The sequence below is a fragment of the Saimiri boliviensis genome, chromosome 4 (assembly GCF_048565385.1).
Source record: "Saimiri boliviensis isolate mSaiBol1 chromosome 4, mSaiBol1.pri, whole genome shotgun sequence".
Lineage (NCBI taxonomy): Eukaryota > Metazoa > Chordata > Mammalia > Primates > Cebidae > Saimiri > Saimiri boliviensis.
This window is the reverse complement of record NC_133452.1, coordinates 88973035-89044007: the sequence shown is the minus strand read 5'-3', so window position 1 is coordinate 89044007 and position 70973 is coordinate 88973035. Positions and strand designations below refer to the sequence as shown.

Sequence of the window (70973 nt, the reverse complement as noted above, 5' to 3'; positions counted from 1 at the left end):
ACCTCCGCCTCCTGGGTTCAGGCAATTCTCCTGCCTCAGCCTCCTGAGTAGCTTGGATTACAGGCATATACCACCATGCCCAGCTACTTTTTTGTATTTTTAGTAGAGACTAAAAATTTCACCATGTTGACCAGGATGGTCTCGATCTCTTGACCTTGTGATCCACCCGCCTCGGCCTCCCAAAGTGCTGGGATTACAGGTGTGAGCCACCGCGCCCGGCCTCTTACGTATTTTTTAAGGGTTTGTTTATGCAAATGCAAATAAACATTCATGTTTTCCCCTCTCGGAGGAAACCTTCTGATTTTGCATCCAGTCAAAATCCCAGCTTTGTCCCCAGGCTGTGATGCTGATGCCTTTGGCTGTCACGTCCCTCTCCTGGGCTGGGGTGATGCCACAGCCCTGCTTGCTGTGAGAGGAGGAAGTGTATTTGACAGCCCAGCATCGGCAAGCGCTCAGTACGTGCTCGTCGGTGTGGCTTTCTTTTCCAAAGAAATCAGCTGAACCCAATCTGTTTCCTATTCCCTTAAGTTCGGCCGAGCTAGCTTACTGGCAAGTGGATGTGGAGAGAAGAGCTCTTCAAGTGAAAGGGGTGGGTTGTGAGGCGGAGACTGTAAGAAGTGGGGTGAGGCCATTGCAAATGTGAGGCCAGTGGCACTCCTGAGGTCTGCGGGGTTCTGAGAATCTCCCTGCAAGGAATCCTGGTCCTGGGAACAAAAGTCATGCCCATGTTTCCCTGGCAGCTCAAACCCTGCAGCCTCAGAGGCCAGGTTTAAAGCCCTATCTAAGGTACACAGAATTATCTCCATTCCTCCCCGTGGGGGAGCCCAGGCCTCCTGGAGACCTGGCTCCCACTGCTTCGTTAATATTTACCGTAACTGGAAAACAGCGGGCACACACAGGCATGGGCTGACTTCCCACACAGAAATGAATACTCAGCAGATCAACCCTGTGGGTCCCCATGAGCCCCTTCCACAGCTGGGCAGGCACCAGTTGGCATCAAGTCTCTGCATACCCACTGGCAGCCCTGGCTCCTTCATGCACAGGGGGGACCAGTGAGAAAGGTGACTGACCAAGACCCCACCATCCACACATGTGACTGTTGAGCATTTGAAACATGGCTGGCACAAATCAAGACGTGCCCTGGTGTGGAATACATGCCACATTGTGAAGAGTTCACATGAAAAATATTGTGAATTATCTCAACAAGTTTTCATATATTGATTGCCTGTTGAAATGATAATATGTTGGATATAGTAGGTTAAGTTAATCTGTAAGTATTTGAAATAGACTATTAAAATTAAGTTCGCCTTTGGATTTTACTTTTCGATGAGGCTTCTAGAAAATTTTTAAATAGAACTGTGGCTCACGGTATAGTTCTATGAGACAGCACTGACCCATAGTGCTACAGAAAGTGTAGCCTGGAGGCTGCCCTTTCCCTTCTGGCGGACCCAGGATGTGCTCACTGCACCAGCGCCCACCCCCCAGGGCCTGTCCTGTTCTCTGAGAATGGGAGCCAGGTCTCCCTTCCCTCCTAATTTTCCCTGAGTGCCCATGCGTTTGGGAGCAGGGAGACATGGTGATGTGGGGAGCCAGCCAGCCAGCCATGCTGTCCAACACGGCAGCGACAGGGTAACCCAAGGAAGGCCAAGCCCCCAACCATGTGGCCACCATTACAAGCGCCCTCTGTACTGATTAATGATCATATTAGAAGTTTCTCATTTCCTTCAGGCAGCCTTTAGAGGAGGCATTGTTTCCTCGAGACTTCAGATTCAGGCACTCAACAAGGTATAGATTAGAACACACCTGGGTTGGAAATGGCTGGGAATACTCATGGATGTAAAATAAGTAAAAGTAGGAAAATGCATAGCACAATTCCATCTCCTTCCATCTTCTACTCACTCAGCCTTGTTCCATCATTTTTTATTGTTTTTGTAGAGATGGTGGTCTTGCTGTGTTGCCCAGACTGGTGTCTAACTCCTAGCCTCAAGTAGTCCTCCCGCTACGGCCTCCCAAAGTGCTAGGATTGCACCTGGCCGGAATTCCACCATTTTAGACACACAACCCACCTAGGTCTCTTCCTCCTAGAAGAGCTCTTCTTGCAATGGAAGGTCCCCCGAGTCCATTCTTTTCCAAGCTCAACATTCTCGTTCTTTGCCCATTTCTCACAAAGCCTCCTTTACAATTATTTAACTCCCTGTGTGCTCCTGGAACATCCTGGAACAGACTCCACTGTGTCTCCCACCTTACCCTCCCCTTGCCCAACCCAGTTCCCCCGCTGCTGAGCCCAGGGGACCAACCGCCTTCCTCATTCTGGATATAATATGTCTATTAACCCACCCTATACTTGTCTTGCTCTTCAGATCACTACACATCATTGCTGACACACAGGGAGCTAATAAGTCTCTAACTCTTTTGCACTAGTCACCTTTACCCTTTCTCACTTATGTAATTGGCATTTGGGACCTGGAAATGTCACCTGGTATCACTGTGTCCTGTATCCTGGTATCATGGCCACCTGTCACAGTTCTTCTGGGTCTTGATTCTCTCACTGATGGCTCAGTTTTCCTCCCAGGGGGATCAGCATCATATCTAGGCTCTCACTGGAATCATTAGCTAGGGGTGGGTCAAGTGCCCCTCCCCACCACTCTTGTAAAGTGCTCTGGTCAGGGTGCCAGTCCTACGCTCAATCCTCACTCCTCATCCCACTTGGCCTCTTGGCACCATTTGTCATATCTGGCTACCCCCTCTTATGTAAAGGATTTTTGTTCACTTGATTTTCAAGTCATCACACTCTCTGGTTTTCCTCCTTCCTCCCTGGACGCTCCTCCTTAGCCTCCCCTGCTGACTCTTTCCAGCTTCCCAACCCTTCACCGGGATGCCCCATGGCTTCACACTATCAGCAAAAATATAGAGGAAAAGACCCTCTCAGACATTCAAAAATGGCCACAAATTTGGAAATCTGGCAATATCTATAAATGTTAAACACGCATATATTCTTTGGCTCAACAATTTCACCTCTGAGTATTGATTCTATGGATATACATATAGATCACATGTCTCAACCACGTAGGAAGTGACATATAGACCTGTCGAGAACATCCTGTGTGTCAGCAATGGTGTTATTCACTGTGAAAATCTTGATAAGAGACAAAGACTGGAGACTTTTGGAGGCTGGTTGAATCCATGATGAGGCATCTACACCACGGTGCTCCACCAGCATGAAAAGAAGGAGGCAGCTTCACACGCACTGCTATGTAAAAATCTTCAAGACACATTGTTAGAGGAAAGGAAAGTCAGAGTTTTTAAACGGTGAGGAAAATATGCTACAGTTTGTCTTTTTAAAAGGATAGGAAGGTACGTAGGTGGATAGATTAGATGGATAGATAGATAGATAGATAGATGATAGATAGATGATTGATAAGAGAGAGAGATAATATTCATATAGAAGATGAACTGGTTGGCTAAGAGTGAAGGGTGAGAGGGAGACTTTTCATAGTATACCTTTTGTGCTTTTTGAATTTGATTCAATGGGCATTTCTTACTTATCGCTCAACACTTTTTTTTTTCCAATTGGCCTCACACAACTAGTTGTGAGGAGCCCATGCTGGCTCCTGGCAACCCCCTTCCTTTTCTATTGTCTTTTTTTTTTTTTTTTTCATTTGCTGATGTACCATAAAAAATATTACAAAGGATAAAATGAAGAGGCGCATAAGGCAAGGTATGGGGGAAGGGGCACAGAGCTCCCACGCCTTCCCTGGGCTCACCACGCTCCAGGAACCTCGTGTTCAGCTATCCTGCAGTTCTCCCAGTGCTGTCCTTTGGGGACTTTATGGAGGCTTCATTATGTAGGCATGACTGACAACGGAGAAATGTGACTGGGAAAAAGAGTACAGTCTCACACTAACGTACAGAGTGGGAAACCCAGCAAGGCCTGTCTGTTCAGATTCTTCTTGGCCTCTCGGCAGCATTCCTTCCTCCAGAATATGGGGCAGGACCCTCCCTGGAATAAGGATATTTTCACCCACAATCAGATTAGAGTCCTACCTTGGGCAGGTAAAAGGGGGACAGGAGAAGGTTAGGGAGCAAGATTCTATAAGCACCCCAACATTATGACAACCATGTATCAAAGGCTATGCCTATATCAAGATTGTATCAAGATCTATGGGAATTATGAGCCAGGAACTGTGGGAAAAAACCTACACACACACACACACTCTCTCTCTCTCATAATATCACAGGCCATCCCCTTGTTTTCAAACATGGATCCTCCACATCAAAAGTATATACAACAGAAAACATACTGCCACATCTGCTCAGTTCCCGGAATTAGCTTTAACTAAAAAAAACAAATATACTGACACATTGTGAGGATCCCATTCAGTCATTAGCCATCAGTCCACGCCATCATTATAAAGTATGAATATGACTCCCAGGGGAGGTCACTCAGGCTTATAAGCTTCCTTTCAGCCTTGTCAGGTACCAAAAGCAGGAGTGGTCTCAGCAAACATAGTTTTCACCTTTGGGGCATCTGCTACAATTGAGCTAAGCAATAATAGTGTCATTTGCTCTGAGCCTCTTTTAAGGTGTTAATGTAAGGTTGGACTTGCCTCCATTTATAACCCATTTACCCTCAGCTACCGTTTCTCCTTCTCTCCATTAATGCCCAAATTTTTCACCTTTGGAAGGGACATTAGAATCGCCACCGTGCTGGTCTGGTTTGCAGGCAGCAATACAAGTCTAGGAAATACCTCGTCCTCAGTTCGCTCCCATTCAGATAGGGTAAAGTCACATACGTGCAGAACTAGTGAGCTATTTTTACTGCCAGGCAATATAGCTGCACTCACCCTTAACCCTGCTTCTTCTACCTGGGGTAAAGGCACAACCATCCCCCATCGGGCCCTTAAGAATTCTGACCTAAGGTTTAAAAGTATAGTGACAGTTTCTTGGTTAGAAATCATCCCTGCTTCCAGCACTTGTAGTAGCAGCCCTAGTCCTAGAACCACTACATCAAGTAGGGGCAAAAAATTTTTTCTAGGTAATTTGGGGAAGAAAAAAATATAGATAGTCTTTATAGCAGTGTACTCCTCCCTTGGCAAGACTTGCATAGTCATACCGGCATCCTCCCTACCCAATCTTCCCCAGATCAACCAGAAAAACAGAGCAAAGCCCAGTGGGGATGCTCCTTCAGTCCCACTCATGTTGAGGTGAGCATGCACTTGTGAAGGCGTGTAAGCCAGTCCTGCGTGCTTTCATCTCAACTTTGTCTTAGAAAACCAATTTTTATTTTTATTTCATTTATTTATTTACTTTTGAGACAAAGTCTCACTCTGTCACCCAGGCTGGAGTGCAGTGGTGGGATCTCGGCTCAGTGCAGCCTCCGCCTCCTGGGTTCAAGCGATTCTCCTGCCTCCTGCTTTAGGGTGAGTAGCTGAAATTACAGGTGGGTGCCACTATGCCCAACTATTTTTTTTTTTTTTTTGTATTTTTAGTAGAGACAGGGTTTGGCCATGTTGGCCAGGCTGGTCTCAAACTCCTGACCTAAGTGATCCACCCGCATCAGCCTTCCAAAGTACTGGAATTGCAGGCACAAGCCACCACACCCAGCCAGGCAACTATGTTTTAATTGCCCGTTCCACTTCTCTATCAAAGTCTTACTCTGAAGAGCGTAGCTATCTGCTCATTGCTGGATATTATGGGCTGTACACTGTGTTCCTTGGTCTGAAAAAAGGATGGCTGGCCATCCAAATCCATACAATATTTTTTTTCTGGTTTTTTTAATGGCACTCTGAAAATTTTCATCTTCCACTGGGTAAGCAAAGCCCACTCCAGAGCCAATGTCTGCTTCTGTCAAGACCCACGTGTGTCAAGACCTCAGGGTACCACTCACCTGCCAGCCTTCTTTAGGGCCTCCCCACCAGAGAGACGGCCACGTAGCCGTTGGCAGTCTCTGGCTCTCTTGCTGACAAACACAACAGTCTTATTTGCATTTTGTGCCTGAGAGGTTGCAAGAGGAACATGTCTAGATTCAACTCTGCACCCCCATCTTTGCTCATTTCAGGCACCCAGGTGAACACCTCAGAAAATATATATATATAGTCTTTATACCAGTGTACTTCTCCCTTGGCAAGATATGCAAGGGAATAGAGATATCTGCTTGTGAATTCCAGTCACCTTCCGAACGTGGAAAGGGGCTTTCTTAGTGGGCATTGACGCGTTCTACTTTAAGCCACCCCTCAGATTTCCACAGGGCCATGCTTCATAAGAGCATTTCTTCAATAGGCCAGGTTTCTATTGCCCTTCTGCCTAATCCTCTGGCCAGGCCATTGGCTGGTGCCCATGGGTCAGTCAAACCCCAAACACAGGGGCTTCCAGCACCGTTCAATTTTTCCACCGCAGTTGGGAAAGCAGCGTATGGTTCAGCCTTCCTGACAGAAGGTTGTCCATTTACTTTGGAACCGCCATCCACAAACCAAGCAGTTGCTTGCTGGTCAGTTGAGAGTATTGTAGCATCCAGCAGCTCCTCACACAGATCCAGTCAGTTCTGGGGGTAACGAGGCTCCCTGCTCATATCTCCTCCTCACATCCCTCAAGTTCCATGATTCTGTATAAGCCACGTCCATTCTATTAGGAAACACTTCTGGGCACAGCTGTCCTCATCAGAGTGATTTTCTGACATCACCCAGGACAGCATGGGTATTTCAGGTGTCGAGATCATTTTATGACCTTCAGACATAGGGTACCAAGGATACAATGAACAGATGTGTAAGACAAGGTATGGAGGAAGGATGTGGAGCTTCCATGCCCTCCCTGGGTGCGCCGCCCTCCAGGAACAGCCATGTTTTCAGCTATCCGGAAGCTTCCCACTTCCTTTTCTAGTGCTCACTAACCATTCCTTCCATAATCTATAAGGATCCTTGCCCAGGACTCTTTTTAAAACTCAGAACCATGTTTTCCCTTCTCCAGGCCCCTGTACTCTTGGCTTTCTCAGGTGAGATTAAGTGGCCCCAGCAGTCTCGTTCACAAGCTTCCTTCGTGCCCGAAATGTTGTTTTATGGGGAGATGCCCTTTGAACAGCAGTGGTCAGGGAAGGGATCATCCTTTACAAACCCGTGGTCCTATCTCATATCTGTCCTTCCCTTCTCTGTTCAAGCCTTCACACAGCAATTTGGCAAAGCGCTCTCCTGCCATGTACTGATTCTGCAGCCACCTCCCCTCTTCTTTCATTGCTGGGACCCATGCTACCCTGTGTGGGATTGCACAGTGTCATGTACATTTTTGAGAGCTTCCCAGCCCTCTTGAGACATCTGTCCCTCCCAGAGATTCTTGCCATGGAACCCTGCCTATCCTTTTGCTGAAATATTGGCAGTCTGACTTTGATAGTCTGCTCCAGGCCCTCCGCAGCTCTCATCTGAATGGCTGCAGGAATCTCCTCGCTGGTCTCCCTGCTACCATCTGAGCCTCTCACAGCCTCTCCCACCCACCCAGTCTCTGCACCAGTACTGAGTAATCTTTCTAAAGTGCACAGCCAGCCCTGCCCCTGCGCTGCCAGAAGCCAGAATAAATTGGTTGGACAAGGTTGACAGCATGACTTTCAAAGCCCACCATTGGATGGTTTCTTCCCCCTTTCCACCTGCACCTCCTCTCTCTCTCTCTCTCTCTCTCTCTCTCTCTCTCTCTTATCTCTCTCTATATATCCCTTAACTAAATAACTAAATATCTCATTGTGCTCACTTCCCTGGACATACTATGTTATTTCACTTGTCTGTCTCTGCTTCTGCTCCTGCTGCCAATCTACCTAGGATGACGTTCCAACTGTTCTTGATACGGCTGCTATAGACCTCACTCAGGGGCCACCTTTTCCAGGAACCCTTCCCTGAGCCCCTAAGTTAGGCCAACTCTGCTTCTCTGGTTTCTCTTTGTATCCTGGGCCTATCCTAGCTCTTACCACACAAGGCAGGCACTGCTCATCCTACCTAACAGCCATTCTGCTCCACCCCTTCTTCTTAGCCACCAGAACCTCACCTTTTCAGGTGACAATGTATCCAGGCCCAGGGGATGAGTCAAACTTCATGTAAGACATCACCAGCATCCTGTTCCCATTAGCTAGTCTCTCCGTTTCCCAGCCTTCCTGAAGCATTTCCTCTCAGTTCTGCCCAATGACACATGAGAGGTCGTTTTCAGAGCAGGTTTCTGGGAAACACGTTTCTTCCCTGATTAAAAAAAAAAAAATAGAGCCCCTTTCTCTCTTCGGCCTTTTTCTTTTCTGCCTTGAAGATAATCATAGGAGTCACCATAGCAGCCAACCTATGACCAGGAGGCAACGAGTATGCAGACAAAAATGAACACATTGAGGATGGCAGAGCGGAAAGATAGCAAAAGCCTGAGTTTTGACAACATCATCGATGTCATCCTTTCACCAAAGCTAGAAACCCCTGCCTCTAGATTGCCGGCGACGTGAAATTGATCAATGTCTTCATTGCACACGCCACTGTTTGTTGGGTATTCTGTTGCTTGATACCAAATATATTCCCAACTGATGTGCCTGTCATAAAAATGATCTTGGTGTCTGCCTCCATGACCAGACTCCTTGAAGGCAGGAATGGTGTCTTATTCTTCTCAGTATTCCCAGAGCCTGACAAGACGACTCAATAAATGATGGTTCCCGGGAATTAAGCGGACAACTTTCCTTCCCCGATGATTACAAATAACAGAACAGGTTCACTTTACATTTTTTTCATTATTTATTTATTTAATATTTTTATTATTTATTTAAAATATTTTTATTATTTATTTATTTGGGGTCTCCCTGTGTTGCCCAGCCTGGACTTGAACTCCTGGGCTTAAGTGGTTCTCCCGCCTCTGCCTCCTGAGTAACTGGGACTACAGGTACACTCCATCAAGAAGCTGGTTGCTTTTAGCCCAGGTTTGCCCTGTCACTGCCGCTCTGCCGACCAGTCCCTCCTTCCTTCATTCACCTCCCCCACCCTCTGAGAGATTAAATGGTCCCCAGAACCAGTTGAGAACAAGGCGGAGGCTCTGCCCTGGCAAGTCCTCACAGGTGAGGTCCCCGCCCGCTGTGTTGCCTGAGGCCAAGTGGGCATTGAGAAAGTGCCATCCACATCCTCTTGCTGCCTCCACAGCTGGAGGACAGGTCCCGACCTGGCCTTGATATCTGGATCCAGATTTCTGCTGTTCCAGAGAACCTCACCTTCACTCTCTTTAGGAATAGCACTTCCTTGAAGCCAAAAAGTTGGCTTTCAGAACAGCCCCAAGGCCTAGGCAAGTACAGACACCTGATTAACAAAGAGGCCATCTGGGTCAGCCACTCCCACCCCACCTTTCCTACCTACTGCCCTTGCTGAGCTTGGCTTGGGAAAATGTTCAGTTCCAGAATGAACTACCACCCTGTGCCCTAGGTCTGCTCCTTAAATATAGATCTAAGTATTTAAGCTACAAAATACACTTTCAAAACCTAATCAATGTTCACCACTTCAAGACTAATAGCATTTCATATCGATTACTGGGGACTCCAAACATGTGTACTCAATACTGAATGCAGAACTCAGCTTCTCATAAAACTTCCCAGGAATTGTCACCCAAGGACAGCTCTCTACCTCACCCACATTGACATTTGGTAACTGGCCTCACCTAGGGACACACTCCATCACCCCTCAGTCCCCCTGTGAAGCCCGAAGACAGAGGCCCACCTCGTGGAGGGCTCCAGCCACGTACTCTCCAACATGCCCCCCCCATTTCTGCTCCCACCAGCCAAATCAAGCATGTCCCAAGAGCCATGACTGCTGTCCCCAAACCTGTTTACCAGCTGTGCTTGTTATTGTACATATGTAGTTTAACAAAATATGACACAAAACAATGAAATATGATGTGAAAAGAAAGTTTTCTTCTTAAAAATCCACGTTGAACACTTTGGAAGAGTTTGGTAACAGGAAACAGCTGAAAAAATTGCCATTGAGTGAGGCATAGAAGACAGTCTAATCAAGAATGGTGCTGGCAGGTGGGGTGAAGTGTCCATTCCGGAAGGAATCTGCCCTTGATTGGCTCTTAAGAGCCAGGAAGTTCTCACTCTACTTTAAATAAACCAAAACCAGAACCCAAAGATGCGAGTGTCATGAGTTGGTTTATGCCAAAAGACTATCCAGGCCACAGGAAGGCCTGTGCCCAGGGGAAGGCTTCATTCATACATCAAAATGCTGGCACATGCTAGCACATCCATAGATCTCCAATTAAAATGAAATCTTTACATTGTGTAGGTTTTCTTCTTTTATGATCCTTTGTCAAACCAACCCACTACAAGCCCTGTTGGTATTGGACAGGAGGGCCTCACTGCACCAACCATAAGTCCTGCAGCAAAGGCTTTATCACTGAGCCCCTGTTTCCTTGTGGATTTTCATCTGCCCCACCTCAGAGGACCAGGAAGACTACCGGGAGAGCGAAGCAGCCAGTAGAGTGCATATGGTCAGCAAGCATCAATTCTCCATTTTCATAAATGGTCTCACCATCCAGCCAATTAAGCAAGTCAGAAATCTCAGAATCATCCCCAGCAGCTCCCTCTCCTTCCCTTCCCAACTCTTATGTCACCTATCGCCAAAATTCTGCCAAGTCTCCTGATGAAAAATCCCTGATTGTCCTCGGAGCTCCAGCCTCACAGCAGCTGCTCTGGACCAAGTCATCACCCTCCCTTGCCTGAGGTCTCTACCTGACCCTGCTGCTTTCACTCTCACCCCCGCCCCAGAGTTCAGCCTCCTCCTGCAGCAAGAGAGATGTTTTAAAATGTGACTCTAATCATGTCACTCCTTTGCTTAAAACTCTTTAGCAACTTTCAAAACTCCTTTGAATGACTGAGAAAGCCCTACACACACACACACACACACACACAGAGCTGCACCCGCCACCTGTCAGCTCCTCAGAATGCACTCTGCTCCTTCGCGCCGCAGGACCTTTGTACACACTGTCCCTGCAGCTTAGCACAGTCCTCACCCCTTCCTGGCTGGTTAATGCCTACTCATCCCTCAGGCCTCTACTTAAATGCCATTTTCTCAGAAATGCTTTCCCTTTCACTTATATAAAATATATTTATTCAATACCTTCTAATGCTGGGCATTCTTCTAGGTTGTATCTTGGGAATACAACAGTGAAGAGATAGACAAAATCCCTGCCCTTGCCGGGTGCAGTGGCCAACGCCTCTTCGTGAACAGCGTGCTGACGCCAATGGCTCTGCACTTTGGGAGGCTGATGGGGGTGGATTGCTTGAGGCCAGGAGTTCAAGGCCAGCCTGGGCAACATAGCGAGACCCCCCCATCTCTACAAAAAAACACCAAAATATTAGCCAGGCACAGTGGTGTGTGCCTGTAGTCCCAGCCTTGGGAGGCTGAGACGGGAGGTTCCACTGAGCCCAGGAGGCTGCAGTGAGCTATGATCATACCACTGCACTCCAGCCTGGGAAACAGAGCAAGACACTGTCTCTTAAATAAATAAATAAATCTCTGCCCTCACAAAGATTATATTCTAGTGGGGAAGAAAGAGAACGAACAATTAAATAAATACTATTTTCAGATGGTGATAATAAAGGCATCTGATGACAATATGATTCATTTTATTATTAGAAGAAATAAATTATTTCAAAAATACGTCATATTTTAGTTGCTTAAGGAAATTAGGTTTGAATAACATATCAAAGGCATTTTATTTATACTAATGACTATTGAAATTTAGTTCTAAAATGTTGCTTCTGTTTGTACAATTTTTAAAATGTGGCTGTGGCATGGTTCTTGAATCAAAAAATTTACAAAAAGATACAATGGCACCACTCATGGATATACACACAGGAATACACATACTTCAAAAGTGACATCACAGAGTCTCATATATATACACAAAAACACACCAGACACAAAACATCTCACATACGCACACACTCATTTGGAAACACATAGAGATAAGAGACCAGGATGTTAGCACCACCCCTGACCACACCCCACAGCCCCTACATCCCCACCTATCAAGCTTGACCCTGCCTGCTGGAGGCACAATTGCTGAAAGCAACATGTCTCCCTCCTCTGAGGACATCTTCAGGCCCTACATTCTGCCCCTACTCCCAACAATTACCCAGCAACCTGATCCCTGGTAGAGCTTAAATTAAAACAAAGACAGATCAAGGTACATTAAAATTTTGTGGTCATTCTCTGCTCTGACCCCTACTCACCCGCAAGCCCCAAGCCCAATATTACATTCAATACCTGTCCCATCACCACCACAGACCAACCCCACACACCCCATGCTCACCCGGTGCACACACTCCCACTGGCCCTGTATAGCACATCACTACCTCTGCCCACAGACCCAAATCCCTCAGGTCTAAGACAGACGTACTCACTGGAAATTCAAAGGACATGTAACTCCCATCCCCACATCCCCACACTCACACCCACAAGTCACACACTCCTATGCAAGCCTGTCCCACAGTACGTGGCAGATGCAGATCAGCCACTAGACTTCTTGGAAGACGGGAACATCTGGGGTGTGAACCCCACACCCACACATACCCAGGGTCCATGCACTGCCCTCTCTCCTCACCATTACCTGAAAGGTGTGACTCACTGTACTTATACCCAGAGCCAGCTATGCAGGACAGAGTGGTACCTCTCCACCCCCGGTCCCCAGCCAGCCTCCAAGCCTCCTCATTACCCACTGCCACCTGACATCACCTGCCCACTGCCCGAAAGCATCCAAGAAAAGGTCAAAGTCTTCAGAACAATGTCCCTCCTGAGTGGGCGGGGGGTAAGTCACAGGACCTGAGGTGACATCAGACCGTAAGTACAACAGGAACCCAGTAAAGGCTGAGCACCTGGGCAGAGGGCACAGCTAACTGCCTGGGTCTGTGTAGGCCTGGCACCTCTGGGGCACAGCGGGCCATGGCAGCACTGGCCAGGGAATGGAGGACAGTGGGGCCACCACAGGAGTCTGCCCCATTGCCCCTGGATGCAGGGAAGGATCAGAGATGTCTCTCCACTCCTGCTCCAAGGCTTGGCTCCAGGGTGCCTCTGAGAGTGACAATGATGCCAAGGAACCAGCCAAAATAATCACATCGGAGAGACTCTGAGGGAAGACAAGGCCAGCACTCTATAGAAGGCCTCATGGTCTTCTCTCTGATCCCCTGATACCAAGAGTGAACCAGGCAGCCAGGAAGGTGCAAGGATAACAGAAACAGAATGTCCTGGGCCCCTCTGTGGGAGCAGAATAGCCCTGAGAATCCATGATTCTGCAACTTGGGACGGGGGACACAAGACAAAGAAGGGGAAGAGCAGCAGCCCTCCTCCAGCCCCCGCTCTTGCCCTGCTGCCTCCACCTGAGTCCACACCTGGAGAAGTGGCTGTTCACATGGACAAAGTGTGCCCAGATCTGAGGTTACAAACTCCCTGCCGCAGCTCACCCAGCCCTTGCACCAGCCCAGCCCCAGGATCCCTTCACGAAGGGAAGTTTCCCTTCCTAGCAGCTGCTGCAGGGCTGGGGAGACAAAGACCCAGTGTGCAGCAGGATGCCGGAGAACAGGACTACAAGGGGCTCAGAACTGCAGCAGGAGAAACTGAGGGTGGCCTGAGGAAGGACTGCCTGCATGACAAAAGACCATTCGATTCGATTAACAAATGCTAGCTGAGTGCCAGCTCTGGACCAGGCACTGTGTTTAGGTGCTGGGCCATAAGAGATGTAGAAAACGTGTTCCCTGTCCCAGAAGAGCTGAGACTATAATGTCATAATAAGGACAGCCAGCACCAGCACAGCGTTTATGAGTGCTGAGCTCTATCCTCTGCGCTTTACATGTCCTTTGATCCTTTCAACCAACCTTCAAAGCTAGATAACATTATCCCCATTTCAAAGATGGCAAAGACACAGGGGCATACGAGAGCTGAGTGACCTGCACAAGGCAGCACAGCCATGAGCCAGGTTTGGAATCTGGCACTGTGGCCCCAAGGCCCTCGCTCTGGCCATGTTGCTCTCCATCTCCCTTCTGTTGGGCAGTGGCAGGTCATCACGTGCCCATTCTCCGCATGGGGCGGGGGCCTCCTTACCTCTCCCACCCACCCACCCTCCGCTGAAATCATCTGTCATCACATGTAGGTCAAATTCGCCCATTCATGGAACACATGCTGAGCACCCACTACATGCCAGGTCCTGTGCTGATGCCCTTAAGGAGCTCTCTGCCTGGTGGGTGATGTCAACCAGATAAACACAGGGAGGCAGTTGTACAGGCAGCGTAGGCATGAGTCACTTCAGAACCCCAGATGAAGGAGCCACATGCACGGCATCAAAAACTAGGGTCGTTCATGAAAAGTAGAAACTTTTGTGCATCAAAAGTCTCTACCAACAGAGTAAAAAGGCAGTCCACGATGTGGGAGAAAATATTTGCAAATCATATATCTGATAAAGGAGTGATATCCAGAATATACAGGGAACTCCTAAAACACAACAACAGCAACAAACAATTCAATAATGGGCAAAAAGACGAGTAGGCGTTTCTCCCAAGATGATATACGAATGACCGATAAGTACATGAAAAGATGCTCAACAACACTAATTATTAGGTAAATGCTAATCAAAACCACAGTAAGATATCACTTCACACCCATTAGGATGGCTACTATTCAGAGAGCAGAGACTATGGAAATCGGAACACTGCACTGTTAGTGGGAATATAAAATGGTGCAGCCACTGTGGAAAATATGTATGGTGGTTCCTCAAAAAATTAAAAATAGAATTACCATAGGATCCAGAAATTCCACTTCCTGGTGTATACATAAACTCAAAAGAATGATGCCAAGGAACCAGCCAAAATAATCACATAATCACGTATCCCTCAAAGGGATACGTGTACACCTGTGTTCTTAGCAGCATTATTCACAGTAGCCAGAAGCTGGGAGCAGCCCACGGCTCCATCAGCAGATGAAAGGATAAGCAAGATTATTTCTCATTTAAAGTATTTAAAATGAAGAAATTCCTCGTTTTCTGGGGGGGGGGGAGACGGGATCTTGTTCTGTTGCCCAGGCTGGCGTGCCTTGGCACAATCATGGCCCACTATGGCCTCAACCTCCTGGACCCAAACCATCCTCCCACCCCAGCCTCCTGAACAGCTGAGACTACAGATTCACCACCACACTCAGCAAGTTTTCATTTTTCTTCCTGTCTTTCTTTCTTTCTTTCTTTTTCTTCTTCTTCTTCCTTTTTTTGGGGGTTTGTTTGTTTGTTTGTTTGTTTGTTTGTTTGGAGATAGGTAGTTCTCACTCTGTTGCCCAGATGAAAAATGAAGGAATTCTGACACAGGCTACAATATAAATGAACCTTGAGGACACCATGCTAAGTGAAATAAGCCAGTCACTTAAAGACAAATGCTGTATGATTCCACTTCTTTCAGATAATGGGATAGTCAGATTCATAGAAACTGAAGTAAAATGGTGGTTGGAAGAAGAACAGCAACAAGAACAAGAATCAGCAGCTGCTGCTGCTAGAGGCAAAGTGTGACTCCAAAGCCAGCCAGCCTCAGAGGAGAAAGTCTCCTTGGTGTAGACGCAGAGAGAGCAACACCGGGGAGAGCCACGCGTGTGAGGGCAGAGCTGGCCCCGGCCACCAAGCCTGGCCATGTTCTGGATGTGTCACTTCCTTGCTCCAGGGTTCAGTTTTCTCACCTATCTAGGGAGATCAATAAAACCTGCTCTACCAAACCCGTATGCAAAGCTTGGAAAACGATAAGCCGCAAGCATGCAATATTATGACACAGAAAATAACTGTTAAAAAGCCACGGTCAGGAATCGGGTGGAAGTCTTTATGTTTGAACACCTAAAATGAGACACGTTCAAGCTATCATGAAGAGGTCTGTGAATTAGGAGGAGGAAAGGAGCAGGCTTGAGGTAAAGTCTGCCCAGAAGGAGAAACAGCCCTTTCTGCAGTGTGCTTTCTTGCAAGGGTAATCTTGTCCATCTCTGTACCTCCTCCGGGCCAGAGGCCCTGCCCTGCCCCTAGGGAGCCCCTGGGCTGCACGGAGGCCAAAGAGGCCAGCAGACACAGAGCCCAAAGCAGTGGCAGATGAATCCAGCCTGGGTGACCTCAGAGCCCCTAGATTCTCACTGAGCGAAGAAGCGGAGAGTGACATGGGCTAGATGGGGTAAGCCTTGAAAGCTTTCTGGAGGAATGGCTGAGCCACTGTGGTGGGGAAACAGCAGGGACACAGCTCGTCACCACAGTGGCAAAAAGCATGGACTTTGATGCAACACGGACCAGGGGCGAGTCCGCTCTGCCTCTCGCTCTGTATGATCTTGAGCAGTAATGTGAGCTGAGCTTCCTTTCTACTCTAGTAAAATGGGGGTGTGTTATGCACCCGTCTCACGGGGCTCTTGTAAGGATTACAGGTGAATCTATATGCTATGCCCAGGACCCAACCAAGGGCGGCCTTTGTTATCGTTATTAGTGCCTATCACTAATGAGTATTTTCCAAGGCTGGGAGGTGGGACAGAGATGGAGAATGGAAGAAAGACTGTGATTGTGGTCGGGTTGAGTCAGAGTGATGCTGGGACACCTTCCAGGTCTAGTGGGACATGAATGTATATGGGGGAAGGAGATGGTAAGGGTCCCTGGGTCCTGCCGTAGCCAAGGCCTGACCTGAGGTCCAACACATACCCTCACCTCCCATTCATTTGGCTAAGAGAGTCCTCCACCTCCTACTGTGGGAATCCTAAGCCTGACATATGTTTTCCTCACCCAAATTTCTGTCCTGTCAGAGCTGGAGGGAAGCACCCTAGACAGACTTTACCCTCCCTTTGGGGTTTACAGGTTCCCTGCGCTATTAGCCATTGAAGACACAGATCCCTCCTCATGACCCAAGGCTAACCAGGAGAGCTCCAGAAGGTAGCCTTTATGAGGATGTGTTCAAAGGAAGACCCCAGCCTCCTCTTCAGGCAGGTCACCCCTCTTTCACCAACTCCCACCCATCTGCCCAACCATCTACACACACAATAACACCTGGATCTAATGGTGACCCAATAGCTAATCATTAACCCTGGGAGGAGGCACTGGCCCTTTAAGGCTGCCCTGGGAAGAGATGACAAAATCATACCACTGGACTTTGTGCCCTGAGGCTGTTAGGGAAAACAAGGCCTGGGAGCTGAGTGCGAGAGCCTCAGCTGGGAAGCCCAGACAGAGGGCAGCTTCTGACGGCCTTCCTCCCTCTATCTCCTCTCCGATAGCCTTGCCCTGCATGTGCATGACGGGAACTCCGCTGCGCATGCAGGTCTGCAGGAGTGGTATCCTCTCTGATAGGCATCCTCTCTCCCTGGATCGTTAGGCTTGGTTCATTTCCCACCTCCTTCCAACAAGGGTCTCTGTCTGGAACATCCTTTCAATGCCCATTGTGTGAAAAGGGGGTAAGAACCACCCCAGCTATGCCCAGCAGCCATCCCAGAGCCCAAGGTGCGACCCAGAGAAGGCACTGGATTCATAAAGGCAACTGGGTGGTGGCATCCACAGAGAGGGCACAGGGGTGGGAGTCAGGACCATTAGGTTCTGGACCCTGCTCCACCCTGGGTCATTGCAGGGCCTCTGGAGTGTCTCAGCCAATCTCTGATCCCAGCGTCTATACGCAGGCAACGGGCCCTCTCACTGCCAGCTTGTCCTACAGCTTTGCAGCTCTTGGCAGCAGTGATGGAACAGAGGTGCTAACGCACGAGATGGCCGCCGCTGTCCCTCCTCCTTGCAAACCAGGACCAAAAACGGGTCACAGCCACATCTTGGACTAATCAACATGAGCAAAGCTCTCTCTTAAACAGCTTACACCAAATGAGTGATTAAGAATCTTTGAAGGGCCTCAGGTGCCAACACCTCTGGGAAGCCTTCTCTGACAGTCTGAACCCTTGGCTCCAGGGCTGAGGAGCTGCTCTGATAAATATCTTGTCTCCCTGGTGGATTTGTGACCTCCTTGAGGCAAAGGAATTGTATCACCTTCAACACAGAGAGCCAGAGCAAGCGCGGTGCCAATGTTTTATGAATTGACATCAGTGGTGTTTAAAATACCAGCTCTGCAAACAGAAGGAAGCCCCAGGTCTGACTGATGACGTGCAGCTTTGGCCAAGGATGGACCCAATTTTTCACAGCTGGGTGACCTCAAGAAACAATCTGACCTCCCTGGCCCTCCTTGGGCCCAGATCCCACACGCTAGTCAGTTAGTGAGCATCGATTAGGAGTCTGATGTCTGCAGGGACCTGGAGAGGTTGTCAGAGGACTACATGGGACAATTAGAAGACATCACCTCTGTTTTTGGTTCCATATGAAAAACTCTGAGAACGACAGCAAGGAGAATCAGAACAGAATAGGCAGACCAAAGATAGGAATAAGATACAAGGAATAGGCTGGAAGTAACCCCAGGAGACCTCCTAGGGGAGGTGAGTTCTGAAATACAGACCCAGGACATTCGTCCTGCTCATTCATTCATTTGTTCATCCATCCATCCATCCATCCATCCACTGAAGCAGACATTATTAGAAGCCAGGTCCTGAGAATACAATGGTAAGTGAACACAACCCTTCCCTCAAGGTGCCGAGAGTCTCACTGCATAACCAGCATCTAAAGTCAGGTGATCACACAGTCTGCGACGTGACCTAATAGATATAGACCACATGCCAGAAACTAGAGGAGTGGGAAGCCTCTCAGGAGGGTTCATCTTGAAGGAACCCCCAACCAAAATCTACTCAGCTGATCTAAGATTCTACAGGAGCAGGAGATGCCGGTAATGAGAGAAGGGTCAGGAAGAACCTTGATAAAGCAACAGTTACCAGGCAGGTAAACAAGGTTAATGGAGACCTGTTGTTTTTCCAGGTTCTTGGTGACCTCACCTTTGACCAACAATTTACTGGCAATAGCTCAGGCTGCCAAGGGGGGAAGAGGGGAGGAAGAAGAGGGTAAACAGCAGGTGAGGCCAAAGGTGGCCCTAGAAGGCAAGGGACACATTCCAAAATGTCTCCCCAGCCTGAGGCCTGCAGCAGAGCCCAAAGTCCAATAGGGAACCCACGCCCGCATTCCAGTCATCAAAAACACCATAAATACCGGATTACCCACCAGAAAGGATGCTTCCCGCGGCCTAGAAGTGCCTCCCTTTTCCCCAGGCTGAGGCCCAGTCCCCCAGCTACCCAGGCGTCCCCTTGTCCAGGTGGCCTTCTAGATCGGTTGGAAGGAGCTGAGGATTTCCAGCTGGGCATGACCTCTTCCTCCTACCACCTCTTCCTCTTCTCCAGTATCATTAACAACCAACCTTTAGGGGAAACTCCCTGTCTTCACCTCATTCCCCTCAGCCCAGACTGGCCAGTGGGAGAACCCCAGAGCCATGCAGTGCTGCAAGCCTGCTGGGCACTAGAAGAAGCCGCCCTCAAATTTCTCAGCCGGCAGCCAGGTTCCTTGCTCACTCTGCCACTCACAGGCTGCATGACCTTGGGTGAGTCACCGAATCTCAGTGTCGTCACCTGAAAAATGGGGGTGCTGATGAGGAACACTTTCACAAGGCCTTTGAAAGGAGCAAAGGAGATAACGAACAAAGTAAAATTAGGCATTATTATTCTAAATACTGGATGTTACCAGAGATCACCCAAACTTCTAATTTTACCGATAAGGTCCAGAAAAGATATTTACAAATTAGAGAACTTGGGTCTTCTCTCCTCTGCCTTCTCCTCCTCCTGTGACTTATCTTCTTAAATCAGCCTGGCCTTCTAAACACAGGTTTCTAAGCTTTGTAGGGCACAGATCCCTTGGAGAATCTGATAAAAGATAAGGACTTTCTCTCCCCAAAGGACATTCGTTCACATACCCCCCAAGACTGTGCAGGTAATTTCAGGGGGGTTGTGTGTTCCAGGTTGGAGGTTGGGGCTCCGCTCTATGGCAGAGCAGAAAAAGAGAGGCTGTCAGTTCTCGGGTTGAGCCTCCCACAGCCACAGCCCCAGCCCCAGGGAAGCAGGGAATAACAAGGGGCCAAGCCTAAACTTCAGGGAGCAAACCTGACCCTGAGAGCCCCCCAAAGCCCAGTCCTCAAGGCCCTGGGAAGAAAGTCCCTTTGATCTCTCTCCAAACTCCTCACTACCCTCTCCCTTACGCCCACCCATCCTCTCTCAATCCACCTAAAACCCCAACCCACCCACAGCTCTTCTCTCGAAATAGTTAATTCTGTTCTGGTCTTTGAAAGTCAAACAGAATCTTAGAGACCATCTGTACAAACCTCTTTATCTTTACAGATGAGAACTGTAAACAAAAAAAGACATACTGACTTGCTTGAAGTCACCCAGATAATCAGGACAGGAGCCAGGCTACATTCACCGACTCAGTCCTACGGGTATGCGCTAAGGACCTACTGTGCATCCTGGACCCAGCTGGGAGGGGTGGGGCTGCCGAGAATTGATGAGCTGTAACCAGATTGGCCAAGCAAGTCTAAAATCCTTGGAATGAGAGTGCAAACAGGGTTGCCAAGCTCCCGATTGTGTAAGAGAGGTTGCAAAATCTCTGGAAGTTCAGCAAAGGCAAGGCTAGAGCATTCATTCATTCATTCATTCAGTTATTTATTCGCTTAACAAGTATTTATTGAGCCCCAAGCACTAGTCATGGGGCCAACAGTCTCGACAATCACCCAGGCAAGGTTCCTGCTCCCCTGAAATCCTACAGACAGGGAGAAAGTCATTCTGAAAACAAATACATAAATTTTAGCTAGAGATAAATACCATGAAGAAAATTTAAAAAGTGGAATGCAGCCGGGCGCAGTGGCTCGTGCCTGTAATCCCAACACTTTGGGAGGCCGAGGCAGGTGAATCACCTGAGGTCAGGAATTCGAGGCTAGCCTGGCCAACATGGGGAAACACCGTGTCTACTAAAAATACAAAAATTAGGAGGTGTGGTGGCACATGCCTGTAATCCCAGCTACTTGGGAGGCTGAGGCAGGAGAATTGCTTGAACCCAGGAGGCAGAGGTTGCAGTGAGCAGAGATCGTGCCATTGCACTCCAGCCTGGGCAACAAGAGTGAAACTCCATCTCAAAAAAAAAAAAAGAAAAGAAAAGAAAATATAATTAAAAAGTGGAATGCAAGTAACTGGGGGGTGCCATTTCTATTCCAGGGGAGGAGGGAAGAGATGCTCAAGGAAGGCCTCCTGGAGGAGGTGACATATGAACGGAGTCCTGAAAGGTGAGGTGGGGGCATCCATGCAAAGGTGAGGAGGCGGCATGTTTCTGAAGGAGAGGACAGCCAGTGCAAAGTCCCTAAGCGGACATGACACTGATATGTTCAAGGAAGAAGAGATCATTGTGTGCAGAGGGTGGGGGGTGTCTGCAAGGAGGCTAAAGAGATGTTTAGGAGGCAGGCAAGGCCTGGCCTTGTGGGCAGGTGATGAGGGTAGGCTTCATCTTGTGTGCAGGGAGGGTTTAAGCAGAGAGGTAGCATGATCCTTCGTGTGGCATCAAAGTGGGTCCTGGCTGCTGGGAGAAAAAAGAATTGGAGAAGCTGGAGGGGAATAACGAAGCCATGGAGCTGAGGCCAGACGGTAGAAAGAGAGGAACAAGGACAGAAACATTTTTGAAGCAGAACAGGCCCTGGGATTTCTGATGGCTTTAGGTAGAGGGAATAAAGCAAAGGGGTGATCGCACGATGAATGCCAGGCTTCGGGCTCGAGCAACTATGGGGGTGGCGGTACCATTCACAGGTATAGGAAAGTAACAGGCTTACGAGGAGAACCAAGTCTTGCAATTTGTGTATCCGGGAGAAAAGCTCAATGTCCTTTGCTCACAGAACCTGTTCTGTCTGAATGTACTATAAAGACAGTGTGTCCGTATGACAACAAAAGATATGGCCATTTAAAGAACTCAAAGGCGTCTGTGACAGAGGATGGGGAAGCCAGGCTCTGAAAATAGCCAACATGGCCAAAAGTGTATCAATCACAGTAAAATTTCAAAACTGCTTTCCTTCTGGGCTTTCCACACCGTGCGGCTGACAGCCAGGCCTCTCCCTCCAGCCAAAGGTGGGGCCATGTGGTCAGTGACCAGGGCTGGCCGGGGCACCTCATGCCCTGTGTTTGAGCTTCTTTCACTCTGTGCTCCCTCTCATCTGATTTTCATGTTGTGTGCACTGTGGTCACTGGATTTGGGCATGGCTCTTTTTGTAAGTCAAGAGATTTTGTTTTTTTTTTTTTTTTCTTTTAAAATCCTCTTCTTTGAGCATGAAGGAGTTTCTTTTTATTGAAAAAAAGTACCAGCTGGAATCATCTACGGAAGCACATTCCCGGTGCCACGTTCTGAGAAACCTGGGGCATTAGATCCTGCAGCAGCACTCCCACTGGGCGCCCCCAATCAGAGGACAGCACTGACCAACTGTCAATGCAACCCCCAGAGGAAGACACAGCAAATTCCTTCCTCTAGGGATTCTGGTTGAGAAAATCCAGCCTCTTCCTCCAACTCTGTATGCTGCCTGTTCCTACTAGACCCTAAACCCAAGGCTTCTGACCTTGATGAGCCCCAATCTCAGCCCTAGCCTCAGTCAGCCCTGTCTCTCTCCTGGGCCTTCCCTGACCTCTGCCACAACCTGCCTCTGTCTTTCTTCCATCCTTCTTTATCTCTGACTGGAGATGTCCTGAACTTTTTTCCTCCTGTGCTGGTCTAGCCCTAGGCCACCTCCTCCAGGAAGCCCCCAGTGGTCAAGCCTGATGCCATCATCAACCTGGCAGCACTTTCCAGTGCTCTGCCCTTCTATACACTGGTATGTGATGGTCCTGGACTGTGTGTATGTGTATGTGCGTGCATGTGTGTGTGTGTGTGTGTGTGTGCGTGTGTGTAACAGATTTGAAGGAGCATATGTTGCGTAAAGATTGAAAGATCTTAGGAGCCTCACAATGACCAGTAGCCACCTTTCCATTCACTTCCTCAGGAATCCTCTCGTTATGGGCCTGTTACCAGTGACTGTCCTGTCTTCCTTTTCTCCCTGACTTCTGTTTCAGGTCCCTTCCATCTAGCCAGCACATATTTACTTAGTACCTACTCTGTGCCAGACACGTGCTGAGGGCACCAGTGTGAACAAGACAGACAGTTCCCAGCTCTCATGGAACTGCTATGCTGAGTGAGGCATCAGCAGGGAGGTCGATGGTGAGTGGGGAGCAGGTACTCAGAGGGAGAGAGAGAGAAGACAGTCACCCGCAGTGATAGGCGCCATTTGCTCCACAAGTTGAGTAACTATCGTGCGTCAGGTGCTGTTCCGGGGACTTAAGGCACATCGATGAATAAAGCAAAGACACCCACTCTTGTGAAACTGAAATTCAAGGCAGGGGGAGACAGAAAATACACAACGCACAGCATAAATAAATGCATTTTACAATGTAAAAACATTAGAGAGTGGTAAGTATTTAGAAAAAAAGATAAGAGAGTATAGGGTAAGAGGGCTGGCGACTGTAAGAAGAATATTACCATTTTAAATAGGATGCTCAGGGCAGGCCTCATGGAGCAGGTGACGTTTGAGCGAAGGCTTGAAGAAGGCAAGTTAGTGAGTCCTGCAGATACCTGGAGAAAGAACATCCCGGGCAGAGGGGGAAAGCTGTGCGAAGGCCCTGGGGCAGGAGCACGCCCGATGTGTTTGAAGAACACACTTGCTATTCTTAGAAAAGGAATCATGCAGGATCTTGGAGGCCATTGTAAGGACTCTGGTCTCTAGTCGGAGGAAAACTAGGAGCCCTTGCAGGGATTTGAGCCAAAAAGTGACATGAGCTGACTCAGCCCTTGCTCATTAAATGCAGCGATTGATAGAAAGTGACTGAGGTGGGGAGGAGGCTGCTACTTTAGGTAATGAGGTCAGGGCAATCTTTCTGAGGAGGAGCATCTAAGCTGGGAGCTGAGAGGCAGAGAACGGCCCCACCCACTCTTCCTTCCCCTCTTCTTCCTCAAACTGTCAACCAGGGGAAAGCCCTCTGATGTCTACCACACCTCATACGTCTCCCTTCCCTCACCCTTTCATCCTCTCTCCCTTCCTCTCCCCCCATCTCCCTCCCCACTTCTTTAGTCTTTCACCGCACCCCTCAGAGATGAGGCCTCTGCCTTCCTGGCGTTCTTAGAAAACAGTTGTGAAAAGCAGAAGGAAACGCTGCAGCAGGCCCTTGGCAGGAAGGAGGGCGGCAGATTACAGTGTCTGGTCCCAGATGCTCACCCTGTAATCATCACTGTTTCAGGTGGCCGGGGACCCTGGGGCATGCCCCTACCAGACCAGGACTTTCTACCCTGAGCCAACCCTCCCCAGTCCCCCACCTCAAACATAGGGGAGAGAGAGGAGGCAGCTTCAAGGCTTTGCCCTCAGCCCAGCCTTCAAGGCCTGATGAGGGACCAGCTAGAGGGGACCCCTGAGCCTTCAAGCACAACCCCCACGGGGTACAGAGGATGGAACGAAGGCCCCAAGAGGAAACAATGCAACTCCAGGTCACAGAGTGAGGTTTGAACCCCAGACGCTGTCTGCACCCCAGACTGCCCCATCTCCTGGACTAGGCCGGGGGGTCAAGCGGCAGGTCAAAGATTTGGCTCCCTTGCCTCAAACAAAGAAGAGGGCGCTGTCTATGGTCAAACGCTGCATTACTAAGACAGGGCAGGGGTGCTTTGCTGCTAGAGGCTGGCATCCAAAGGGCCAGGGAAAATTCATTCCCAGTGGAGAGTGACCCTAACCCCATGTCTCCAAGAGAATGGAATGGCTTGGGACAGCCCCGCCCCGCTGAAGTCACAGCTCAACCAGCCAATGGAGCAAAAGCTCCAGGGCACAGGTAAGCCCACAGGCCATCTTGCCAGCCACACCCCAAGGGCCCAGCTCTAAGCCTGTGAATAGAATCCCTTCTGTCCTCTAGGAAGAGAGATTTCAGCGTCAGCCTCCTGGGTCACCTGTCTGTCCAGTCCAGAAATAGACCTGGCCCTCCTTGGCGGTCACGTGCCCTGTGTGGCTGTGGCCTCCAGTACCTGAGTCATCTGTGACTCATCGCCCTCTGCCCTTGGTCCCAAGAGGGCTGGGACAGGAGGACTCATAAGACCAGTCTGATGTCCCTGCTGCAGGCCTGTCTGTCCCTCCCTGTTCCACCCCACACCGAGACATAGGAAAATAGCCAGACGCCTTGCAGCGGACACCCATCTGAACACACATCTGCTCACAGGGAACCCAGATGCCTAACCCCACTCACCCCTGCACACACACACATACACGTGCGTGCACACGCACACACACACATACACATATGCACACACGCACACACACACACGCACACACACACGCGCGCACACGCACACACACATATGCACACACACACACACACTCCTTCACAGCACCTCCCTTCTCAAGTGTGCTGGGTGGCCCCATGTCCTCCCGAGTCTCTCCATGAGCCCAAAGCACAGCTCTGAGAATTAGGCTCTGCTGTTCACTCCCCAGGTGACCTCACACAAGGTCCCCCCGCTTCCCTGTATGGGCCTCAGTCTCCTCTAATCTGGGACTCACGAGTCTCCAAGATCCTTTCTAGACCTTAATCTAGAGCATTGGTAAGGTGATGACAGACTTCGGTCAATGAATGAAGAGAAGAGCGAGAAGCGTGACGGTGGGCACAGCGGAGGTGAAGGAGGACACCGGCCTGGGACCCTTCAGATCACACCACACCTCTGGCTACAGTCGAGCATGACAAAGAACGGTAATGCGCTGAAAGACTCCCTCAAACAGCCGACTCAGGCCTCCAGTGCCCCACCAAAGCCACCACCTCAGAGGAAGGACCAAGGGACTGAACTCCCACAGGGAGCTTCCTGAAGACACCGCTATGTCTCCCTCAGACTGGGGCTCCCTGAGGACGGGGCTGCGTCTCCCTCAGACTGGGGGTGTCTGAGGATGGGGCTGCGTCTCCCTCAGACTGGGGGTGTCTGAGGACGGGGCTGCGTCTCCCTCAGACTGGGGGTGTCTGAGGACGGGGCTGTTCTCTTCCTGACTCTCCCATGGGTCAAGAGCTTCCCGTTCCATTTTTTTTCCAAATCTTCCTCTCTTGACTGATCGTGCCTCGACTCCCAGTCCAGTTCTTCTCAGCCTGGTTTCCCCTCTGTGAATCGGACCTAGGCCACCAGCACTTACAGAGAGAGGGGCCCATGGACTGATGAAAACGTCGAAACAGCCGTCGCTGCCAGGTCTCTCCCATATTCCACCTGTTTTATTCTCAAATCCTCCCGGGTAACATGGCTCACACCTGGAATGGGCTCCTCAGAGGAAAGACAGGGCAATGCCCAGAAATCAGAGATACGGCAGGAGTCACAAAGCTGAGGGCCAGCAGCCACTCCAGCTCTGTTTGTCCTTGTTCACCCACCCGGACCTCAGAACACCTCCCCCGCCCCTAGGAAGGGGTGAAGGAGTATCCCTCCCAGGGCACAGGGCATTGGGAAAGCTAGGAGGGAGCCATGTGCCTCCACTTGGCCCGAGCTTCAGTTTCCCAATCCAGTATTGTTACTGTGAGGCAGAAGCAGGCCGGAGGCAGCCGGGCAGACCGGACGCCACCAGGCTGTGGAGCCCAGAATCTTCTGCTGTTGGAGTGGCCCAGGGAACCAGACTAGCTCCTGAGGGCTCTCAGCTGGGAGAGCCTGGGCTCTGGGTAGAGAGGGCCCCAAGAGGGCTGGGCCAGGAGGACTCATAGGACTAGTCTGATGTCCCTGCTGCAGGCCTGGTAGCAGGGCCCAGCAGAGGAGGCGAGGCAGGAAGACTACTCAGGAGAGCAAGGAAGAGCCCCAGAGAGGAGGCTGTAAGTGGCCCCGCCATCCCTGATGTGGAGAAATAGCGGAGACCACGTCCGGTTCCCACTGTCACCCTTCTGTCACAGCTTCCAACACTGATTTCCCTACTTTTTTGTTTTACCACAGCCCACCTGAAAAATACGTCCTACATGGTGACTCAGAACACATGTGCACACACACACTCCACACAAGCTTCAAGGAACAATGCTTACCCTTACCCCATGCAGGACTCTAAATACTTTCTACCCTATTCTCCTTGCTGTTTAAGAAACAGAATCATGCGGGTCGCGTGCCACTAAATCGACTGCATGACCCATATAGATCACAACATGCAGTCTGGAAACACTGCTCCAAGGTCAGCAAGCTAGATCTAGTACCATTATACAGGTAGGGACACTGAGGCCCAGAAAGAAAACAAGAGCTGCCCGAGGCCACAGGGCTGGTCAGTGAGGCCCAGCCAGAGCTCTGGGGTCTCGGCTCCCAGAGAATTATTTCCACTGGAAGTTTCCAGAGCTTCAGGGTTTCTTCGAGATAGAAGCCTGCAGAATGAGGGCTGGGGAAGAGAATTCCCACTGGCGGGTCATCAGGAATTGGGAGGTGGACGTTTGTCAAGTCTCTCCTAGAGCTTCTGCAGGTCGCAGCAGCGAAGGCCACACTGAGCCTGCGGAAAAGGTCAGTTTAGGGTCAGCGCCAGGTCTTCTTGAGCACAAGGAAAGGAGAAAGGGCAGTGGCCAGGCTACAGGGTCGCATGGACTCAATCCAAAGGAGGCTCCCAGGCTGATGGCAGGGACTCTGCCTGTACCCTCAGAGGCTCCTAATTTGTTTCAGATCTCTGCTGCAGGCAGAAAGTGAGGACAAATCCAGAACGAGGGCCCACACACGATGTCTAGACTGGGCACCTCAGCAGAAAGCAATGAGAAGACCAGGAGGAAGAAGGGGAGCAGCAAAGCACCTGAGAATACACAAGAGGGAGGTCCAGCCACTCCCTCCAGGCAGGGTTGCCAGACAAAGCACAGGATGCCCTGTTCAATTTGAACTTCACACAAACAATGAAAATTTAATGGGGCACCTTGTATTTTTACTGGTTGCATCTGACAACTTACTTCCAGGATCTTCCCTTCTCAGACCCAGAAATCCAGCTGACCAGGGAGGCCTGAGGCCCATGCCGGACTAGCAGACAGCAGGGCAAACTGAGGAAGAGCCTCATGTCCAGGTACCTGATATTGACCCAGGGTCGGGGTGAGACAGAGATGAGGGGCTCTAAGAACCTCCCCACCACCCGGTAGGCAGTCCTCAGACCACGGATACCTCTTTCCCTCCTTCCCACCTTCAGAGAGGGAGAGAGGATGGTCTGGACTGCGACAGGTAGCCTTTGGAGTGGACATGTGACGGTGGGTGGCCAGCACACCACTGGCATCTGGGGGCCGGGCTGGGAGACGGGTAGTTTCTCCGAAGTCATAGGGCATAGGGGAGGGTTTTACCAGCAGCAAGCTGGGCCCTTCCTCTCCCCCCATGTCTCTTCTGCCCTCTTTCCCTACCCCCTGCCTTTCCACCCACCACCAGCACCACCATTTGGGTTTTTTATGTGGCTGCCAGAGACTTAGGCATTGCCAAGGGGTGGCTGGGGTGACCACAGTCACAAGGAAGGAGGATGAGCCCCGCTGGCCTCAACAAGAAGGCATTCCCTGAGCACCCATAACCTTGGCCGGCAAAATGGCCCCTTCCCCAGTCCCCAGAATCGGGAGTAAGTACCAGGACTTGGGGAGCGGAGCACAGAGCAACACTGGGGATGCAGCCAGGAGCAGAGCCTGGGGCCACGTCGTGGGAGGGGACTAATTGTAGGGCTTAGGGCCCCTGTGCCCTGCCTGCATCTCATTAGGAGGAGGAAAGGAAAAGTTCTTTCCATTTTTCCTTGTGGTTTTTGCACTGGTCATTGCCACACCAAGAGAATGAACAATCCCCAAAAAAGCTGGGCATTTTGTTTTTTTATTTTTTTATTTTTTATTTTTTTATTTGTTTCTTTGAGACGGAGTCTCACTCTTTCACCAGGCTGCAGTGCAGTGGAGCAGTCTGGGCTCTCTGTAATCTCCACATCCCAGGTTCAAGTGATTCTCCTGCCTCAGCCTCCTGAGTAGCTGAGATATAGGTGCGCACCACCACAACCAGCTAATTTTTGTATTTTTAGTAGAGACAGGGTTTCACCAGCTTGGCCAAGATGATCTCAATCTCCAGACCTCGTGATCCACCCACCTCGGTCTCCCAAAGTGCTGGGATTACAGGCGTGAGTCTCCACGCACAGCCTAGGCTCCACATTTTAGATGGTTCATCTAAAGGGATCTGTAGATCCCTTTCTCCCCAAGGGAGAAGGCCCAAGGTCATACCCTCACTTTCAGGGAGTACATCGGCTAATCAAAGAGAATTTGCCCCTGCCCTTGGGGGGCCCTGACAAGGTGAAGTGACTAACGTTCATTTGTTCATTCATTCCACAAATCCCTTATTTATTGAGCTCATTACGAGGGGACTGGGGGAGGGTTTTACCAGCATCGAGCTGAGCTCTTCCCCTCACCCCGGGGTCTCTTCTGCCCTCCTTCCCTCTTAAGGGGCAATCACTGTATGTGCATTGTCTAATATAATTCACATCGACATCCGGGAGGTGGGTGTTGCCATGCCCATATCACAGAGCAAGGCAATGAGGCCCAGAGAGATCCAGCAACTTGCCCAAGGTCACAGAGCTAGAAAACTGTACTGATGTCAAAAGCAGAGCTCAGCTCTGTCCGACTTCAAATCCTCTGTTCCCACAGCCTTGAGCCAAATCTCAACAACAGCAGCTAACCTTTATTGGGCCCCTACTTCATGCCAGTCATATAACCATCCACATTTCCCCGAGCACCAGTGCTCTCAGCTCTAGTATGGGGACCCTACTGCCTACGTCTGGTGTGGGGAGGATGACATGATCATATGTACACAAAACACTGAAATAGATATCATGGTGTCTGTTTCACAGATGACAACTGCAAAGGTTACTGTACTAAACACAGCTGAGAAGCTGTTGGAGCTGGGGCTGTGTTTGGGGTTTGGGTTTTGGACCTCAGGGCTCAGAGTTGCAGCCGGGATTTGAACCCAGGCAGTCAGGCTTGGCCAGGCCAGAAGTGACCCAGTGTTATCAATTCTGGGCTGCCACATAGAGGGCTATTAATAGCCATGAGGTGTTTATTGCTAAATAGTCAGCAGCTCCCAGAGGGCAGCTCTGGGTCATGGGACTGCAGCCAGGTCAGCTCCCAACCCCCAGCCCCATGGGGGCTTGTCCCGAGATGCTGTCTCCCCCAGCTGGGCCCCAGCCTGCCCCTGGGAACCCTTACCCAACCAGGCGACTGCCTCGTGACTGGAAATGGTGACCCCTGTCACACTTGTGTGTTTGAGCCCGTGTGAATGTGCCCGTGCAGAAGAAGATCTATAGCAAGAGTCTCGGAAGGGAGCGAGGATGCCTTGGGAGGGCATCTGCTGGGGCCAGGCCCTCCCCACCACTCCCAGCCTCAGGGGCCCAGCAAGCCCTGCCATCCTCTCTTTCTCAAGCTGGCCAAGAGAGCAGCTGGGAGGGAACCCTGGGGAGTGAGTAGGGGAGACCTGGCGTTGGGGTGGAGATGCCTTTGGGAGTCAAAAGCAAGTAGATAAGCGAACGCCCTCCCTGAGTATTTCCCCAGAAGACATCCTCCTGTGGCCTCCCCAGGAGATGGCAGCTCCGAGATCTCAAAGTCCCAGGGAAGGTCTTCCCTGCCTGGGTCCCAGAGGCCCCTCCATTCCTATACAAACCATGTCACCTAAAGATGCTGGAACAGACAGGTTTTCACCTTGAGGAAGCTTCTGAAGACAGCCCTGGAGCATCCATCCACTGCAGCCTGGCCCAGGCAGCCCTGCCCAGCCTCAGCGTTTCTTGCCCAGAGCACAGCTGTGTGCATAAGCGTGGACATCTGGCCTCCTCCATCAGACTGGAGGTTCCCAGTGTGTTTGGGGAATAGAAGAGAAGATTGGCCATGCGTTCTGCTCCTGTTCATTTGTTCATTAATTCCACAAATACGCATGCAAGCCCACCTTGTGCCTGTCCCTGAGTTCAAAGCCACAGGGCATCATCACTACCAGGAGTGGCTCCCTCCACACACTGTTTTCCCTTTCTCTCACTGCCAGGCTCCAGGGCTGAACCTACTCCTGCATGCCTCACTCCTCAGCAGGAGAGTAAGGATGTATACTTGCAAAGACGGTTATAAAATCCAGCCAGACCATTGTAGATTTTTTTTTTAAGTGAGAAAAAAGCGCAGTGAACAACCACAATGTACTAAAGGAGTGCTCAGAGAGGATAAAGCTTTGGTATGGAGACTAGAATAACAACATGATGATAATGACCTTTTTTAAGGACACCCTATGTACCAGTCACTTAACGAGGTATTTTCACGTGTCAATGTCACTTCGTCCCCTCAAACTCCACCATGTAGGTATTTTAGAGATGAGAAAATTGAGGTACGGGGAAGTAATTTCTCCGGTGGCGGACACCCAGGATTCCAATCTAGATCTGTCAGAAGTCTTGATGGGACTTAGGCTGGCCCAGGTTAGGGTCTGCAAAGGGATCCAAGGAGAGGTACCTGTGGGTCAGACCTCACAGGGCACCCCCTACCTCTTCAGAGGCTTCTAGCCCCAGGACAGCTGGTGGAGCTACAGACAGGGAGCAGGGGAACAGTCTTCCCACAGGAAGTCTGAGGAGCTGATGAATGGGGTTCTCACGCCTCTCTGGTAGAGAAGACAGGAGAAGCCCAGGAAAGGGACATGTGCTGGCATCTGCTCCACTTGGAGCTGGATCCATAGACTGTCAGGGAATGTGTGGGGAAAAATCAAGGCCCAAGCTGGTGAGCCACGCATGCCTGAAGCCACGTGAGCACATGAATGCACATTCAGAGTGGACGGGAGGATGGGGTACCAACATCCGGTGACTCTGAACAGTGCAACAGACAAGCAGAGGCAAGGTGGTGCCCTCCCAAAACTAGTATCTAAAGAAATGTCTGAGGTCAGAGGCTCTGTCTCCTCCCTCAGATTGGATACTCTGTAAGGACCTGGAGCACCCTGAAGGCCAGAGCCATGTCAATCCTCCCTGAGACTGGGAGCGCCCTGGGAGCAGTACTTGCACTTCCCTCATGGAGAGACTAACTCCCCAAAGGCAAAGGCAGCCTTTGAAAATCCTTGTCAGATCCCAGCCGCCTCTTGTCCTGGGAGGCTCAGGCCCAGCCTTGCTCCATAGGCACCTGTGCCTGATGGGCCCTTTCCTCTGAATCACTGCTCCCTTGGTTCTACCTCTTCTCTTTCCATGTCATCGCTTCTGTCCCCTCCTCAGCAGGTGCTCAGTCAAGCCCTGTCTTTGCCTTGCATTTTCCTTTTCTAGGCAGATTATAAATATTTACTGATGCCTTCCCTGCCCTCCCCCAGTCCCATGTCCTAATGGACATGATCCTGCAGAGGTAGCTGAATTATCTCTCTCCCAGCAACTCTGAAGTCAACCTGGTGGGGCCTTCCAAAGGTCATCCCATCCATTCCCCAGTCTCCAGGCTGGCTCATGCTAAGGCCCCTCTGAGACCATCCTACATCAGGGCATAGTGCATATGGCTGGTATTCCACAAATGCTGGAGGATGGGAGGGAGAAGGGAAGAAGAGGATTCCATAGTCTTTTCCTCCAAATCCCTCATGCTGTGCTCTCTGGCAGTTCTTCTCATCCTCTATCCTCTATCCCCCATGCTGTAGGTGAGGCCCACTTTCTCTTGGTGACACTCCAGTGGAACCAAGTCACTCTCCTCACTCTAGAAATCAGGGCAATACTTTGTCCTGCCTGGGCCAGCCCTTACCCTGAGTCTTCCCACCAAACTTGCCACCATGGCAGATGCCTGGTCTCTGATTCCCTTCTAAACACATCCTTCTTTCCTCGAACATCCCTCCATCCATTAAGATCTTCATGAACACCAGTTACACCTTGTTGATGGGAAGGGACAAACGCCCTAATCCCAAGGAAATGACTGTTTTTTGGATGGCTCAGTTATTATTGGGGAGTAACAACCACCCCAAAACTTAGTAGCTTTAAACAACACAGTGCATACATTTGCTTATGACTCGCTAAGCAAGGATGACTTCTCTCCACTTCATGTGTTGTTGGCTAGAGTGGCTCACCTGGCACTAGGGAATCCAAAGTGACCAAATTCACACGTCTGGTGCCTCAGCTTCCAGTGGCTGGAACAGCTGGGAGTTGGCTGAGCCAATCTCTCTCGCTCTCTCTCTCTCTCTCTCTCTCTCTCTCTCTCCCCTTCTCTGTCTCTTTCTTCCTCTATCTCTCTGTCGCTCTTCCCCAACTCTCTGTTTCTCTCTCCAGTAGAGAGTAGCGTAGCTGGACAGTTATAGCCTTGCAGCTGCCTTACGAGAGGACAAAAATGGACACTACAATGCCTCGTAAGGCCTAGACCTGAAAGTCCCAGAATATCTCTTGTGTTGCTTTTTTTTTTTTTTTTTTGAGACTGAGTCTTGTTCTGTCGCCAGGCACCAAGCTGGAGTGCAGTGGTGCGATCTTGGCTCACTGCAACCCCCGCCTCCCAGGTTCAAGCAATTCTGCCTCAGCCTCCTGAGTAGCTGGGACTACAGGCGCACGCCACCATGCCCAGCTAATTTTTGTATTTTTTTTAGTAGAGACGGGGTTTCACCATGTTGGCCAGGATGGTCTCGATCTCTTGACCTCATGATCCGCCTGCCTCGGCCTCCCAAAGTGCTAGGATTACAGGTGTGAGCCACCGTGCCCAGCCTTGTGTTGCATTTTTCTTCAAAGCAAGTCATAAAGCTGGCCCAGATTCAAATAGACTCAATTTCTTGAGGGGTGCAGCATGTGGGCATAGGGACGGGAAGAATTGTTGACAGCCATATTTGCACACTGGCTACCACAGTGATCCTAACACATGAAACTGATCCAGAATCACCAAATTTTGTATGTATCCACCCATCAGCCTTGCAGGTGTTGTGGGAGGGAGGAGAGTGGGCCAGCAGCCTCTCTAAAGGCCTTTCAGCGCTGAGCAGGATGGGCAGCTCCTTGGAGAAGGGAGAGTCTCAGGCTAGGCAGAGAAGAAGGAGCACTGTGTAGCTCCAGAGAAAACAGTGGCTAGACCATGGGGTGTGAGTCTCACAGAGAGGAGATGATCTGGGAAGGCAGGGTAGGCCCTGGGACTTGCTTAGGTCTCGAGAGATCCTTGAGAAAGGCTCCAGTGGGGTATGGAGCAGGTCTTATACAATTGGGGGAGGTGGCATTTTCCTGTCCTCCTTCCTTTCTCCATGGTCTATTTCAAGGCTGTTTCTCTCATCTAAGGCCGTGTGTTGCAATCTCCTGCGTGCTTAGGTTTCCGATCTTCCAATGACGAGCCCCAGCCCCTAGAGACATCTCTTGCTTGCCTTGCCTTGCCTTACCACACTTGGGGAAGTCTGGATTTCAGCCCTGGGTTTGGCCACCGCTACATCCTCCCCCTGTCCCACTTTTCTTCTTGCCTGTTTGTATTCAGTCTAGACGATTCATTTTTATTTGTTGATGTCCTGCCCTAGCCTGGGGCAGCTGTGGGGTGGTGAAAAGAGCACTAGATTTGGAGTCAGGAAAGCTGGTTTAAATTCTGGCTTGGCCATTTACTGGCTGTGCGTAAATTCGGGCAAGTTATTTACCTTCTCTGGGCCTCCTGCTTCTCATCTGCCAAACAATCATAATGAGCCCCATCTCCAGGGTGGCTAAGAGGAGACAGTGATGAAGAGTCTTCTGCTCTAATCCCTACCAACTGACTTTGAGCTCACTTCTCCTAGACCATCCCTGCTCAAGTCCCCACCTGCCCTACTAACCCTCCACCAACCACTCCTGGCATCTCTGTAGAAATCCTGTACTCACCTCCTTAGCTTTGGGATGAAACTCTCAGATCCAGGGCTCAGTGTCAATAATGTCAGTCATTTAATAAATGTTTATTGAGCACGTACTATGTTCCAGGCACTGTTCCAGGAGCTTGAGATACAATGAAGGAAACAGACAAAAAATCTCTTCCCTCATGGGGCTTGCATTCTAGTTGAGGGAGACAGACAAAAGGGGAGTACATTTTAAAGCTACACTGTCAGAAATGATAGCCACTAGCCATGTGTAGATGAAGCACTCGAAACGTGGCTACAACCAATTGAGACACACAGTAAGTATCAGATAAAGATGTATTTTTTTCTTTACACCCGATCTCTGCCCTTGAACAGATGCAAAGACTTAGTACCAAAAGAATATACAATGTCTCATTAATAGACTGGGTACAGTGGCTCACACCTGTAATCCCAGCACTTTTGAGAGGCCGAGGCAGGTAGATCATCAGAGTTCAGGCATTCAAGAAAAGCCTGACCAATATGGTGAAACCCCAGTCTCTACTAAAAATACAAAAATTAGCCGGGCATGGTGGGGTGCATGCCTATAATCCCAGCTACTCAGGAGGCTGAAGCAGGAGAATCGCTTGAACCAGGGAGGCAGGGGTTGCAGGAAGCCGAGATCACGCCATTGCACTCCAGCCTGGGCAACAAAGCGAGACTTCATCTTGGAAAAAAAAAAAAGAAATGCACCTGCCTCCCAGGGTTGCTGTGCAGATTCAGTGTTAACCAATGTAGGGGATGGCACGTGGTCAGTGATTGCGAAAGGACCGCTTACTAGACCAAAAGCTGCCTGAAGCTGAGCCCTTGCACGTGCCCGCGCTGACAGTCACCAAAGCCACTTCCCTACCCTCAGCGCGATTCCCCCTGTAACACTACAGCAGCCTCTCTGCCTCCCATACTGCTGCCAGGCACCTGTGGACAAGTGTATCTGACTGGGCCACACATGTTTAAAGCCCCTCAGCTGCCGCTCATCCCTGAGCGGCCTTAGGCCCTTGGCATGGTGCTGTAGGCTCCCCTGGCGCTAACCCCTGCCCATGTCTCCAGCTTCCACCCCCCGACCCACTCCCTGCCTGAGTGCCACCTTCATGCCTTGCTCACACTATCCTTTCTGCCTAGGATGCCCTCAACCCTTTCACCTCCCTCCCCTTCTGTCCTCCCTACCTTCAAACCATCCTCTAGGCAGCCTAGAGATAATGTCATGAGAAGACACCACCCCCAACACAACTCCCACCCCCAAGCTGGATCAGATGCCCCCAGCACATTTTATTTCTTTTTCTGCTCACAGATTTATAGTTTTTTGTCTCCTCACTCACTCACCCTCACCAGATCCTTGAGGGGTGGAACTGCATCTTATTCATAGCAGCATAATGGCTGGCTCAATATTTATTCAAGCCATATTTATGGTTTACAAAAACAAATGAGAGGCTAGAGGAAGTAAATTTGGAAGCACTGCTCTTCAGTGCCAAAGACCTGGACAGGTGCCACCTTACCCAGGAGCAGGACATGAGCGAAGAGCTTATGCAGCAAGGTGGGGCAAGGAGTCCCATCAGTGGTGACCAGAATTATTGGTCTATCTTCCAGAGGATCAAGGAGCTCCAGGGTGTAACTATGTAAAATTAAGTTACACCCTGGGGTCACAGCCCTCCAGCAGCATCCCCTGCTCACTCCCAGCCAGTCGCAGCCAACAAGACCCCCACAGCAGTACAGAGCTCTCTCCTGTCTCCTGGGCAGCAAGCTTGGAGACATGGCCAGTTCCTTCCTCGGCCAAGGCACAGAGGCCTGGATCACCTAATTCCTGAAGGCAGCACTACCTATTGCAAGGGTCCTTGGTTCCTGTCTGATGAGCTGTTTCTCCCGCTCCACCCATTCCCAGAGTGTCCCACCTTCTCTATCAAGACAGGATGGATGGGTTCCCCCAGGACCAGCTCAGCCAAAATGGAAGGACTTCGTCCCCAGCACAAGGCCTACACATTAGACACAACTTTCCCAGACCCAAGAAAAATGCCATGTTCCCCAAAGGAAGAGGGAAACGGGTGGGAGGAAGTCTAGAGCAAGGATTCCATGGAGAAGGAGAAACCAAGAGGAGCTTTGAGATCAGAATTAAATTCTTTAATACAAAATGCTTTTTTTTTAAGATATATCTGTATTTCTTTGTCGTTGTTTAAAAATAAATATGTACTACGGAATATCTCGAAAAACTGCACTAGAGACAAAGACGTGATGTTAATATCTTTTCCCCACAATTATTACGGATAAACAGTAGCACCAATAAATAAATGATAACAAATATTAAAATTAAAAAAGGAGAGAGATTTAGTATGTAGAATTCTCTATTTTTTCTTGTTTTGTTTTTACATATAAAAAACAGAATAGCAATGTCTATTTTATCAGAATCACATATATACATAAACATATATATATATATACACACAAATACAAGTTGCCAAATATATATATAGTATGTAGATGTATATTGAAACCTTATTTCAAAGGAATGTGTGCTGGGGAGCCAGGGGAAAGGGGAGGGCAGAGCTGAGTGTTAGCAAAATTAAATATGTGTTCAAGATAAGCTAGTGACTGTCACCGATCAGGGAGAGAGAGACTGGAAACATGAATTTTATATACAAAAACCAGTACAAATAAGAGAGCGAGAGAGAGCAAAAGATACATCTCATAAATAGTTGAAATTAAATATTAACCAGGAATACTGAAAAAAACCCTACTCTTTAATTAAATTAACTGTTTTAATTTCTAATTAAAAAGGGATATTAAATAAGTACCGTATACAAAACACTTTTTTTCTCTGCCTCCACAATGGGCACGTGGATCCTGCCCTGCCTCTCTGTGCCTCGGGAAGGGAAGGACCAGGGGATGGAGGAGGGTCAACCACTCACACATACACAACCAGGCCTCCTGGGGGGACAGAACTAGTGGTTTCAATGGTGTGAGGACATCAGGTCCTTTTAGGCTGCACCCCAGGAAGGGGAGCAGGAAGAGGATGAGGGTGGGTCCCAGGAGGAGGAGCTGTCATGGGCTGCTGCTTCCAACACGTGTCTCTTCTCTCTTCGCTGGGACATCTGTCAGTGGCCTCCTGGGAGCAGGTGAGAGTAAGTGAACGCCGCCCAGGCTCCTGAATCTTCCAGGCAATGCCCCTGGGGGTGAGATTCGCATGCAGCATGTGGAGGGAATCCCCAAAGCACAGCAATGTCCTGAAGCTCCCCAAACTCCCAGTCAGAGCCAGTGTGCTCATCCCTGTACCTGTCATCTGCCTTTCTGTCCGTCTGACCCAGGGCAGAGGCTCAGCACCAGGGCTGGGTTTGTCGGTGTTCCTGAACGTGGGTCATATGTGCCCCCATGCCCTGGCCTTGCACATTCCTGGGCAAGGGAGAGGACCCTGGCCCGGCCAAGTGGGACAAAGAAAAAGATCATGCCGGAGTCTCTCGTCTCATCCTCTTCCCTGTCAGGATCTGAGTGGGAACGTTCCCCTCCCAACTCAAGTCCACAGCAGTCAAATACATCCAGTGAAGACACCAATAACATTAGCACTGTTAATTTAAAAAAAGAATATATATATTTTATATATATAAAATATAGATATTTATTTTTATATATATATAATATATATATGTATATATGTGTGTGTATATATATATATATATATATATACATATATATATATATATATATATATATATATATATATAAACGTATGTATGTGGGTGGGTGTGTCTACAGGAATCCCAGAAATAAAACTCTCTAATCTTCCGGGCTCGGTGATTTAGCAGCAAGAAAAATAAAATGGCGAATCCAATTCCAAGAGGGACCGTGCTTGGTCACCCGCCCGGGAATGCTTCTGCCGGAGTCTCGCCCTCCGGACCCAAAGTGCTCTGCGCAGTCTCCTCTTCCTTCATTTCAGGTTTCTGGATTAAGGACTGTTCTGTCGATGGTGATGGTGTGGTGGTGGCGGCAGCGTGCTTTCTGTATCCATCATTCTGTGTCAGTCTTTCCTGGTGAGAGATCTGGTTCCCGAAACCCTGAGGGAGGCTCCTTCCTCCTGCCCGGCTCACCGCCTCGGCTTGTCACATCTGAGGGGAATGGAAAACGAAGGCTGGAGTTAGGGCCAAGTGAGGGGGCCTGGCGACGAGGCAGGTGACCTCCCCATTCCTGGGGGCCCCTGGGTCGCTGCAGCTTCCGGCAACCTTAAGAGCCCAGAGGATGGGAAGGTATGGTCCTGGGACAAAAAGCCCCAGTGTGAAAGCAGCCCCAGCCCCGCCCTCAGGGAGCCCCCAGTCTGAGCAGCAGCTCATTCAGGGGCTCCCAGTCTGCCCTCTGGAGCTCGCAATTGACTGAGACAACACAAGGACATGGGAACACTTTACAGAGCAACAAATGACGGATACCGAAGAACAGTCCCCACTTGACATTTTAAGAGCCAAGGGGTGACCAGAGCTAGATGAAGTTAATCAGAAGAGGCTCCCTGCTGAGGAGGGTTTTTCAGTTTGGTCTCTGGGGGCTGGTATGGGGAAGAGAGTGGGCAGAGCATCAGGGATATCGCCTGAGGCAGACAGGCTTGGCTGGGTGGCCAGCGACAGCAAAGGCCTGCCCTGGGGATGGGAGGCTCCCGAAGGGGTAGCGTAGAGCAGGAGGCCCCAGGAAGGTGAAGGAACATCTCCATTCCCCGTGTCCCCTCCCAGCGTGACTGCAGGCCTCATCTCTATTGAGCTGGCTAGAGGCTGCAGTCCCAGGTGCCCAGCTCTTCCCTTGCCAACATGCTGCTTCACTTAGGATGGGGAGAGACAGTTCTGCGGCTTCGCGACTCCTGCTGAAGCAAAGGGGGCCTCCCAGAACTTTCTCAGCCTGCTCCTGCCCCTGGGCTGACCGTGAGGAGGAGGCAGAGCAGGCCCTACCCTTCTGGGAGCCCAGAAATGGGAGTCCTAAGCCTCCAATTTTGGAAACTGATATTCACAGATCCAGCCAGCCTGGGGGTTGCGTAAAGAATTAGGAGGTTAGGGTAACTTCAGTTAGCTCCAGGTCACTTCACACACACACCCATCTGCAGGATCATCACCAAAAAAAGTCCTAAAATGTCAAGTCCCTAATCTTCCCCAAGGACCCCTGGGGAACTGAGAGCCCTTCATCTAGACCTGAAGTTAGGCAGAGCCCCCACCCCCAGCACTAATATACACCTCTCGGTTTTACATAGGGCTAAGACAGACAGAATCCCGTACCAACTACCCAGGCCTGGTTCCCAGCATCCCTGAGCACCCGCAAGCCTCAAGAACACTGGTGGGGAAGGGGAGACTTCCCTAACACAGCCTCGGGGTGTGCTGAGGGTGCCTCGGCCCTGTCTGGGGAACCCTCATAAAAGTCCTGCCTCCCTAAGTGAAGTTTACCCTCACTCTCCAGGGCCTCCCTCACTGACACAGGCAAACTGGTATAAAGAACACAGGCTAAGGCATAAAAAGACTGCCAGCCACGGTCCCGGCCCTGCGCTCCTGGCCTCGCCTCCCTGAACTGAGGCATGCATTTATTCATTGGATACTTCCCTGGTCCTCAGCAGGGACAAGGGACAGAGGTATAGATGCCTGGGGCTCACAAAGGTAACTAAACCAGGCCCAGGCTTATGGATTTTACAGTCTAATGTCAGGAGAATGGGCACAGAACCCTCCCTCCACGCATCCTAGGGGCACTTGAAAAGGTGTGGGCTGCTTGGGGTTGTCACCATGACTGGTGGAGGATTAAAGTTATCAAATGCTACAGCTCCTTCAGTGTGTAGGCAAAACTGCCCCGTCCTAAACCAACAGCCAGAGCCCTTGCCCTCAGACAGCCCTAGTCTGAGGGTGGAGACATAGGCCTGGCCTCAGGGAGCCCCAGGCTGAGGGGGGAGACATAGCCCTGGCCTCAGGGAGCCCCAGTCTGAGGAGGGAGACATGGCCCTATCCTCAGGGAGCCCCAGTCTGAGGGGGGAGACATGGTCCTATCCTCAGGGAGCCCCAGTCTGAGGGGGGAGACATAGCCCTGGCCTCAGGGAGCCCCAGTCTGAGGAGGGAGACATGGCCCTATCCTCAGGGAGCCCCAGTCTGAGGGGGGAGACATGGCCCTATCCTCAGGGAACCCCAGTCCGAGGGGTTAGACATGGCCCTATCCTCAGGGAACCTCAGTCTGAGGGGGGAGACATGGCCCTATCCTGAGGGAACCTCAGTCTGAGGGGGGAGACCTATGCTCAGGGAGCCCCAGTCTGAGGGGGGGAGACATGGCCCTATGGTCAGGGAGCCCCGGTCTGAGGGGGGAGACATGGCCCTATGCTCGGGGAGTCCCAGTCTGAGGGGGGAGACATGGCCCAATCCTCAGGGAACCCCAGTCTGCAGGGAGAGACCTATCCCTGTCCTCAGGGAGCCCCAGTCCAAAGGGGGAGACACAACCCTTTCCTCAGGGAGGCCCAGTCTGAAGTGGGAGACTCGGTCCCTTCCCCCATCAAGAAACACTGAGTGAGTGAGAAGCTCAGCCATGCAGACTTCAAAGGGCCGCGGCCAGGCCCTGGAGAGAGCCGTGAGAGCAGACCAGGCCCCGTGAGCACGGTGACAGCATCTGTGCTTTGTTGACATTGTCCACACCTGGAATCGGCTTTCAGCTTCTCAGCATTAGTACCAGAGTAGTAATAACATCAGGACCAACAGCCACTATGAGCAGAAGGACCACAGGACACAACACACAGCTTGCGTCCACACCACCACACTAAGCCACACCAGCCTACCACTCAGGCAACCAGGCCTCAGAACAGGCCCCGCCAGGCCGGATCAGCGCCTGCAGCCCACCTCGGGGCCTTAAAAGCAGAGAAGGCAGCAGTCATCAGGCAGGCAGCTAGAAACTGAGCAAGCAGCTGGCCCCTCTCAGGCGCTCTCTCGCTCGCTCGCTCGCTCTCTTTCTCTCTCTCTCTCTCTCTCTCTCTCTCTCTCCCCATCTCTGTGTGATGCCCCTCTCTGACTTGCTCGCCCTCTGGGAACCAACCTGCAAGTACGTTCGTTTAACTCAAGCTGCCTCGCCTTGCAACGCGAGTCTGTGTTTTTGCAGGAACATTTACACGTCTGTGGATCTTGTACAAACAAATGCTTTCTCCGCTCTGAGCAAGGCCCACAGGGACTGCAAAAAGGCAAAAGGAAAGACATCTAAGCTAGAGCATCAGCAGAGAGAGAGAAAAAAAATCACCATGCAACACCCCCTAACAGGTCCACAGCTGCACCCCCACCCGGCTGGTCAGCCCCCACGCCCTTCCACGCCCTGGAAGGATCTGAGCACTACAGCAGAAGACAGAGAGAGCAGCAGAAAGAGGCAGCACTGGCTAGGACACCTGCCACAGGAAGAGGCGGGCACAGGCGGGCAGAGAGTGCAGGGAGAGACTGCCATGAGGGGCAATGCTGTGTCCCTGGGCGACAAGAGTGAGTCTCAGGCCACAGGGACCCAACCGCTGCCACCCCCATCCGAGCACGCCTTGACTCTTCACCGGCTGGGGATGGCAATCAAGGGCCACTGAGATGGCAGGGGCCACCTTCTCCCTGTGCCCCGGCTCATGCCCAGGCCCCTCCACTGAGGTGGGCTAATGTAGGGTGTGATGGGAGGCTAAGCCCACAGGCAGTGTCCACAGGCCAGGCCGCTGGTGGCCAGAGGGCCAGGGCAGGGCCCACCATAGCCTCCAACCCAGAGGAAGAGATCGCCCTACAGGGAGCCCTCTGCAGGTGCCATGGGTTGGACTGGAATAGGGGGCTCCCCTCCAGAGGCCCCAACTTCATGAGGAGCCAGGGCACTTCCACTAGAGGAAGAGAGGCCGCCACATGGTGTGTGATCCCACCCAAGCTCCTCCTTCAGCCGAGGAGTCATCCGACAAGCCACCTCGGGTCACTCACGGCCCTTCTTGGGCCACGTCTGCCCTCCCCACCACCCTCAGCTTCCAGACGAGTGCAGAAGCCTAGAGCAATGGAAACCAGTTGGGTGAGCAGGCACCCGTGCCAACATGGGCCCGCCACCAGTGCCCAGTGGGTGAGAGAAAATGGGTGCCCAGCCAAGCCAGAGTCCCCGCCCTCAATCCTCCAGACCTGCTCGCCCCCCCTATTCACCCAACCCTGGACCAGCAACGCCACCACCAAATCTACCCGTTGGTGCCAATTAGTGGAGTGAGAGTGAGAACGAGACAAGGGCCAGGGGGATGAGCATCAGGGAGGGACCAGGGGAGGGAGGCAGGGTTACAGGGTACAGCAGGCGGGAGCGGGACCGGGGGCCAGGGAGGCTCCAGGGAATGAGACAGCAGCGGGCACCAACGTACACGCTCCAGGACTTATACCGGGGTTTCTTGCGCTTGCGTTTTTGCCCCTTTCCCTTTCCTGGAACTGATTTTCTGGAAAATAAAAAAACAGAGACAGAGAGAGAGCAGGGGCGGTGGGGGTGGGGGGGTGGGTAGAGTAAAAGAAGCAGTGAGGAGGGCAGGGATGGGGGAAGGACCAAAGCAAAGCTACCCAGGGAGGCTTCCTGGAGGAAGTGTCAGGAGGCAGGTGGTCTCTGGGAAGGCGTGTACGGCACACACACGTGTGTCTGGGCAGCCAGCACTGGATGGCTCTTTCTTCTCACACTGGCCACCCTGCGGTGGCAAACACAGCCCGTGACAAGGTTAAGGGTGGAAAACTGAGACTGGGTAGAGGGCACAGGACGCAAGGGTCTCCATGCTCACAGAGGCTCCTGGTCCCCAGCAGGGGGCAAAGCCCGAGGGAAGGCTCTTTGCCCAGCAACCCTGTCCAAGTCTGACCCTGAAGGTCAGAGGGGGATGAAAGGTAGGCCAGGCTTCGGGGAGAAGGTCAGAGAGCTGCCTGGATGGGGAGCAGGCCTGGGAGGGCGGGCTGAGCATCGGGCACCTTCTGCCTTCATTTCTGAGTGCCACAGAACCTCTGGGAATCCTGGCGTGGGGGAAGCGGCTACCTTGGGAGCTGGCACAGAACCAAGAGCAACACGGAAAGGCAACAGCCTGCTCAGCACGACCTGAACTGGGAGGCACGGCAGGGGCCGGGTGTGCGGGAGCCCCGGGCAGGCAGCGGGGTGGGGTGGGAGTTAGGGAGGGCTGGGGAGGAGGGGCCTGGGCGGTACTTGGCAGGGAGTTCTCTCCCCAGCCTGTCAAAGCCTGCGACACCATCTCACCAGACACTCTTCCGAGCCCAGGCGAGCCCCCTACTCTCCCCGTGGCAAAGCAGTCATTTGGGGAAACGGGAAGCGGGCAGGCTGTAGCCTGTGCCCCTCAAGAGAACCAGCGCCCTCCATGCCTGCCAGGCCCGAGAGAACACACCTCAGAATGTCTGTCACGGGGAAGAAAGGAGGGGGAGAAGGGACCAGAGAGGGTGAGTCTGTCCCCCTTAGAATAAAGCACCAAGGGTAGAAGGAGGGTTTCTGCATCCTCTCACTCCGGAAGCTGCGGTCGGAGGGAAGAGCCAAGGGGGTGAGGCCGAGGGGACTCCAATGTCCCCACAGCACTGGGGGCAGACAGGATGGTGTGGGGAAGGGGCAGGGCCCGGGTGCTCTCTCTCAGTCTCTCTTTCCCTGCAAGCTCAAGCCGATGCCAGCCGCCCACCCTGTCTTGAAGGCTTACTGCCACCAGGCCTTGTCCCCCCACCATCCTACCCGACCCTCAACACTGAGCACTCACAAGCCTCTGAAAATGACCAACATTCAACTTTTTCTCCCTGGCCAAGAGGGATGTGTGCCTGCCGCCTGCTGCCGACAGGAGGGCCTGCGCTGAGAAACACCCTCCAGCCAGCCGCACATCCACCTGCACCATCACAGCAGCCACCAAAAAGAGGCTGTTTCCTCTGCCACCTACGCCCTCTCCCCACTGTGGGTGCCCCAGAGCAAGCCAGGAAGTCAGTGTCCATATTGCCCCCTGACACACCGAAACAGCAAGTCCTGCCCAGGAATGATCCGGAGACCCGGAAGGCATGGTCCCTTCCAAAGGAAGTGTCAGGCTCCTGGCCGGGATTTCTCACTAACCCTATAGCCATCACCCTGGAGCTGGAACCATCCCGTTGTTGCTGCCACCACAAGTCCCCCACAAGACCAACTCCCTGACCCAGGGAGGCCACGAGAACCCCCAACAGAGGTAGCCAAGAGCCCCAGATCAAGACAACCGGCCACGGAGAGGGAGAAGTGCTAAAGTCAGGGCCACTTACTTTTCTTGTCTTGCTCTATCTTTCTTTGGTCTGAAATGGGTAGGGAGAGAAAAAAGAACAAAACAGAGAAGGGTTAAGACGGTGATGACAATGATAGGGAATACAATATAAGACCAATAATAACCACAGTAAAAACAGCATTTATGATGGAGCCACACTGTTTTAATCTCCTCGTATATAACTTATTTAATCCTTACAACAAGGCTCTAAGATATACTACTATTGTGCCCATTTTACAGACGTAGAAACTGAGGCACACTGAAGTAAAATGCCCAAGGTCACGCAGCTGGAAGCTGGACGTGGGCTAACAAGTACAACATGCTTAATCCTGGCACAGACCATGCGCCCTGCGGCCACTTGCTGATAGTGAATCCGTAACTACATCCTCACCTGCATTCACATTTGTTGTGCTGTAGGAAGCTCATCTCTCCTATGTGCTGGCCTTGGTGAGGTTTGATCCGCATAATCTGGGGGAGGAAAGAAGCAGATCACAGAGGTTAGTGACCCAGCCAGCCAAACCCAGATGGGACAACCCTGGGGCTCCTGTCATTCAGCACCCAGGGGTTCTGCAGAGCATGGATGGGTGGTGGAGGCAGGGAGGACCAAGAGCTCTAGCAGGAAAGAGGCTCAGGCCCACCCCAACTCCCCCAACCCTGTTGGCCTCAAGGAGCCCTCATTCCACTTGAGGCCAAGACATGGCTGCAAGGGTTGGCCAGGCTGGGAATTCAAATCCTAGATTCTTACCACTCCCCATGCCCTCCCCTTCTTTCATCCTCCATAGGCCTCACCCTGACTCCCAGTAGATACCCGAAAGCAACCCCCTCCCTGTGGCTCACAGCTCCCTCCCACCCTATCTGGGCTGAGATGTGCCCCATCACCAGGTAACACCAAAAGACTTTTTAAACTCTCCATGGACCAGGTTCATCCAGCTTCCCAAACAGAGACCCCAAGAAGGGAAGTTCCTTTGGACTCTCTTCAAGAGAAGAAGAGAGGGACCCCCTGGCATAGGCACCCATCTGCCCCCTCCTGAGCCCAGGGGGCAACCATCAGTGAGGAGGAGATGGTTGGGGCTTGCTGGGATCCTGAGCGAGCATCTTCTCCACAGAAGGCAAGACAAGACCCCAGCACACCTCCCCTGTGCAACTCAGAGGCAGGAGCTGGTCAAGGCAAGCCTAGCCAGGAAAGGCCCTGGGACCACCTGTTCCCAAAGTGTTACACCCCTCCCCATGCTCCCCTGCCCCCGCTTCCCAAAGATGCCCACCTGCATGGTGATGTTGAACTCCTCAGTGGGTACACACTCCAGGCCCTCGTCATTGCAACAGCCCCCGCATCGCATCAGGGGCACACAGGATGGCTTGAAGATGTACTCGATCTCATCAGGGTACTCCTGGAAGATGTCCACCAGGGTCTCGATTGGATGGCAGTAGCTGCGTTGGTAGACATCCATGAACTTCACCACTGCATGAGAGGCGGTGATGCATGAGCCCAGTGGGTGACACAAAAGATGGCTAGCCCCTCTCTCCACCCAGCTCTGCAAAGCCACTCTTTGGAGCTTCTGTATCAGGCAAGTCCTTCCAAAAATCTAACTTATGTCCCTCCTACTATGTTTAAAGCACTTCCCTCAGCTTCCCACCATCAACACTGATGAAGGCCTGTTTTTATTCCAGAGATCACACAATGTACTCAAGTTCCAAGGGACATGGCCTGCCACATCTGATCCCGCCACCTCACTGTGACAGCTGAACTGAATCCTGGGTCAACCTCGATGACAAAAGACAGTTTGACTGTAGGTACACCCCATGGGGATGCTCTAAGCTTCCCCTAAAAGGAGAAAGAGCCAGCTTTGCCATGTTAGTCTCATTTCCTACAACCTCCCCACAACCACCACCGTGACATCAACTGCACCAGCAACTATTTATTGAGCACTTACTACATGCTGGGTACTGTGTACAGTAGTCCACAGCTATCATCTCACACAAGTGTCTCCACATGGTACCATTAGACACTACTGAGATTCCATTTTACAGATGGGGAACAGGAGGCCCAGAGAGGCTAAGTAACTTGTCCCAAGCCCACACAGCAAGTAAGTAAAACAGTGAGAATTAGCTGACATCAAAGTGTCCCCAAGCCTGTATCAGGCAAAAAACAGAGGAGGCACCTTTCCCCCGCCAGTCCCATTCCCCAGACCTGAGCTGAGAAGGTGGTGGCCATCAGCACAGGGGCTGGGCCCGCCTGGAACCGGCAGGTGGCAGTGGGCGGGCACGCTGTGAGAGCCCTGCCAGACACTGATAACCCCGCCCAAGAGGGCAAACTGCTTGCATCATGGAAAAAAAACAGTGCTGCCACTGTAGCCACGAAACATTTCTAGAAGTTGATCTGGAGGGAGACCAGGGTAAGACAGTTTCCCAGGCTGGTGGCGGAGCCTGGGGTGCATTGGAGCGTGAAGGGGTAATTCTGGGCCACAGGGGTGGAGCCCTTGAGAATAAATATATGCAGGACTCCGGCATGACTATTCCAAATTGTGGCCCAGCCTGCCACTCCCATCACCTCCCCCTCTGCCCTGGCAACACGACCACACAGCAATCCTGTCCCTGAAATGGGTTCCCTTCACAGAGGGAAGAAATAACACCTGGCCAGTGAGGAGGCCCAGGCTCTGGCCATGAGTCGGTGCGACCTTGGGCCAGTCCCTCCCGTCTCTGGGCCTCCAACTCTGCTCAACTGTAGAAGTGGGTTGGGCTGATCTCTGAAGACACTGAAACAGGCTGAAAAGGTGGAGTTTTGTCTTCCATTTCCGGCCCCGGGAACAAGTGCTCTTTTTTCAGCCTGGGTAATTCGAAGTTTAGAACTTCACCAAAGCATCTTAAGTGTATGCCCAGTGGACTGCCACCCCGGCTCCCAAGCCCCACCCCAGAGACCACATCGGGCCTCCCCCTCACTCCTCCCTCCAAGGTCTGCTTTCCAGAAGAATAAAGGACAATGAGGCGGGGTATGTACACAACAGGTTGGTTGGGAGGAAGGTGGGGAGAAGGCCACAGGTGTGAAAAGAAAAAGAACAGCGGAGAAGCAAGCCCGTCCACTGCCTCCTGTGAGGTCTCTGCTTTTATCCGGACCGCCGACAGCCACAGAATCCTCTACCCACCAAGGGTTACGACAAAGCATCATCAAAAAGAGTAAACGAGACCCAAAGTCTCAAAAAGTCATTTTTTAAAGCCCAATCAACAGGGAAGCAGATGACCAATCAAGAAGTTTGGAACTGCCCCCTTCATCACGGCTGGGACAGAGGAGGGCGAGGCTTGCGGCCCAGGAGGGGACAGCAGAAAGGTCTGGGCTGGGCAAGGGGTTGCTAGATGAGGGTAAAAAAGACCTGGGGTAGGGATTCCCCGGAAAAGCTTCTCCTTGGAATCTCCAAGCCCCATGGGAGGTGGAAGGGAGCAACCCCACCCGCACCCTTCATCAGGCAGCCACTCCTCCAAGGTGGGCTGGCCTCCGCTGCCCCGGAGAGCACATACAGGCACGCCAACACCAGGCTCTCGTGGTTTTCCTGATGTATCGCAGACAACCTTTTCTCCAGCAAACAAAGACCATTTGTCTTGCCTCTCCCAGACCAGAGACCACTGGGAAGCTGAAAGGAGTGAGTGGCGCACTAGAGGCAGAGGGCCGGTCAACGGCTGAGTAGCCAGGTCCTAGGCCAAGGAAAGGGCTCCTGGGGTGGGGAAGGAGGAGGCGGACCAGGCTGGGCACCACCACTGCTGGCCACTACCCAGCTATGCTGGATTTAGGTCAGGGAAACTTGCCTAAAGGAAGACCCCAGGGCCTTTCCTCCCCGGAGGTGGAAAGCACAGGCCGCAGTGAGTGGTGGGGAGAGCCAGGGTGTCCCCAGAGAAATGGGAGGATCCAAACCACAGCGGAACAAAAGGCAGGCGGACTTGGGGTTGGGCAGGGGGGCGGGGCGCCTGGGAGCTACAGCCAGCCCTCTGCTGGCCTGGGAGGGAAGTTCACAGCACCCGAACCTAGTCAAGTGGGGCTTTCTCCACCCGCAAAGGAATGCAAACCAGGGAAAGGAGGGGAGATCCCATTAAGCTGAGCCCTCTGCACCTCCAGCTCACACAGGAGGGGTCACAGTGCCGGTGAGTGGGACATGCCTATATAGGAAATGACGCTGAATGTCCACTCTCCCCCAGGAGCTAGGGAAGACAGGGACACTTTTCCCAGCATCTAGGATCCCTGAACACTGTCTTCTTGCTCTGTGCTCCTGGCTCCTTCTCTGAATAAAACTGTACTGGAAAGAGCAGAAGAAAAAGGCAACAAGTCCTGTTTCTAGCAGAGACCTGAACAGCGGAGGGGGCCTCACAAAACAGGGTGAACCTCATGGGACCCAGCTTTTTCTTTCTTGATCCTCATATTCCTGTGCCTCTTCCCTCTCCTCCCCACAGAAAAGGAATTAGGCCATCCACCCATCCCCTGAGAGGACCGGGAACCTCCATCCAAGAGCCAGGGGGACTCACCTTCGTGGTGATTCTGCCCTCCTCCTTCTGCCATGGGTGCAGCCTGGGACCACTGAGGACAGAAAGAGAGCAAGGCGTGGGCAGGGGCAGAGGCCGGGGCCGGGGTGCACAGGCCCAGCCACCCAGCCCCTCCTCCCTCCCCACTGCCCTCCCACCCACAGCTTCTGGCTTCTCCAAGTCTTCTGAGTCGAAGAGGACACAACCGGGGGTCCCCCGGGGCACAAAACATGCCCACCACTCCTAGACCGCTCCGATTATGAACCTGAGGAAGTTAAAGACTAACCAGATGTTGGGGGCTGGGGAGCTGGAAATGCAGGAGGCAAATCCCAGAATGCTTCGCTGTCCAGGTCCCCGTACCCTCCCCACACTTCCCTCTCCTTGCTCTCACGGTCCCCCTGATTCCCTGGTCCAAAGCCATGATAAGTATTAAGGTCAAACAGGAGGACAAATTTGGACTGGGGCAGGAAGGAAGGACTGGGGGCGAGAAAAACAACATGGTGACCTTCTCCTGCTGACATGACAAATACCAGGGTGAGCTGGTGTTGGAGAGGGAGGGGGGTGCTGAGGACCGAAGGGCACCAACCACCCTCCCCCATCCAAGCTCTTCTAGTCCTGAGGAATAATCTGGCATGGCCACAGGTTACTTCGAGGGGAAAAACCCAGGAGGAGACCCTAGGTGAGGAGAACTCCATATTCCTCCCTGCACAAATCTCTCCAGAGCCTCAATAGATTTCCAAAGCCTCACCTGTCTCCCACTCCCACCTGTTTGCTGGTTTCTTCTCCCTCCCAGGGTGAAGAGGTCCCAAGCCCCTCTCACCTGGGCACCTTCTTCAAAATGCCACCAGGGAAGGCTTTTATGCCTTGGCACTGCCCAGCCCCTAGGGGGCCCCCTGCACCACCTTAGGCCCGAGGCTTCCCCTAACCCTCCCCACCCCCACATCATTCCTCCCCTCCCCAGAAGCTGTGAAGGTCAACACACCCAGACATGCGGACCTGGCAGCACCCAAAAGGAAAGCCTTCTGCCAGTCCTTCCTGAGGGTCTCTGGCTCTCACCAACTCCCCTCCCACCCAGCACTCATAACCAGAGGGGCACTACCCTATGAAACACCAAACCCTGCTGGCGGGAGTTCCACTGTCCCCCACAAACCCCAAATGCACCACACTCAGGTCCCCCAGCCCTGCTCCCAGAGAAAGCCAAGGTCACACAGGAAGGGGTCCTTACAGGAAGCCCCTCTCAAGAGAAAACAACAGCTCCCAGGCTTCCAGCTGAACACCTCCCACTCAGGCTCTCTCAGGGACCCCTGGATTCTGCACCTCAGCCCCTCACCCATTCCCATGACACCCCCTGGCTTCCCCCTGACAATATTCTCCCTGGACCCTTCACTCCTCCTGGGCCCCAATGAGGAAAGGGGAGAGAAATTTCATACTCTTTCTAAGGCCAGGGGGCACAGGAGGGGCGGTTCTAGGCAGGCAGGGGCCAGGTGTCCTTCTCTGGGGGCCTCTGAAGGTCACACTGTGGCCAGGCAGCCACTCCTCCCCCTCCTCCCTACTTGGAGGCCTGTAGCCAAGGCCTTTGTGCCAGGGTCTGAGGAACTTGTGGTGTTAGCAGCGACCCCTGTCCATGGCTTTCCTCTCTCGTCCTCTCCAAGGGGATTCTGGCTGAGGGAAGGTGTCAGGGATAAGCGGAAAGGGACCCCTTCGGTGGCTTTCAGGAGCAAGTTGGGTGGGCAAGTTTAGAGTTCCAAAAAACCACCTGCTCCAACGCTGCCTTTCACCAAGACAAAGTGTGTGCAAGGCTGGCAGGAGCTCCTTTCCAGGGTTCAGGAAGGACTATTCCCATGCTGCTCGTGGCACAGCAAATTTCAAGCCATTTCTCCAAAAGGGTAAAGTGGAGCAATGACTCTCTTTAAACCCTCCCTTCACCCACCCCCACGAGAGCTAAAGCACAGCTCACTCGGGACTGTTGGGGAGGGAAGGGAAGCACACTGTCACCGAGTCGGGACTTTCGGTGGAGTGTGACAAAGCGCCCGGTGGGCTCCCGCGCCACGACTTCTGACAGTGATCATCCTTTCCCTGGACTCTGGGGCCATAAAGGGGTTAGATGGATCTTCTCCTCAGAAAGGAATGAAAATAAAAGGGGTGACAGGGGCTTCTCCCCATGCTAGAGAGGAAATGGGGAAAGAGAAGGGGCGTCAGGAAATTCCTCCTAGCACTGGGCAGGGGTAGGATCCGGAAAGGGGTAGGGATGGTTCTCCGGATCCCCGGGCTGGGGCTACCTCGAGAGGTCACCTTTCCACGGAGAGCTGGCGGGGGGAGGGGTGCCGCTCGCCACTCCGGTCTCCCCATTCGGGCAGCCGAGGCTCGGGAAACACGCGGCCGGCCAGGCCCGGGCTGATGTAATCGGCTCCGCGCCGCGCGCGCCCGGCCGGGCGGGGGAGGGCGGGCACCGAGCGGGACGCGAGCGGGGACGGGCGGGGTTGGCGCGGCGCAGGTGGCCCAGTAGAGGGGGGGGTCCCCGCAGCAATCCGCCCCAAAACTTTTCCCAAACTCGCGGCAAGGGCCAAAGAGACCGAGTGGCAGTGACAGCAAGCCCCCTCTCCCTCCTGCGCCCTGCCCCCTCCACGCTCTCTGCCCTCCCGCGGTCCAAGGTCCGAGCACCCCCCTGCCGGCTGGTCTCTGGCTCCCGCCACGGCTGCCCGGACTTCCAGATCGGCGGGGACCAGCGGCCGGGAGCAAACTTCAGCCGGCAGCAGCAACGCAAGCCCAGCCCCCTCGGCCTCCTCCTCCGGCTCCCGCCCTCGGCTGGTCGGCCCAGATCGTACGTGCGGTGACTCCGGTGGGTGGGCAGGGCCCGCGTGGGCGGTGAGCCTCTCTCCGGGTGCCCTCCCACCTAGCGCGCGCCCCCTCCCCCTGCACCTACGACGACAGAGGGGGACGCCGCGCGCCTGGTGCCCATGGACCCGCGTGGGGCACGGGGCCCCCACGCGCGCGCTCGCACGCACGTCCCCAGCCGGGAGAGGCGCTCGCAGCGGCCCGCGGCGCCAGGCGGGCACGGCCGCTTACCTTGGCATGGTGGAGGTAGAGCAGCAAGGCAAGGCTCCAATGCACCCAAGAGAGCAGAAAGTTCATGGTTTCGGAGGCCCGACCGGGGCCGGCGCGGCTCGCGCTCCCTCTCCGGCTAGGGCTGTGGGGCGGCCCGCTCTCCTCGGCGCCTCGGTGAGCTTCTCTTCCTCCCCGGGCCGAGGCCCGGGCCAGGGCCTGGGGCGCGCGCGCGGCTGGAGCACTGTCTGCGCACACCGCCGCCTCACCCGTCCATGAGCCCGGCTTCTGAGCACCGAGTCGCCACCGCGGCCCCCTCTCCTCTTCCTTCTCTTCTTCCTCCTCCCCCTCCTCCGGCTGCGGCTCCTCCCGGCTGGAGCTAGCACTTCTCGCTGCTCCGCTCGGGTCGGCTTCCCCGGCGCGGACCACGGCTCCTCCGGAGCGAGAACAGCCCAGAAGTTGGACGAAAAGTTTCAGTGCGACGCCGCGAGCCCCGAGCCCCTCCACCCCGCCTCCGGGCGCGGGCTCCGGCCCCTGCCCGCGGCTCGCCGCAGCGTCCACTGTCTGCCGCCGGCCCGGGAGGAGGTGGGCGCTGGGGCTGGGGGCGGTGTCTGTCTGTCCGTCAGCCCGACTGGTCCGCTGCGGGATCCCAAAGGGGGAGGGCTCACGCCGCGCTCCGGCGGTCACCCCCAAAAGCAGGTCACTCACTTTGCCCCTGTCCCTCTCGCTGCTCGCACGCCCGCGCGCTCTCTCTGACCCTGTCTCTCTCTTCCTCGACTTCTCTCTGGAGCTCTTGCTACCTCTTTTCCTCTCTCTGCTGGTTTCCAAAATCCACAGTGATTTGGGGGAGTAGAGCAATCTCCCCACGCCGTCGGCTGGATTCAAGTGGGGAATGGCAAGCAAAAATAAATTAAAACGGGAAACAATACAGTTTTTAAAAAATGTTTAAGAAAAAAGAAGGGGGATAAACCCCGGATCAACGAATATCAAATTCCAGCACGGAGCGCCCTGGCCGGCGATCCGCTGACCGGTCCACCTAGCCGCTGCGCTCCCTACAGAGCGCCGGTGCCAACCCCCCGCGCCACGACCTCCGAGCTACCCGGCTGCCCCAAGCCTCCGCGATCCTCCGCTAACAACCGACTTTTAACCTTAAAAATAGCTCCGCCCCGCCGGGACCCGCCCCAGGGGGCGGGGACAGGCGAGCCTCTCCCCCTCCACGCGCGGCTCAGACCCGGGCGCTGCGGACGCCCAGCGAAGCCTGGCCCCTAGCCCGCTGCAATGAAGGGAAAGCTCGACCCCCACCAAGGTTCACAGCCTGAAAATTACCCATCCGCCCCCGGAAACTCTGTCCAGAGACACGCGCCCGCGGGGCATTGGCGAGGAGGGAGCAGGAAAGTGAGGTTACGTGCGGACAGGGCCCGAGTTTGCTAGGAATTATTGGAGGGGGCAGGGGAAGGCGGAGAGCCGGACAGGGACGGCTGGGGAGAGGGAAACACAGATCCGTTGGAATCCTGGAGTGACCCCTGGCCGCCTACCCGCTCCAACGCCCTCAACCCCTACACGCACACACTCACTCACCCACATTGACACACACGTCCTCACTCTCGAAGACGCTGCTCACGGCATTCACCCAGCTTCCCTGTGGTGGCCGAGCGCCCCCTAGTGACTAACGTCTGCACACCCCAGCTCTGGCTAAAGAGGGAATGGGCTTTGGAAAGGGGGTGGGGGGAGTTTCCTCCTGAACCCCCCCCCACTTCTGACCTCTCAAACAGCTGCATGTTTGGGACTGGACTTGCTTCATGTACAGAGAGCCCAGGGCTGGGACAGGGGGCACAGTGTGTCTATCTGGACAATGTGCCATCGGGAGCCCTCATCTGGCCTGCAGACATCAAAGTGAGCAGCAGCCAACAGGCTGAAGTGACTGGGGTCCTTTGGGAAGTGTCCAGGGATGCCTCCCTGGGGAGAAGAATTTGGCACCAAGTTTGTGGAACTGAGAGCGGGAAGCTGTGTGGTTCCAGGGTTAGTCAGTGACCGGGAGGGAAGAGGACCTGTTGGAGCCCACGTATGCACTGTGGAGTCTGGCAAAACCCAAAGGGGGAGGCAGCTGGGCAGACAGAGGCCCTTGTTCCTGCTGCCCCCCCCAACCCCAGATGTTGCCAGGGAACTGAGGCCAGGGGGCTGGTGGGGGCGGATGGAGGCCAGCGCCTGCGTGATGATTCAAACCTACCCGCCAGCACTAAGGAACGTCTGCAGGCCAGCTGCCCAGAGCTCCCACCAGGCCAGGGGCCAAGGCTTCTATCAGCCCAAGCTCAGACTCATAGCTCATCTTCTGAACAGAAATGGGGGTTTCTTCTCAGCCCCCCATTCCCTCCGGATCCCTTGGTTACTTCTCCAGGCTCATAGCTTCTCTCCTCTCCTTCCCCCACTCCTCTCCCTTACCTCCAAGCCCCCTTTTTCTCTAGCTCTCCCCATCTTCCCTAAGTGCTCCCCAAGGCCCCCATCCCATTCTCGCATATAGGGACCAGCTTGGAAAAATTCCTGGCTGGGTTCTGACCCAGCTATTTCCAGGCTGCCCCAGGAAACAAAGTTAGGGCTCTAGTGCCTGTGGAAAGAGTGGGACCAGTCACTCTCAATATCCACCCAGATCTGGCCAGGGTCTGCCCTGTGGCTGGATAGCCTCCGTGGAGGCATGGGCTGAGAATGAGAAGGCAGCAATTTCCCTCAGTTTGACCAAAAACACTGTAAGGAGCTTATGCAGCCAGCCCTGTCCTCAACATATGGTGCTATGGTTTGGTGGAGGTGCTAGGTTACCTCCCCAGTACCCCCAATTCCACCCATGTGATGTCCTAAGGCCTCTATGGGGAGAGGAGCTGGCTCCCACCCACATCTCTCCCTTCCCATCCTTTATGCACTAGTCCTGTCTCTACCACTTGGCAGGCTCCCCAACAGCAGAGACAAGGTCTTTTTACAGTTAGTAAATGTTTATTTCCTGGCTCAGGGCCCCCTCGCAGGCAGGCCTCCTCACCTGGGATCCATACTCTAGGCTGGGATATGGAAGGGAAGACACTAACTTTCCTCCTGGTGTGCCTCTAGCACCCCAAGAGCACAAGCTGTAGGCACCTTGGCAGGGACCCCTCCCTCATCCCAACCTTGGGGCAGGATGGAGGCTCTGAGCCCTAAGGGCTCATTCTGGCCCTCTCCCTTGCATCCCTTCTCAACTCGACCTTCTTCAGCCCCCAGATAGGCAATGGCTCTGAAAGAGCAGGTCTTAGTGAAAAACAAAACAAATCTCAACTTCAGTCAGGAGGAGGCTGGCGGAGTTCCAAGGAGGGATGCCATCACCTGTGACTCCATGGCCCCAGGTGCCCCATCCCCGCAAGCCTGCTGTCCTCCATGGTGGTACCAGCAAGGTGTGTTGCAACACCTGTTTGTGTTTCCCTCTGTGGGCTTTGCCCAGGGATCCAGCAGGGTGAGGGCACAGAATTCCTTTTATACAAGGCTGGGATTGCAACCTGGCCTAGGGGTGTTTGAGCTACCTTCATTAATGTGAGAAAGCATGGCCCGCCTGCTCATTCATTTTGGAGATACAACCTGATTGTGACCTGGAGGGGTTAACTCTGAATCCCATGCCCCAGTGTGTTGTCACCGGCATTCACAACAATGTACTCTTACGGACTCAGCCAATGCCCACATTGTCACCAAATTAAAAGCTCAAGTCACCTAGTCACCTCAGTCTTCAAAAAAGGGGAAAAGGCATGAAACAACAATCACAAGACCACATGTATCTCTGTGACACCCTCCCTTCCACGGGCTTAGCCCCTTGAACAAACTTGCTTCCACTTATCCTTACCTCCCCACCAGGCTGCTGCAGGGCAGGGCATGTCAGAGCAAACTGTCTCCCCGAAGAATCCTCCAAAGGCCCAAAGAGGGCACAAAGGGGCCCAGGGTCACCAAGCAACTTGGGAGAAGGGGCAGTGAAGCAGACAGCGGCCCATACAGAGGTCATGCAGGCTCCCAGTTGAGGGGCCACTTGGAGGGCCTCACCTTGAGAGCGCAGTGGCCACAGCCTGTGGCTCTGAAGGCAGTTCAGAAGGAGCCAAGGAAGAAGGGGAAGGTGTTCCAGGCGGGGGAAAGGGGTGTGAAAGGCAGCCAGGAGCCAGCGGTGACCTCAGACGATGAAAGTAGTGATTGGGCCGAGGCACAATAGTCGTACTTTGTCCTAATGTCCTGTCACCTCCAATATTCAGGGTAACTCTTGCCTGTGTGGGTGTGAGTGGTTAATCTAGAAGCAGGTGGATGAAGTGACAAAATCCCTCCTGAGACTGGAAAGAAGGGGAAGAGAGGGTCACTGGGTCTTGCTCTTTTCCACACGTTTCTCCAAGTGCTTTCACTGCGATGGAAGGAAGTCTCATCCTTCACTCCATCCCCAGACCCCAGGTGACTAGCAGGACACTGATCCGCAGGAAGCGCAGGATACGAACCTGCTGAATTGAAGGAGAGAGAATTGGGTTGGTTTCCCCTCAATTCCCTGACCCCTGACTGGCGCTCGCTCGCGCTCTCTCTTTCTCTCTCTCTCTCTCTCTCTCTCTCTCTCTCTCTCTCTCTCTCTCTCTCTCCACACACTTAGGTCATTGCAACAATGCATTAAACAGACAAAGAGAAAGCAAAGAAGAGGGCCTCTTTTGTCCAGTGCTAATGTCCTAGCCCCACGTGGATCTGGAGATTTGACTTGAGGTGACAGTAGGTAATGATGGCCAACTGATAAAAAAAGACTGCAGGCAAGAATAACTCCCCCCAGAGGATCCAGTCAGAAAAAGGAATAGGGAAGGAATAGGGAAGAGGAGCTAGCGGGAGAGAGGGCAGGGCACAGTCACCGTCTGGGGGAGTTCACCCACCCACACCACCCCTAGGCCCATCAGCTGAGCCTCTGCCTCTCCTTCCCGGACCCCAGTCTAATCCTCTGACACTAGGCTGTCCCTATGAATTGCTTCTCCCCAAGAGCTCCAGGCATGTCCACCTCCTAACACCCCAATCTCTGCTATTCCTCCAAGTCTGACCTCAAAACATGCCCATTTCTACCCTGTTCACATCCTCCACCCCCACCCTGTCTTGGAGGGAGTCCCTCGGCTGTGAAGAAGGTGTGGCATGTGGTGGCAACTAAGGTCCCAAAGCTGTATCCACCCTTTTGACCTGGGCCTTGCCTGAGAGCTGAGCTAAGCTCCAGTTTGTGAATATTTCTAGGGACTACCAGGCACCAGGGTCTATGCTAATTTTACAGGAGGTAGAGGGACATCTAGGTAGGGTGGTGGAAAGTACGGGGACTTTGGATTCAAGTGGATCCAAGTTGCATTCCTAGCTCTGCCACTCTAACTGTGTGACCGTAGGCAGGTTATTCATCCTCTCTGAGCCACAGCTCCCCTCATCAAAAATAGGAGTAAAAACATCTGCCTTAGAGAGTTGCTGCACACAGACACCTGTGCACACAGCTGCCCTAGAAAGCAAGATGAGAAAGAGGCCCTGGGAGAGACACAAGTGTTATGAAGGTGTGGAAGCAAAGAACCAGACTGGCTGAAATGGGTATCTGGAAGGGCTTCCTGCAGGAGGTGGCTCGGGACATGTATTGGATAAGCAATTATTATTATTATTATTATTATTATTATTATTTTATTTATTTATTTATTTATTTATTTATTTTTGAGACGGAGTTTCGCTCTTGTTACCCAGGCTGGAGTGCAATGGCACGATCTCCGCTCACCGCAACCTCCGCCTCCTGGGTTCAGGCAATTCTCCTGCCTCAGCCTCCCGAGTAGCTGGGATTACAGGCACGTGCCACCATGCCCAGCTAATTTTTTGTATTTTTAGTAGAGACGGAGTTTCACCATGTTGACCAGGATGGTCTCGATCTCTCGACCTCGTGATCCACCCGCCTCGGCCTCCCAAAGTGCTGGGATTACAGGCTTGAGCCACCGCGCCCGGCCCAGATAAGCAATTATTAAACTCAGCCTGTGAGCGCTGCTTTGTGTTGGATCCTGGTGCTAAAATTGGAGGGTGTGGTTCCTGTCTGGCAGTAAACCAGAAAAGTAAACCAAAAATAGAAATTCTCTGTAGGGAACTTCATTGCTGGGAGTAGGGGAAGGCTTCCTGGAGAAGGTGATCTTGAGTTGGGTCTTTTTTTTTTTTTTCTTTGGAGACAGGGTCTCACTCTGTTGCTCAAGCTGGAGTGCAGTAGTATAATCTCAGCTCACTGCAACCTCCGCCTTCCAGATTCAAGCGATTCTCCTGCCTCAGCCTCCGGAGTAGCTGAGCAGTTGCATGCCACCACGCCCAGCTAATTTTTGTGTTTTTAGTAAAGACGGTGTTTCACCATGTTGCCCAGGCTGGTCTTGAACTCCTGCCCTCAAGTAATCTGCCTGCCTCAGCCCCCAGAGTGCTAGGACTACAGGCGTGAGCCACCGTGCCCAGCCTTGAGTTGGGTCTTGATGGAAGAGCAGGAGTTGAGCAAACCAAGTGGACAGTGGATAGAGAACAGGCAAGGGAAGGCAGCCTGAAGGGTTCTGATGGCTCACGCTGAGCCTCCCAATACTCCTGTGAGTGATAGAGACTTTGAGGCTAGGCAGGGCAGGGGATTAGGGCTTCTTCAGAAACATTCCCAGCCAAAGCTCGCAGAGACAATGCTCCCTCAGCGGTGAGCCCCACACTGCCTTCCCCGCCCCCTGGGACAGTTTGTCTCTGTCAGAGAATTTAAACAAACAAGCCAACACTAGAAGTAGGTCCAGCTCACACATGGAGCATCACTGTCGTTTGCCCCAGAGAGAGGGGAGGAGGGCAGAGGACACCAGCCTGTGACAAGCGCAGGGCCACTTAGCTGGGGCAAGGCATAAAGCAGAAAGAGACTTCCTCTAGCTTTAATCCCTCCCTGTCATTGCCTGGTACCCAGAGCCCTCCTGTCTACCTGTCACAGGCATGTGGAGACCTGGAAACAGCACTGGGCAAAAAAGTTCTGAGTCTGGGCAGACGCGGTGGCTCATGTCTGCAATCCCAGCACTTTGGGAGGCCGAGGTGGGCAGATCACCTGAGGTCAGGAGTTCCAGATCAGCCTGGCCAACATGGTGAAACCCTGTCTCCACTAAAAATACAAAAGTTAGCCAGGCATGGTGGTATGTGCCTGTAGTACAAACTACTAGGGAGGCTGAGGCAAGAGAATCACTTGAACCCAGGAGTCAGAGGCTGCAGTGAGCCAAGACTGTACCACTGCACTCCAGCCTGGGCAACAGAGTGAGACTCCGTCTTAAAAAAAAAAAAAAAAAAAAAAAAAAGAAAGAAAAAAAAAGTCCAAAGTCTGCTGCATGTTGTATGACCTTGGCCAAGTCAGGTCCCCTTTCTGGACCTCAGGCTTCTCCTAGGTAAAGCATGTGGTTCCACTCCCTCAGCTCTGAGACTCTGTGAGCCTGTAACATCGCCATCAAACACTCCAGATGAGATGACTGATACCGAATGTCACAAATTCTGCGGACCGTGGTGTTTTAAAAGCCTCTTGGAGAAGGCAGTGCTTAACTCAAAGAAATCTAGCACTAATAGTGAAATCTGGGGCCAAGTACCAAGTGATGGAAGGGAGAAGCAGTTCTCATGAACCCCTCAACTCCCAGCAGGTAGAGAGCTTCTTCCTTTATTACCTGGGATGTCAGAACCTCTGTGCTCTCAGGAAAGACACCAGCTTGGGGAACCCTCACTGTGAAAAGCCTCAGCCACCCACCCACTCCCCTTACCCTACCCTGCCACCCCCATAGCGAGTAATGGAAAAGCCAGACAGGCTGGGTTTGATCTTGGTTCCACTCCTCCCAGCTTTGAGACTTGGACCAGTCACTTATCTGTCTGAGCCTCGGTTTCCTTATCTGTAAAATGAGGATCATGGTTCTTACCTCCCAGGGTTGTAGGGAAATATACGGAAATAGCAAACATCAACTAAGCTCCTGGACCAGAGTAGGTATCACATAAATATTCCCTCCCTTCCCCTCCGTGTCTCCTGTTCCTACCCCCATTCGTGAGCAAACTCTTAGAGAATGCAAACCCACTATCATCTGGCTAAAGTAAAACAGAAACAAATAGGGAAATGGGTTTACCCCACCCCTGGTTTAAAAAAAAAAAAAAAAGGCAAGAAATCACACAATGCATGCCAAAGATGACTAGGGGTGAGGGATCTGTTGGCTTGATTCCTGCTTTAGTCTTTCTTTGAAGCAACTATGTAACTAGGTTGTCACTGAGTTGGCTGCAATGTGAGTTCCTTCGGGAAAGTCCCAGGAAAAAAAGAGGCAGGGACCTAAGGCAGCCCCTACCTCCCAGCAAGAAGGGCCCCTTACCCCAGCAGTCCCCTGGGTCTGGGCTGGAAGCTGGGGCGATGACCTGCGCCCCCCAGGATGGTTCACAAAGATAAAGCCAGTTAATGATTGGCCCCCTGAGAGGGGTCACCCCCACCATACTGCCTGCTTTCCCAGACCCAGAAGTGCAGGGCATCGGGAGTGAGGAGGCCTCCCCTCAGCCTCCAGGATCAGCCTGGCCCAATATTCCAGAGATATTCGGTGAAACAGAGAGGATTTCCATGTCAGGAGAACATCAGACTGTGTTCCCAGGAGTCTCGGGGGTCCTCAGAGATGGGGCAGGTGATAGGAAGGTGTGGGAATGGGCAAACACAGTACATGTGGTTTTATCTGCTTCATTTATTGGCGTTTCACTTGGAATTTCATTTGAGGAAAAGTTTCCACTGCTAAAGAAGCTGACTGGCCAGAGAAACAGAAGGAGGCCCAGAGTTGTCCAAAGCCAGACAGCTGCATAGAGTCAAGACCTCAACCCAGATGGCCCAACTCATAGCCTGGGGCTCTTTCTACCTCCCCAGGGCCCCTTCATCATTTAATCGGGGCCCAGCACTGAGCCGGGCACCTTTGGGATACATAGGGCTTCTGCCTCTAAGAGGTGACTGGCTGGGTGGGGAGCCAGGCAGTGCCAGAGAGGAGGTGCTGGAACTAGGTGCCACAGGCGTAGGATTATGTCAGCAGCTGACCCAGGGATCCATTGTTTGCTCCTCCTTCCCTAGACGGGTTCAGCACACCCTCACTCCAGGCAGTGCCTTGCAGAGGGCACAGCTAAACCATGCCCCACTGGTGTCTCCTGGAGAGAGGGTCCTGCCTATATCTCTCTGCATGCCAGCCTGCTCACCCAGACCCATCGCCTTCCAGAACACAGCTGGAAGCATCAGGAGAAGTAAGGCAGGGCATGCTCAGAGCTGCTGTGCCTGCTGCCAGCTTCTCCAAGTCCCAGGACCAGGTCACAGGCAACTCCAGCTGAGGGGTGCCAAGCTGCCACCAAGCTCAGGATGATGGCCAAAACATTTAACGCCTGCTATGGCTCAGGCACAGTTCACATAGAGCTGACGGCGCATGCCAACCCAGACATAAACCTCTTCATTTCTAGATGGCGGAGAGGTCCAGGAGACCAAGAAAGGGTCTGGGGTGGCCAGAGAGGCACAGGGAGGACTCAGGGGCTGGAACAACAGCTATTTACCAATCAGGAGGTGTGCTGCAGCGCACCAGGTGAACGTCTGCCCTGCCCCAGTCCGCTCTCCACTCTAGGCTGGAATGTGCAGTTCCCAGCTGAGAATGAGGCCTGTCTGGGGCCCTGGCCTGCATGCCTCCCTACCTCCTCCTCTCTTGGAAAGGCCAGGCCAGGACTCCCCACTACTCTTCATGTATAAGTGTAGCCCACACCCAATAGAGCAGGTACCTTACTAGCCCTTCAATTCCGGAGGTCAGGCCAGAGGCAGTGGACTCATGGGTCCCAGAGACTGCTGAAAACACAGTAGACAAGGCAAGCCCCGGCTCTGGGGTGGAATTCCGACCTCAAATGTCCAGATCACGGACAGTTATGAGGAATAAGAGCATTTTCTTTTCCCTTCCTTCTCTGTCTTTCCTCAGATGTCTCCATCCCGCCTCACCTCCTTCTCTCTTCCTCCTTTCTGCCCAGCCCCATTGTCCCTGGGACCTCCTGGCCCAGTCCCATTGACTAAGCACTCCTCTGCCAGCTTAGCTCCTCTGTGCTCAGCTTCCCAGAGCCCCCTGGGAAGGTGACTGCTTCCCACTTCCCATTCACTGTTGGGGAGCAAGCCCAGGCAGTGGGGAACAAGCTAGGAGGAAAGATGTTCTTCACATCGCCCCAATTCCCTCTAGCCCCCCAAGAACTAGGAAGAACTTGCAAAAAGGACATTTCTTTTTTTTTTTTTTTTTTTTTTTTTTTTGAGATGGAGTCTTGCTCTGTCACCCAGGCTGGAGTGCAGCAGTACAATCTCAGCTCACTGCAGCCTCTGCCCCTTGGGCTTCTGTCTCAGCCTCCTGGGTAGCTGGGATTACAGGTGCACACCACCATGCCCAGCTAATTTTTGGGGTTTTTTTGTTTTTTTTTTTTTTTTTGAGATGGAGTTTCGCTCTTGTTACCCAGGCTGGAGTGCAATGGCGCGATCTCGGCTCACCGCAACCTCTGCCTCCTGGGTTCAGGCAATTCTCCTGCCTCAGCCTCCTGAGTGGCTGGGATTACAGGCACGTGCCACCATGCCCAGCTAATTTTTTGTATTTTTTTTTTAGTAGAGACAGGGTTTCACCATGTTGACCAGGATGGTCTTGATCTGTTGACCTCGTGATCCACCCGCCTCGGCCTCCCAAAGTGCTGGGATTACAGGCTTGAGCCACCGCGCCCGGCCTAATTTTTGTATTTTTAGTAGAGACAGGGTTTCGCCATGTTGGCCAGGCTGGTCTCAAACTCGACCTCAGGTGATCTGCCGACCTTGGCCTCCCAAAGTGCTGGGATTACAGGCATGAGCCACCACACCCAGCCAAAAAGTACATTTCTGTAGCTATGGGACGCACTCCTGACTGTCGGGATACCAGGAGGGTTGGTGTGGCAACTCCAGAGAGAGCAACAAATACAGCATGGGGCACCAAGCACCCTCCATAAGACCCTGGCATGACCAGAGGCTTTAAAGAGGACAGAGGGAGGCACCGCGAATCTGCCCTTCACTAGCTCTGACCCTTGCCTGCCTCTCCGGGTCTCCTCAGCTTTCCAGGCGGAAGGCTGCAGGCACTAATAAACCACACGTACACACACAAACAAACCGCATCTACTACCACCACCCACGACAGGCCCCACAGAGAAGAGAGAAGTGTTTCCAGAAACCCAGCTGTTCCAGGCAAGCCGACCTGGGTCACAGCGGCCTCCACACCAAGGCTGCAGAGAGACTGGGCATCCACCGGGCACCACTTCTCAGCACCACCACGGGCGTTACCTTGAAAGCCCCTCTGACAAATAGTGTCCCTGAAGCCCTGCCATTAAGCACTCTGCTCCCTGAGCAGTTCCTCAGATTGCCACGTGTGGGTCCTGGAGGTCAGGACACCAGGGTTCAATCGCAGGCACTGTCACTGCCTTGCCGTGTGGCATGGAGCAAGGCGCCGCCCATCCCCACCTCAGTGTCCGCCTCTCTAGACTGCAGGGGCTAGACTGATGGCTAAAGCCCCATTAGGGCTGCCAGTCTATTGCTGCAGGGAATGAGGAAGAAGCTGTAAAATGAGAGCTGTGGACATTCCCACGTGTGGTCCAGCCAACTGCAAGAGATGTGGAAGGACCAGGGAGCACCATCCCAGGACCATCTTTTAGAGATACTATAAAGATTACTCAGGCACAGTTGGGCAGGGAAGCAAAGAAAAGTAAACTCTTCAATCCCTTGTCTGACCAACAGCCTGAGTTTGCCTATTGCCACCCGCCAGAACAGCTGCGATTACAGTAAGAAGGATTTAAATCAGACAAGCAGAGGTCTACCGAACTCATCTTCTCTAGAGGATTTGCGGAATGATAGCAGTGGGATGTCTTTCTATAGACTTCTGGGCCTGGGTGAAAAGCCGGGGAGTGGGGAAAAGGAAGAGAAGACCAAGGAGAAGGTGAGCCGAGATGTCAGTTCCCAGGCACCCCCTCTGGGAGAGGTGGTAGGCGGGGTGCCCCTGCCTGCAATCTAGGAGCTGAAGTGGGGGAAGGAATGTGTCAGGGGTGTGGTGGGACGGAGCGAAGCGGGAGAATGGAATGAAAAGGCTGTCAAGTGGTGCCGTGAGTGTTTGTGGGAAATACCGAGAAAGACCCTTTTCTGATGGGAGGGGATGAAAGGGATCCTCAGCCCTGGGCTCCCGAAACCTGACTCCAGGGACTACAGAACCTTCTTGGAGCAGGGCCTGGGCCCTCTGCTGTGACGTTAGCTTGGGCAGGGGAGCCCAGAGCCACTGCTTGAGGTGAGATGACACATACCTAGCCCTGGCGCAAGCACTGGGGAGGGTAACAGGACAGAGCTCATGAAGAGCAAGAGTGCTTCCTTCCCCCAGGCTCTGCAGCTGCCCAGGCCACCCCTGCTCTTCCTCTGGGCGGAAGCCCTAGACCTCCCCAGGGACCACAGGCAAGGCTCTAGGGAGATGTCTATCCTTGCTCTACGGCTGGCCTGGCCCTGAGGCAGGTGGATTAATTCTGTGACTTATTCCACAGTTCCTCCTCCTTCTCTGTTCCAAACCCAGGAACCTCTGGGTCTCGTAAGAGAAGGGGAGCTGAAAAGCCACCCGGGAAGGAAGTCCCTCTTTCCCGCTATCCACCTTCCTTTCGACTGCAACAAGGACCAGATAAGAAGAAGGATGAGCAGGAGAATGGATCCCCTTTTCCCATACTTCAGTCAAAAATAATGGACCATTTGAGGCAAGGCCAGTTATCTCCTTGCGGTCCAGGTTAGCAGGTGTGTGGTTATGCAAATGACTGGATGCTTAGGTGTTATGAGGAAGGCTGGGTCTGCCCTGCTCACTCCCCGCTGGAGGCCCATGTCCCAGCATGGAGTCTTCCAGCCCAGAAAGGTTTGTTAAGTGATTCCACAGCCTCTGTCCACCCTGGCCTGTCCCCCAGGCTGTCTCCACACTGCCATCCTCCCCTTTTTCTATGTGTCCTTCCCTACAGGAGTTGAAGATTTCTCCCACCATCTCCCAGGTTCTGTCTACATCAACCCGGCTCACAGCCACCGTGGGACACAGCTCCCCACACTTCCTCCCTCCTCTCTTAAAGCGCTTCAGGGATGTCTGGCTCTCTAGAACAGGGCCACAGTCCCCCAGGGCTGGCGGGGGCAGCCTCCAGGCTCCTCGAAGCTGCCCAACAGGAAGGTGGAAGGTGGAGGGAGCTGTCCCACTGGCCTGGCTGAGTGCGGGTTAGGGAGCCCCTTCTCTAGCCCACAGGTGGGAAGACCTGCAACACCCTGACAGTGGGGGGGGCCTTGAACCCCCTTCTGCCTGAGATGACAAAACAATCTTGCTGGGCACCTTCCGTCAGCAGGCTTCAGCTGTGGCTGCTGCCCAACCGTGGCCACGCTCCAGACGTTCTCTGGAAGCCCAGGGCCCGTCCTCAGTCAGGACCCCTCCCAGGTACCTCACCTAGTGCCACCCCAAGCCTCTAGAGGGTGAGGGAGAGCAGTGCTGGACTTCCCAGACTCTGGGGCATATCCAGGAGGTTTTCTGCACGGGCCCCTGGTCCCTGGGGAGGGGATACCACGCCAGAGCCTATCTATCCAAACACACCCTGTAGAGGCAGGGAAGTATGGTGTATGGGCCAGGGCTGGAATGGGGACTGCGTGGAGGATTCAGGGGCAGAAAAGTAGGTTGGACTGTGGAGGAGCCTGAAGAAGGGTGGGTTTGAGTGATGGAGATATTATCTGAGTAAATATTCAGATAATATTCTGAAGTACACTATTCATTTGAGTACAGAAAGGAGAGCAATGGATTGACTCTCGGAATCTCTCCCTGACCTTGGAAGAGAAACAGGTTTCTTGGTCCACATTGCAAAGCACCACTACCCTCGCCCCCTGCAGAGTCGGAACTAGGGAGAGGCGCTCGAGGCAGCGAGGCGAGGACCAAATGTAAGGAGTTTTTGTAAGGGTCGCGCAGGTGCAGTTCAGGCCCTAAGAGTGAGTACCTCCTTAAACACTGCACTGGGCCCTGCCCTCCTGGGAGCCTGCCTGGGGACTAAAACCGCAGGCATGTTTAAGGCAGAGTTGAGGTGAGGAGTAGGGTCACTTTTTCACACTGGACCCCTCAAAGGAAAGCTCTAGTACCTAACATAACTAGAGGAGAGTGGGGCCACCGATGAGGTGAAACAACAATTGTCTTACTTGAGCTTGGACTGCGTGTGTGTGCCTGTCTGTGACAGCGCCTGTGTGTGGAATTTGTTCATTCAGATTGCAGACCTGCCCATGTCTAGCTATCTGTCCTTGGGCAGATTACACAGCCTCTCTGAACCTGAGTTTCCTTGAAAATCCATGCTAATAATACCTATAGAGGACTCTTGTGAGATTGAATGAGATAATATATGGAAAGGATGTAGCATAAGCACCTCGTCTGTGCATAGCAGGAACCAAACAAGTGACGGTCTATTCCCATTATTATTCATAATAGGATTGTGTGGTCCCTACTTTCCCCCTGCCTCCTTATGCATCCATCCCACTCCAGCCAGCCAGGTCTTCTGACAGCCCCAAGCACAGGCTGCTCATTTTTTCATCCTGGTCTACACAGTGCCAGCTGTGAAGATTTGCCTCTTAAAACATGAAACCTTCTTCGACCGCTTCTGCTCAGCAGTCTCCCCTAAACTCCTCCAGCATGAGCTGTCTATACCTCTTCATCCAGCCTCAAATGCTGTCTGATGTTTAACTTTGTAAAGGAGTGTGTGTGTGTGTGAGTGTGTGTGTGTGTGTGATCTTTCTCCAAGTGTATTCCCAGAGAAGGGAGTACATTTTTCAGTGATCTCTTACCAGACCCAAGCCTGAGGACTAATGCACGCCTGCAGATATAGGCATCCACATATAGACTTTCTTTTTTTCTTCTGAGACAGGGTCTTGCCCTGTTTAACCAAGCTGAAGCACGGTGGCTCCGCTTGGTGCAGCTTCAACCTCAGCCGCCCAGGGAGCTGAAACCACAGGCATGTCACTCTATGCCTGGCTAATTTTTGCAATGTGCTTGTTTGTTTGTTTGTTTGTTTTGTTGAGACAGGATTTTATAATTTTGCCCAGGTTGGTTTTGAACACCTGGGCTCAAGCAGTCCACCCATGTCAGCCTCCCAAAGTGCTGAAATTACAGGTGTGAGCCACCATGCCCAGTTTACATGCAAAACTCTTTATGAATGAAAATAATAATGGTGGCTGGGCACAGTGGTTCATGCCTGTAATCTCAGCACTTTGGGAGGCCAAGACGAGTGGATCACCGGAGGTCAGGAATTCGAGACCAGCCTGACCAACATGGTGAAATCCTGTCTCTACAAAACAAAAATTGCCGGGCGTGGTGGCGGGTGCCTGTAATCCCAGCAATCTGGGAGGCTGAAGCAGGAAAAGAATCACTTGAACCCAGGAGGCGGCAGTTACAGTGAGCCGAGATCGTGCCACTGCACTCCAGCCAGGGCAACAGGATGAGACTCGCTCTCAAAAAAGAAAAAAAAGAATAATGGTAAATACTGCCTGTGATCATATCCCTACTGTGCGCCTTATGTTATTTCGTTAATCCCAACAATAACCCTGTGAAGTACAATTATAAAACAAAGGCCAGGAGAGTGTAGGTAACTTGCTCACGGTCATATGGCAGATAAGCAACAGCACCGGGATTTTGACTCAACTCTCACTGGCTCCAAAGCCAGTGCTCTTAACCAGGATGGCTTGAATACAAGAATGAACAATCGACAAACCCAAATTTCCTTTCTGTACTCAAAGAAAGGAAGAACCAAAAAGCAAGCAGAAATCAGAACTTCACTCAAATGCTTTCAAGGTTTCAAATCAGAATCTACTGGGGTTCAAGTTCAGAATGTTACACTGTTCAGATTAAGACTGGAGCCCCCACCCCAGGTGGTCTCAGAAGCACCCAGAGGGTCTTGCCTTACTCAACAGGGTTTTAGACCATTTTTTCAACAAATGATGTTGAAAAAATATTCATCCCAGAGCAAGTCAGAAAAACCGCTTATTTTGTTCAATTCCCAGAATGTTCCTATTGACCCTAGCTCTATCTTAACTTCTATAGAAGAAACTTTCATTTGCTCTCCATTTGTTATTTAACAATTTGGCAACTTTCTGTAACGAAATGGACAGCATTGGTCAGTCAGCAATATTATGTGGAGTAACTACCAGAAAGCCACTCACTGACTGATTTTCACATATACCCCCGTCAATCCTCCCCCTTCTGGCCTCTGTTCTCCTTTGCCATGTGCCTTTGGCTGCTCTGGCATTAAACTGCCTTGGAATCTCTATATCACAATCCCTTCTCTGTGACACAGTGCCCTTACCTGAGAATTTGAGGATCCTAAGACCACCATCTCTTATGGAAAGGATCCAACCAGGCAATGAGCAGAAAGCACAGCCTCTGGCATGGAGGGTGAGCAGAAGAAACATTTGGGGCCGTGTGTGCTGTCATTTCAAGCCTGGTAGAGATGCCCAGTGGCCTGACCTTCTCCGGCTGCAGGAAAGCTGCTTCTCCTGGCACCCTTTCCTACCTGTCTCCTAGGATCCACGTCCCTGAGAATCAGCCCTCACTGCTCTCTCATCTCTCCAGTCACACCCCGGCCCCTCAGGACTTAGAATCCTCAGACTCCATGACTAAGAAGGTAGTGAGAGCTCATCTGGTTCAACATTCGTTTTTCTGAAAGGAAAGGCAAAACTCTGCAATGTAAATGGCTTGCCCCAAGTCACATACCGTTTGCTTCCAAATCACCTGCAAAATCCTGTACATTCGGAAAGTGGACCCTGCACACCTAGGCCAACAAAACCAAACTTGCTGAAAGCGTTTTTGGACTTCGCTTCTCTTTACGAATTGATCTTAGACTTCATTACACACCAAACAAGGAAGTCAGTTCCTTCATTTGGTGCCACACCTTGTTTTGGACAAAAAAAAAAAAAAAAAAAAAAAAAAAAAAAAACCCCTCCGTTTGCTCAGTATCCTAGATCACACACCTGGGCACTAAACAACTTTTGGCTTTTTCCACACACATTTAGTTCCCAAGGATGAAGTCTTGACACCACTGTGGAGTAGTTTTTAACATGATAAAGGCTCCAAAAGTAGCTTATTTATCCATAAATTTAGTAAATATTTAATGATACTTGCTTATATCCCAGGCCCTGTGCTGGGGAATGGAAATAGCACAGTAAACCAGACGGACTCAATTTCAGAGCATACCCGATCTGTACTTTTAGTATGATTACATGGAATTGACGATAATAATAAAAGCCTCTAATAGCAGGGCACAATGGCGCACACCTGTAGTCCCAGCTACTCTGGAAGCTGAGGCAGGAGTCCAAGGCTGTAGTGCATGAAGGCTGTGTCTGTAAATAGCCCCTGCTCACCAGCCCAGATGACACAGTGAGACCACATCTCTAAAAAATAAAAAATTTACATTAAAAAGGCCTCTAAAAATAAATGAAAAGATTTCCAGGAAAAGTTGACAGCCTGAATTCTTACACCTAGTTTTCTTGTTCCTGAATCTCCACTAACGCAAAGTTAGCAAAGACATCAACTAACACTGGGAACAAAATGAAACATCCCACCCAGGTCACCCTGTGTGAGGCCCACAGAACCACACCCACATACACACACTCACATACGCACTCACATATAGACACATGCACACACACATACAGACACATGCACACACACATACGCACTCATATATACACACATACCTACACACACTTGCAGGCACACACTCAAATATGCACACACACCCCTACACACCCACATGCATACACTCACACATACACACTTACATATACACACATACCTATACCCCAAAATGCACACACATACACACTCACATATGCACACACACCTATACACCCACATACATATACTCACATACACACTCACATATACACACAAACATACACACACATGCACACACATACACACCCACATACACACAAACATCTACATACTCACATGCATATACACTCATATACACACTCACATATACATACATAGCTACACCCCAAAATGCACATACACATACACACTCACATATGCACACACACTTACACAACCACATACATACACTCATATGCACACTCACATATACACACATACCTACACCCCAATGCACACACACCTACACACATGCATACACTCGTATATACACATATACACACATACCTACACACACATAGTTACATACACATACACAGCTTCCAACTACCTTTACAAATCTCCACACCTAAAATTAAGCAAACAACTGAGGATTATGAGACATTTGAGGAAAGCTTCTAACACAAAAGACAGAGGCCAAGACAAACAAAAAAGTGACTTGAAGGAAGCTGAGTCTACATAGCAAGAAGAAAGCTCAAAAACAACAACACATTATTATCATATCCTGTGAATGATAAGAAAAAATATTGCAAAGATGA

The 70973-nt window shown here is 52.1% G+C and overlaps 1 protein-coding gene across 2 annotated transcripts; it reads right to left on the bottom strand.

The window, feature by feature from the left end:
* Nucleotides 1–36843: 36843 nt before the first annotated feature.
* Nucleotides 36844–51854, bottom strand: VEGFA (vascular endothelial growth factor A). 2 transcript variants are annotated; one of them, XM_074397848.1, is made up of 8 exons: nt 51746–51854; nt 49457–49508; nt 46213–46409; nt 45342–45418; nt 44952–44981; nt 43067–43138; nt 41758–41889; nt 36844–38834 (listed from the first exon to the last, which is right to left on the bottom strand). In XM_074397848.1, exons 1-8 carry the CDS (start codon nt 51800–51802, stop codon nt 38813–38815), a joined length of 639 nt encoding a protein of 212 aa, XP_074253949.1. In that variant the 5' UTR covers nt 51803–51854; the 3' UTR covers nt 36844–38812. The 2 variants fall into 2 exon arrangements, with proteins under 2 accessions (XP_074253949.1, XP_074253950.1); XM_074397849.1 differs by having other exon boundaries at nt 51733–51800.
* Between the last annotated feature and the right edge of the window lie 19119 nt (nt 51855–70973).

Excerpts from the sequence above, each read along its gene's own strand:
- VEGFA (XM_074397848.1), bottom strand. The coding sequence starts at position 51,802 with ATGGGGAGACCGGAGTGGCGAGCGGCACCCCTCCCCCCGCCAGCTCTC. Across the intron at positions 44,982-45,341 it reads CACAACAAATGTGAATGCAG|ACCAAAGAAAGATAGAGCAA; the intron begins GTGAGGATGTAG and ends TACCCATTTCAG. Across the intron at positions 43,139-44,951 it reads GATAGAGCAAGACAAGAAAA|AAAATCAGTTCCAGGAAAGG; the intron begins GTAAGTGGCCCT and ends TTTATTTTCCAG.